The sequence below is a fragment of the Apodemus sylvaticus genome, chromosome 16, assembly GCF_947179515.1.
Source record: "Apodemus sylvaticus chromosome 16, mApoSyl1.1, whole genome shotgun sequence".
Lineage (NCBI taxonomy): Eukaryota > Metazoa > Chordata > Mammalia > Rodentia > Muridae > Apodemus > Apodemus sylvaticus.
In genome coordinates, this window is record NC_067487.1 from 28,436,284 (window position 1) to 28,508,372 (window position 72,089).

Sequence of the window (72,089 nt, forward strand, 5' to 3'; positions counted from 1 at the left end):
TCTTTTTTGATTACTTTAGGTTGAAAGTCAATTGTATTTGATATTGGAATGGCTACACCAGCTCGTTTCTTGGGACCATTTGCTTTGAAAATTGTTTTCCGGTCTTTTACTCTGAGGTTGTATCTGTCTTTGTGCCTGAGGTGAGTTTCCTGTATGCAGCTAAATGTTGGGTTCTGCTTATGTATCCAATGTATGTCTTTTTATTGGAGAATTAAGAGATATTAAGGAGAAGTGATTGTTGCTTCCAGTTATTTTTGTTATTAGAGGTAGAGTTATGTTTGTGTGGCTCTCTTCTTTTTGGTTTAATAAAAGAAAATTAATTTCTTGCTTTTTCTAATGTGTACTTACCCTACTTTTGTTCCTGTTTTTCATTCATTATCCTTTGAAGGACTAAATTTGTAGAAAGATAGTGTATAAATTTGTTTTTGTCATGGAATACCTTGGTTTCTCCATCTATGGTAATTGAGAGTTTTGTTGGGTATAGTAGCCTGTGTTGGCATTTGTATTCCCTTAGGGTCTGCATGACATCTGCCCAGGATCTACTGGCTTTCATAGTCTCTGGTGAGAAGTCTCATGTAATTCTGATCGGACTGCATTTATATGCTCCTTGACCTTTTTCCTTACTGCTTTAATTCATTCTTTGTTTAGTGCATTTGGTGTTTTAATTATTATGTGATGCGAGGAATTTCTTTTCTGGTCAAATCTATTTGGAATTCTGTAGGCTTCTTTTACGTTCATGGGCATCTCTTTCTTTAGGTTTGGAAAGTTTTTTGAAGACATTTACTGACTTTTAAGTTGGAAATCTTTACTCTCTTCTATACCTTTAATTCTATGTTTGGTCTTCTCATTTTGTCCTGAATTTCCTGGATGTTTTCGTTCAGGAGCTTTTTGCATTTTGCATGTTCTTTGACTATTGTGTCAATGCTTTCTATGGTATCTTCTGCATTTGAGATTCTCACTTCTAGTATTCTATTGTTAATGCTTGCATCCATGACTCCTGACTTTTATCTGTGTTTATTAAGTTCTTTATAGTGTGACTACTATTAGATCCTTTTCAGTTTGTCAAAACTGAAATTGGACTCAATCAGTCTCCTATGTGTCACCAGTTAAATGTCTCAAAGGAAAGAGACTTTCTACTACTCAGAGCACCTTCCAAGAGATTGTAAAACCATTAACCAAGTGTCAAATATAAAGAACTAAAGATTTATTATAGGTTTAGGATAGAAGATAAAATATTCAGTGGGTTTATCTGTGCAAATCATCACTAATAACTTAGTTATGGTTTTGAACATTCAATGAACCTGGAGACTGTGACAGGTGATGGCATTTAGCTAGATAATTACTCCTAATAAATATGTATATAAATATTCACTGTTGTTAACTTCCTATTTGATTTATGATTTGAATTTTTGCAAACATGTAGTGAACATTTTACCATATGATAATATACTCTGAAAGATGTTTGAGTGCTGAGGACAAAGAAAGAGAAGAGACAGACTGAGCTGAGAAGAACTTTTTTTTTTTTTTTTTTTTTTTTTTTTTTTTTGGTCTGGTGCAAACTTTAAATATGTAAATCATTTCTTTTTTTAATTTTTTTATTCGATATAATTTATTTACATTTCAAATGATTTCCCTTTTCTAGCCCCCCCCACTCCCCGAAAGTCCCGTTAGCCCCCTTCTCTTCCCCTGTCCTCCCACCCACCCCTTCCCACTTCCCCGTTCTGGTTTTGCCGAATACTGTTTCACTGAACTGTGCCCAGTTTTCGGAGGAACCGCCAGACTGATTTCCAGAGGGGATGCACTCCAGCCTGTGTCAAGTTGACACACAAAACTAGCCAGTACAATTGTGTAAATACATAGTGGAATAATTTACTATTTGGTTATCTTCAAAATGGTAGGGATGAAACACTTTGTAAAGTAGCTTACGTTTTTAATTGACACACATGTGTTTATATACATACAAAGGCATTTTGCTACACATAATTGAAAACCAATATGACACAAAGCTTTGAAACATTGTTATATAGTTACTAATATATCTCTCTCTACTACCATTAATGCAAACATGGAATCATTTTAATATGAATGCATACATAAGCATTGTATGTACACACACATATATGTATGTATGTATGTATATCAGGCAAAGCTTGGGAAATTCTGCTAAATATGGGAAGGAAAGAGTGTAGAACCCAAGGGTCAAAAATAACATAAGAAAAATTCACAGAATCAACATACATGCTCATACAGGCTCGCAGAGAATAAACCACCAACCAGGGAGCCTTCCTGGGACTGTCCTAGGTTCTCTACACATATGCTGCAGTTGTAAACTTTGATCTTAGTTTGGGACTCGTACCAGTAGAAGCAGGTTCTGTCTCTGACTCTGTAGCCAAGCTTAGGAACTCATTCCTCCTTCTGGGTCACCTTGTCTGGCCTTAATGGGAGAAGTCTTACTAGTCTTTCTGCAACTTGATCTGCTATAGATTTTTTTATATCAATTGGAAGCCTGCCCTTTCTTGAAGAGAAATGAGGAGGAGTGAATGAGTCTGGAGGAGAGGAGAAGGGCAGGGACAGACTGAGGAATAGAGAGAGAGAGAGAGAGAGAGAGAGAGAGAGAGAGAGAGAGAGAGAGAGAGAAGAGAGAGACAGACAGACAGACAGACAGACAGAGACAGACAAAGACAGAGAGACACAGAGAGACAGAGAGACATAGAGAGACAGAGAAGAGAGACAGAGACACAGCATCATAGAGCAAGACAGAGAAGGAAAGACTGAGAGAGATTGGAGAGAGACAGAGAGAGAGAGAGAGAGAGAGAGAGAGAGAGAGAAGGAAATCAGAGCTGAAGGTTGTTCAGTATAATGATATAAACTCTGCCCTTTTCATGTTTGCCATCCCTCTTTCTTCAGAAAATCTCTGGGACAAACACTGTAAGGAACAGAAGGGAGCAATATGCAACCTCTCCATTTCTATTTGGAAACTAATATAAAAAAAAAAAAATTTGGTGCCTGTCATGGTGGTACAGTCTTTTGACCTCAGCACTCAGGAAGCAGCAGCAGGTGGATAAGTTCTAGGACAGTCTGATCTACAAAAGAAGCTCGAGGACAGCCAGGATTATTACTCAGAAAGACCCTGTCTGGAGAAAACAGAAATAAAATCAAAACAAACAAACAAAAAACAAAAAGAAATAATGTGTGACAATCAAATAGAATTACTATGTCTTACAAATTTAAAAGTTGATTGTCTAATTCAAGTACATGAAACATTAACACAGAAATAGAATAAAATCTGATTTCTAATAGATTTCATTCTTTCTTTATAAAGACAAAAACCTAAGATAAGCCACACAATCATCTGTATCCCAGATTGCTATATTATGAAATATCTCAAAAAGATTAGTAATTAAGCAATACCTTCATTATGTACATTAATATGTAATATCTGCCAGAAACTGTATCTATGATATTGGCATTTTCTCAGGTCTACTAAATATAACTTTTGCTATAAATCAAATAAAACATAATTAAAAAACCAGATCACATATAATAATGTTATGCTGCATAGCATTTATATCCAGAAATCAAATATTAAACTTGTATGTTTTAATAAAGTAGTTTGTAACTTATATTCATGAATAATTTGAGCTTTCATTTAGATAAGTGTAAAGCCTGCTACTCTGATTCTTTGTGAATTTTACATCACCAACCTTAATTCCACTCATCTCCTTGTCTCTTGGTATCTGCCTTCTGCCCTTGCAACCTCCCCACAAAGAAAACAAACACTCGACCTCATCTCCAGGTCCTGAAAGAGGCAAGTGGGGCTTCCAGGCAGCCAGCAGGGAGAAGTTTGTGTGCTCCAGTGAATCCAGCGGGCCCCAGCAGGAGCCTTCAGGCTCCTGCTTTGGGATCTGAACAGCCTGGGCCACAGCACTCAGTCTCCAGGAAGTGCTGGAGACCTGGTGTGCACCCAGAAGCAGTCTGGGAGCTCAGAACACAGCTCATTCTGTGGCACAGAGCTTAGGCTTCAGTCCTGAGGCCTCTGACAGTAGCCCTCAGACCTCTCCTCTCCGCTTCCGGATCCAGATCAGCCTGAGCAGCAACACCACATCTCCAGGTCCTGAAAGAGGCAGTGCAGGAGGTAAGCTGTGCACCAGAGGCCACCTGGGAAGGGCAGCTTGCACTGGTGACTCCAGCACTGACAACACCAACTAACACCAGTGAGAACTAGATGGCAAAAGGCAAACGCAGGAACGTCACTAACAGAAATCAAGGCAATATGGCAACATCTGAACCCAATTCTCCTCTACCAGCATGTCCTGGATACCCCATCACACCAGTAAAACAAGATTTGAATTTAAAATCACTGGTCATGATGCTGGTACAGGAACAAATGAAGGACATACTTAAAGAAATTCAGGAGAAAATGGATCAAAAGTTAGAAGCCCTTGCAAGGGAAACACAAAAATCATTGAAAGAAATCCAGGAGAATGCAAAAGCCAATAATGAGGAAACACAAAAAACACTTAAAGAAATACAGGAGAACTTTGGTCAACAGGCTGAGGTCATGAAAGAGGAAACACAAACATCTCTTAAAGAATTACAGGAAAGCACAAACAAGCAAGTGAAGGAGCTAAGCAAAACCATCCAGGATCTAAAATCAGAAGTAGAAACAACTAAGAAAACTCAAAGGGAGACAACTTTGGAGATAGAAAGCCTTGGGAAGAAATCAGGGGACAGAGATGCAAATATCAACAACAGAATACAAGAGATAGAAGAAAGAATCTCAGATGCTGAAGATACCATAGAAACCATGGACTCAACAGTTAAAGAAAATGCAAAAAGCAAAAAGCTTGTAACCCAAAATATCCAGGAAATCCAGGACACAATGAGAAGACCAAACCTAAGGATTATAGGCATAGATGAGAGTGAAGATTTACAACTTAAAGGGCCAGCAAATATCTTCAATAAAATTATGGAAGAAAACTTCCCTAACCTAAAGAGAGAGATGCCCATGAATATACAAGAAGCCTACAGAACTCCAAACAGACTGGACCAGAACAGAAATACTTCCCGTCACATAATAATCAAAACCCCAAATGTACTAAACAAAGAAAGAATATTAAAGGCAGTAAGAGAAAAAGGCCAAGTAACATATAAAGGAAGACCTATCAGAATCACAGCAGACTTTTCACCTGAGACTATGAAGGCTAGAAGATCCTGGGCTGATCTCATGCAGACTCTAAGAGAGCACAAATGCCAGCTAAAACTACTATATCCAGCAAAACTCTCAATCACCATAGATGGAGAAACTAAGATATTCCATGATAAAACCAAGTTTACCCAATATCTATCCACAAACCCAGCCCTACAAAGGATAATAGGAGGAAAACACCAATACAAGGAGGGAAACTTCACCCTGGAAAAAGCAAGATAGTAACCTTTCATCAAACCCAAAAGAAGTTAAGCATTCAAATTTAAAAAATAACATCAAAAATGATAGGAAGTAACAATCACTATTCCTTAATATCTCTTAACATCAATGGACTTAATGAGGAGAACTTTTTAGACAAAACATTTTTTCTGTCAGATCTGAACAGAAGCTGCAGAGAAAGCAGAAGGAGCAGGCAGACTTCTCCTTATCATGGGACAGATATCAAGGCAGGCTTAGTTTTACTAAAGAGAACAAAGCTCTCTTCTTACAAACTTAGGTATCAGTTACTTAGCATTAAAATGGTAGAAGCCTTTTCTTTGTCTATGCAATAAAGATTGAAGCTCATTTTTTTTTTATCCAGAATGAGTGAGTGAGTACTTTCTGTACTGGTGCTTGATGCTTTTCTCCAAATGCATATGTAAGTATGGATGTTTGTATGTGAGAGTACGTAATTGTGAGAATGTATGCAAGGTGAAGCCAATTGCTCTGAATGGAAATGCATAAATGTACACATGTGAATCTATGTATGAATTTATGTATATTTGCTTACATAAAAGTTTTTTCTTCTGTGAGATTATTCTCTTCTCCTGGTTCAATAAAAGTTTCTATTCTCTTCTCCTGCTCCAAATAGAAGAATGTGAGAGAAAACTTTATTTTTGCCCAATTTAGTAACTTTCCACTTTTTTCCATTTGTCTTAGAGAGCTTTCCTTAGGTAAATTTTTTACAACTTAGAAATAAACACTATAATCATTTTTCAAAGTGTCCCTTTTTCTTCCTGAGACAAGTAGGATGAAAGTTAGAGTTGCAAAATTCCTGCTGAGGTAGAACAATGGCCACAATACTTAATCCTCATTAGTTGGGCTACAGGTGTTAATCAACTAAGTTAAAAGCATTTTACCCTCAGAAAGAACAAGAAAGTTTTTAGGGCTTTTTAGAAGTTATCATCAGCATTTCAGCATAGCTAGAGAGCTGGAAATTCTGGACACTTTTAGTCTTTAAAGCTTCAACAAGAGTCCTACTCTGTGACCCATCTCTACCTTCACCAGACTTCCAGCAAGGCACTGAGATCAACAATTAATAAATGGGACCTCATGAAACTGTAAGTTTTCAGTAGGGCAATGGCCACTGTTAAAAAGACAAAATGACAGCCTATAGAATAGGAAAAGATTTTTCACCAGCTCTGCATCTGTCAGAAGGCTGGTATTCAAAATATATAAATAACGCAGGAATTAGATATCAACAACTTGAATAACAAAATTAGAAGTGGAGAGTATATTGAAATAGAGAATTCTAGACAAAGGAATCTTTAATACCTGATAATCACTTAAAGAAATGTTCAACATCCTTAGACACTGGGAAAATGGAAATCAACGTGATACTGAGATTCCATGTTACATCTGTCAGAATGGCTAAGATCAAAAATTCATGCTGGTGAGGATGTGGAGCAAGGGCAACCTTCCTTGATTGTTAGTGAGTGTACAAATTTAAACACTAACTTTTACTGATTTTCAGAATGGAGAATAGATGTAAATCAAGACACAGCTATACCACTCCTGGACATTTACCAAAATGCTCAAGAGTACCACAAGGACACTTACTCAACTATATCCATCATCTTGAGTGAGGTAACCAAGACTCTAAAGAACATGCATGGTATGCCCTTATAAATGATATTAACCATAAATTTCAGAATACCCATGATAAACTCCATAGACCCAAGAAGAAAAAGACCCAAGGTAAAAATTTGAGTTTCCTTTAGATGGGGGAATCAAGTAGTCATAGGAGGCAGATGGAGGGAAGGAACTAGATGTAAGAGTGTATAGGAAGGGAATTCGGGTGGTCAGGATCAGGTACAGTGAGAGACAGAAAAGAGGGCTAGGGAGCCAGGAAAATGAATGGAAATCTGCAGTTGTCAGGGATGGGGGCATACATCTCTAGACTTGGTATGGGGAAGGCTCTCAAGAGCCAATATATGTGAGCTACTCTAAAATGCAGCAGGGATGTGGAGCTGGAGAGGCCACCTGTAGCCAAGAAAGACCTTAGTAGAGGAATATGGACAATAAATACCCACAAAGCATTTGACAAAATTTGTCCTGGCTGAGAGAAATGCAGGGACAGAGATGTAGCAAAGACTGAGATAATCTTCAGCAATTAATTAGCAACTTTATTCGTAATAGCCTGAAACTAGAAACAACCTAGATATCCCTCAACTGAAAAATGGATCAGGCAACAGGGCACACCTACATAATAGGGTATGCCATAATACTCAACCATTAAAAATAATGTCATCATGAAATTTGCATCAAAATGGATGTAGACACAGAAAACAAACAAGGTAGTGCTAACTTATTAGATGATATTAGTCATAAAGTATAAGGTATCCATGAAAAATATATAAAGTCAAAGAAACTAAATAACATGGAGGGTCAAATGGGGATACTTGAATTGCAAGGAGAAGGGAAAATAGATTAGACACTAGAGGTGGAAGGAGGGGGTGTATGGGTGGGGAAGAGGGTATAGGAACCAGAAGCATATGGTCAAGAGAGAAAATATTAGGAGAGGCAACTGGACTAAGGAAGAGAATCTCTGGGACAAGCTAACCTATGACAATGGAAAAATCCCAGGAAGCTATGAGGATGACCCTAATTAAGACTCATGGCAATGGGGAATATGCATACTAAATTTACCATCTCTATAACCAGGCAAGACTTCCAATGGAGGGATTGGGACACCAATGCTGCCACAAAATCTTAAACCTCCAGGGAAAATGAATGATCAGAATTTGAGGAAGCGCCAACTAATGACTGCTGTAGCTTGAGAGCCATGTCATGAGATGAATCTAACCACTGACACTATTAATGATATTATAATATAATTGTAGACAGAAGCCTAGCATATCTGTCATGCCAGAGACTTCACACATCAACTTATGAAAACTGATGTGAAAACTCACAGCCAAAGATTAAGTGGAGCATAGGGAATACTGTGGAAGTGGGGAGGACTGAAGGATCACAGGGCATCAAGGACACCACAGGATAACCTACAAAATCAACCAACCTGGACCCAGAGTGACTAATAGAGAATGGATTGCCAACCTTAAAACAAGCATGGGATGTTCCCAAGCCCTCTGCACATATGTAATGGTTGTATAGCTGGGTCTTCATGTGACTCTAAAACAGGATCAGGAGCTGTCTTTGACTACATTCCATGACTTTCATTCTAGTTCTCTTTTCCCATAACTTGTCTATCTTCTCTAGTCTCAGTAGAATAATACATACCTAGCTTTTGTGCAACTTGATATGTCATGGCTGATTAATATTTGTGGAAGACCTCCCTTTTTCTGAGAAAAGGAGGAGGGTTGCATCAGGAAGAAAAGGATGGGAAGTAGAAACTGGGAGAAAAGGAGAGATGAAAAGCTGTAATCCTGATTTAAACTAAGTGTATATCTTAATTAATAAAAAATAAAATAGAAAGCAAAGAAAACTAATAATTTGCACCTCCTTGTTACTAATATGTACTTAAAGAATTTTACATGTCTGAGTATTTAGCCTATATTTATGTATGAATGTATACCATATACATATCTTGAATTCAGAGATTAAAAGACTATTTTAAATCATGTGAACCGGGCTTGGAGATGGTTATAAGTACCCATGTTTGTCCTGAGAAGCAAATGTAAAAATGTAGGTCCTCAATAAGATCAACAATTGCTCTTGAATTTTCAGCCAGCTCTGCAGCCATTCATGTGTACTGTCAATATGGGTTACTGTCAGCATTATTTGCCAGTCTCTAAATTACACGCTGTAAGTAAAATACACATTGCTAATTTATTTTGTCTGCTTCCATATCTAGCTGTGTTCCAAGGTGATCCAACTTGCTTTATTTTTTTTGTTAAATTTTCCAAAAGCTCGGATTATATTCACATAATTTCTCACATAATAGTTGATTTATCTGCTATTACTATCATTTCTCAGTGAAAAATTTTATGTTCTTTTTTTCCTGAGGGCTTTTGGAAGTTTTGAGCAGTTTTGAAGAATATCAAAGATGGATGTATTTGAGGTAGCTCTTCTGTACTACAAACAGTCTGATTATAATCTGTTCCAGTTCTCACATTGTGAGTGTAAAGACTAGTAAAGATCTTGGCAAAATCCAGTGTTGAATATAAATATACACAAAAGTCAATTATCTGGTAATATACATAATAATGAATCTCTGACAATAAAATAATAGTGCATTACTGAAGGAAGTATTAAAAGTAATTGGACACAAGGCAGACCTCAACAAATATAAGATGATCTAACTAATCCCATGCCTCCTATCAGATCACTATGGTATAAGAGTGATTTTCAATAGCCACAAAAATAACAGAAAGCCCACATACACATGGAGGCTGAATAATACTCTACTCATTGACACCTTGACCAAAGAAGAAATAAAGAAAGAAATCAGACTTTTTAGAATTTAATGAAAATGAAGGCACAACATACGCAAATCTTTGGGACACAATGAAAGCAGTGCTAAGAGGTAAACTCATAGCCCTGAGTGCCTCCAAAAAGAAAATGGAGAGAGCATACACTAGCAGCTTAACGACACACCTGAAAGTTCTGGAACAAAAAGAAGCCAATTCACCCAGGAGGAGTAGAAGACAGGAAATCATCAAACTCAGAGCTGAAATCAATCAATTGGAAACAAAGCGAACCGTACAAAGAATTAACGAATCCATGAGCTGGTTCTTTGAGAAAATCAACAAGATAGATAAACCCTTAGCCAGACTGACCAAAGGGCAGAGAAAGTATCCAAATTAACAAACTTAGAAATGAAAAGGGAGATATAACCACGGAAACTGAGGAAATCCAAAAAATCATCAGATCCTACTACAAGAGCCTGTACTCAACACAACTGGAGAATCTGGAGGAAATGGACAATTTCCTTGGCAGATACCAAATACCAAAATTAAATCAGGACCAAATAGATCATCTAAACAGTCCCATAACGCCTAAAGAAATAGAAGGAGTCATAGAAAGTCTTCCAACCAAAAAAAACCACAGGACCAGATGGTTTCAGTGCAGAATTCTATCAGACCTTCAAAGAAGGGTTAACACCAATACTCTTCTAACTATTCCACAAAATAGAAACAGAAGGAATACTACCAAAATTCCTTCTACGAAGCCACAATTATGCTGATACCAAAACCACACAAAGATCCAACAAAGAAAGAGAACTTCAGACCAATTTCCCTTATGAACATCGATGCAAAAATACTCAACAAAATTCTTGCCAACCGAATCCAAGAACACATCAAAACGATCATCCACCATGATCAAGTAGGCTTTATTCCAGGAATGCAGGGTTGGTTTAATATACGGAAATCCATCAATGCAATCCACTACATAAACAAACTCAAAGAAAAAGCCACATGGTCAATTCATTGGATGCTGAAAAAGCATTTGACAAAATTCAGCATCATTTCATGCTCAAAGTCTTGGAAAGAACAGGAATTCAAGGCCCATACCTAAACATAGTAAAAGCAATATACAGCAAACCGGTAGCCAGCATCAAATTAAATGGAGAGAAACTTGAAACAATCCCACTAAAATCAGGGACTAGACAGGGCTGCCCCCTCTCTCCTTATCTTTTCAATATTGTACTTGAGGTACTAGCTCGGGCAATTCGACAACATAAGGAGGTCAAAGGGATACAAATTGAAAAGGAAGAAGTCAAACTATCATTATTTGCAGATGACATGATAGTCTACCTATGTGACCCAAAAAACTCCACTAGAGAACTCCTACAGCTGATAAACAACTTCAGCAAAGTGGCAGGTTATAAAATCAACACAAGCAAATCAGTGGCCTTCCTATACTCAAAGGATAAGCAGGCTGAGAAAGAAATTAGGGAAATGACCCCCTTCACAATAGCCACAAACTGTATAAAGTATCTTGGGGTGACTCTTACCAAACATGTGAAAGATCTTTATGACAAGAACTTCAAGACTCTGAAGAAGGAAATGGAAGAAGACCTCAAAAAATGGGAAAACCTCCCATGCTCATGGATTGGCAGAATCAATATAGTTAAAATGGCCATTTTGCCAAAAGCAATATACAGATTCAATGCAATACCCATCAAAATCCCAACTCAATTCTTCACAGAGTTAGAAAGAGCAATTAACAAATTCATCTGGAATAACAAAAAACCCAGAATAGCTAAAACTATTCTCAGCAACAAAAGAAATTCTGGGGGAATCAGTATCCCTGACCTCAAGCAATACTACAGAGCAATAGTGTTAAAAACTGCATGGTATTGGTACAGTGACAGGCAGGCAGATCAATGGAACAGGATTGAAGATCCAGAAATGAACCCACACACCTATGGCCACTTGATTCTCGACAAAGGGGCTGAAAACTTCCAATGGAAAAAAGATAGCCTTTTCAACAAATGGTGCTGGTTCAACTGGAGGTCAGCATGCAGAAGAATGCGAATTGATCCATCCTTGTCTCCTTGTACTAAGCTCAAATCCAAATGGATCAAGGACCTCCACATAAAGCCAGACACTCTGAAGCTAATAGAAAAGAAACTGGGGAAGACCCTTGAGGACATTGGTACAGGGACATTGGTACAGAAAATTTCTGAACAGAACACCAATATCATATGCTCTAAGATCAAGAATTGACAAATGGGACCTCATAAAATTACAAAGTTTCTGTACAGCAAAGGACACCATCAAAAGGACAAATCGGCAACCAACCAATTGGGAAAAGATCTTCACTAATCCTACATCAGATAGAGGGCTAATATCCAATATATATAAAGAACTCAAGAAGTTAGACTCCAGAAAACCAAACAACCCTATTAAAAATGGGGTACAGAGTTAAACAAAGAATTTTCACCTGAAGAACTTCAGATGGCGGAGAAGCATCTTAAAAAATGCTCAACTTCATTATTCATTAGGGAAATGCAAATCAAAACAACCCTGAGATTTCACCTTACACCAGTCAGAATGGCTAAGATTAAAAATTCAGGAGACAGCAGGTGTTGGAGAGGGTGTGGAGAAAAAGGAACACTCCTCCACTGCTGGTGGGGTTGCAAATTGGTACAACCACTCTGGAAATCAATCTGGCGGTTCCTCCGAAAACTGGGCACCTCACTTCCAGAAGATCCTGCTATACCACTCCTGGGCATATACCCAGAGTATTCCCCACCATGTAATAAGGATACATGCTCTACTATGTTCATAGCAGCCCTATTTATAATTGCCAGATGCTGGAAAGAACCCAGGTATCCCTCAACAGAAGAGTGGATGCAAAAAATGTGGTATATCTACACAATGGAGTACTATTCAGACATTAGAAACAATGAATTCATGAAATTCTTTGGCAAATGGATGGAGCTAGAAAACATCATACTAAGTGAGGTAACCCAGACTCAAAAGGTGACTCATGGTATGCACTCACTAATAAGTGGATATTAACCTAGAAAACTGGAATACCCCAAACATAATCCATACATCAAATGAGGTACAAGAAGAAAGGAGGAGTGGCACCTTGTTCTGGAAAGACTCAGTGAAGCAGTATAGGGCAAAACCAGAACGGGGAAGTGGGAAAGGGTGGGTGGGAGGACAGGGGGAGAGAAGGGGGCTTATGGGACTTTCGGGGAGTGGGGGGCTAGAAAAGGGGAAATCATTTGAAATGTAAATAAAAAATATATCGAATAAAAAATTTAAAAAAAGAGAGAAAAAAGTCTCTCTCTCTCTCTCTCTCTCTCTCTCTCTCTCTCTCTCTCTCTCTCTCTTCCCTCGCTCTCACAGCAATTCAAATTTCTTATATCCATTAGTCAAGCTGATGATTATATAACACTATTTCATCACTCTAAGTGAGATCTTGAGTGAGACTTTTAACATAATTTTTCATGGACCCCTATAAACTAATGTAAGACAAAGAACATAAAAATTATAATAAAAAATTAGGGTAAGGTATAGCTTATATAAAATGGCTTTTATCTCTGTTTTATTCTATGGATAGTTATTTGCATGTTGTTGAAAATATTCAATTAACACTACCAATAAGTATATTGCTATGATATAGTCACCAAAAAATAATTACAATTCTTAATTCATGATATGTAATTAACTCATCTTTAACTAAGAAAGATGAAAGAAGAACCACAGAGCTCTTCATTTTTTATTCGGAAGTTTTTATCCTTATTTCTAACTGGATTACTTTTTATAGATATCTGTTTTCTTTACAATTTTTCATTAACTTTGCTGCTTCTATTGTTTCAGCTTTGGAGATTAGTGTAACCATTTCCATTTTATGTACTAACACACAATGCTCTATATAGACCCTGGTAAAACTGGCATCCACTCAGTTAAAATGTGAGAATATGGTTACCATATTCTTTTTGTACTGGGCAGTCTAAGACTTGGTGACTTGCTTTGGCAAAACTTGCAGCTTTTGTCACAAGGCAGCAGTGATCCAAGAAGATGCTACCATTACTTATAATCTTATTTTATTAAATTTTGACATTAATACAATTTAACATAAAAAAAGAAAAGAACCACCTGTGAATAAAATATAATGTTCACTTTAAAAAATTAAGTTATGTTGTATTATCCTCATTATGTTACAGTGAAAAGCTGGGAGACAATTCCTTTTTCTAGTTTTATTTCTCTTTTCTTTTCTCTTTTCTCTTTTACTGGGTTAAAATACTGTGACCAAAAGAAACTTGGGAGGAATTGAATTATTTGACTTATAATTACAGTTCACAATCCACTAATGATGTAATCCCTGGAAGAAACTTAAATAAGACACAAACTTGGAGGTAGAAACTGAAGTAGAGATGAAAGATAATGTCACATAGATTACTCTTCCTGGCTTGCTCACCCTGTTTTCTTATATAATTTATAAAAAATGTGCTCTTGGGTAGCACCATCCACTTTGGAATAGGTCCTTGAATATCAGTCATTCTGAACATTCTCCAAAGATATGCCTACATGCCAGTATGGTAAAGGCGCATCTTCCACTAAAATTGCCTTTTCCCAAATGATATCAAGTATGTGGTGACAAAAGCAAAGAAACAATAAAGCAGTAGCAACAACAAAAATAAAAACAGAGTATCTTTGTATGTGGATATCTTAAAGTAAAAGAAGTGACAATATATTCTGACAATGGCTTGGCATTTTATGTTAGTGAAATAGCCTAACATAGATAAGAACATATGGGGAAACCCTACAAGCATTTAATGCTTTACAGCATCTATAAATATGCACAGACATATTTGACTCAACTTGTTCCTATACCAAGTACTGCAAAACTTAAGATGTAGATCAAATCTCATTTGGCATGTGGTACACAAAAAACAAAATTCACCAAAATATTATTTCAAGAAAAAAAAGAGATTATTATCATAGATAATATATAAGATAACACAAATAAGTGATGACTGAGTTTTTAAGACCTGGATTAAGTAAGTGGGAAAAATATTAGAAGACATAAAAGAGGACATTGATCATTGTCTTTAAACTCTCTGTGGCTGCTAATGATACTGAAGTTAAATTCTGATGCCACTCAGAGCATAGAAGATAACTCTATGCTTGTTCATGATTACTTATCTGAAATGGCTTCAATGGTCTTGAGAAAAAAACCTCCCATGGTTGAAAATGAGTAATGCTGAAAGAAATTAAAAGCAAAAATAACAGAAAGAAAGTTAGCAATTGCAAATATTTGAAAATAAATACTATCAGAAGTAGAATTCACAGGCCTAGGGTATCAGGAGCCATAATGGGACAACATAATAACTAGTAGGTGACCATCCTGAAATGGCCTGCTTTGGATTATTATATAATCTGTGACAGGTGAGCCTTATTAAGCAAGGCTGTGAGGGACTCACTTTAGGAAATATTCCTGCTATTAATATCCTTTTCCTTTTATTAAACATATATAAAAACCAATAAGTAATAGCACATCCCTTTGGAGCAGATCTCTGCATAGCCACAAAGATGTACTACCTTGTAGTGATGCTATATATACAAATAGATGACTTAAGTTTTAATGATGATTCTATAAGAATTCCTAAAATTATATTTGTGATTATTAAGCTCTTTTATAATGGGACTGCTATAAGGTCCTTTTCTGATAGTCAAAACTGCAAAGAGAACTCTGCCAGTCTCCCAACTGTCACCAATTAGTTGCTTTTAGATGGCAACCAGACTTTTCCTACACAGGACACATTCCAAGAGGTTGTAAAACAATTAACCAAAGGTCATTAAAAAAAAAGAACTAAAGTTTATTATAGGTGCTAGGACAGAAGATAAAATATTAACTGGTTTTATCTATAAAAATCTTCACTAATAACTTAGTTAGGGTTTTAAATCTTCAGTGATCCTGTGGAGCTGAGACAGGTGATGGATGTTTAGCCAGATAATTACTCCTAATGGATATGCACGTAAACATTCTCTGTTGTAAACTTCTATTTCAATTTATGTTTTGATTTTGTGAACTTTTGATGAACTTTTTAACATGCAATCGTGTATTCTAAAGGATGTTTAAGGGCTGAGGACAAAGTAAAAACTGAGAAACTGTGGTGAGAAGAACTAAGGTGAGGAGAACTTTTCAGTCAGAATTGAACTCAAGACAAACTTGAAGTTTAGGCACTGCATTGGGAGAAAAGGCATTCAGAGTAAGGCGTTATTGTGACATCTGAGCTGGAGGAGAGAGCAAGATTAGAAGGTGAATGCAAAGTGGAATACCTTAGAACTATAGGTAATATAAAACACTAAGAGAGTAATGTGCAGAATGCAAAAGGAAAGAGCACAAGAGACAGAACAGGTCCTTTCTTAATGACAAGACAGTCTTAATCTTTTTTTTTTATTCGATATAATTTATTTACATTTCAAATGATTTCCCCTTTTCTAGCCCCCCCACTCCCCGAAAGTCCCGTAAGCCCCCTTCTCTTCCCCTGCCCTCCCTCCCACCCCTTCCCACTTCCCCGTTCTGGTTTTGCCAAATACTGTTTCACTGAGTCTTTCCAGAACCAGGGGCCACTCCTCCTTTCTTCTTGTATCTCATTTGATGTGTGGATTATGTTTTGGGTATTCCAGTTTTCTAGGTTAATAACCACTTATTAGTGAGTGCATACCATGATTCACGTTTTGAGTCTGGGTTATCTCACTTAGTATGATGTTCTCTAGCTCCATCCATTTGCCTAAGAATTTCATGAATTCATTGTTTCTAATGGCTGAATAGTACTCCATTGTGTAGATATACCACATTTTTTGCATCCACTCTTCTGTTGAGGGATACCTGGGTTCTTTCCAGCATCTGGCAATTATAAATAGGGCTGCTATGAACATAGTAGAGCATGTATCCTTATTACATGGTGGGGAATCCTCTGGATATATGCCCAGGAGTGGTATAGCAGGATCTTCTGGAAGTGAGGTGCCCAGTTTTCGGAGGAACCGCCAGACTGATTTCCAGAGTGGTTGTTAAAAGGAACAAAACTTATTTTCTTACAAATGTGGGTTTAATTCATTTAGCGTTAAAAGTGTAGAAGCTTTGCAATGTACGCTATGCAATGATGACTGGAGATCATTTTCATCCAGAATGAGTGAGTTCTGCACCAGTGCTTGATCTTTTGCTCCGTATGTATATGTAAGTATGGATGTGTGTGTAAGTATGTAATTGTGAGAATGTATGCATGTGTGTGTAAGTCTGTAATTGTGAGAATTCATGCAAGCTGGACCCAACTGGATTTGAATGGAAATGTATAAATGAGCATGCATGAAGTTGTCTATGAAATTATGTGAGATTATGCATATTTGCTTATATAAAAGTTTTTCCTTCTGTGAGTGTTATTCTCTTCTCCTGGTTCAATAGAAGCTTATTGCTCAAAATTTCCCCCTAGCCCAACAAGCAAGAGACATCTGGACAATAGGGAGATTACTCCATCAATTAATCCTTTACTTGATCCCCTACTGCTTTAGGATGAGGTGCTAAGTACCTGAGACTGCAGTATCTGGCATCAGAGGAACCCAAAAGGCAGATCTTCTACAATAGCATAGTAACTTAAACTTAGATAAGTAAATGTTTTTTTGTATTATGCAGCAAACCTAAATATCTCATAAAACAAAGTCTTACCCCAAATTTCGTAAGACCAAGTCTCACCCTCCACTGATGCTCTTCCCATTCTGCTGCCTCAGGAACCAACAAGAAAGAAAACAAGAAAGACGAACACTGCACTGGGGCTGCCCCCCCACCCCCACGCCCACGCCCTGCACTAGGGTCTGGGAGAATATTATAGAAGATTCAATGTCCCAGTTATTCAACAATCTCCAGAGCTCACCATCAGGATCTTATGTTATCAATATAAAAAAAATTACACAATTTAAAATATTTTATAGAAAAAATAAAGAGCATACTGCATTCATTTTAAATCTTAAAAAAGAAGCAGTTCTTGGTAAATTTTCAGTTTATGAAAGTGCTACAGGTTTTTACAAAATATTATCCCATTGAACAACTTAAAGGATTAAGGATTATCATCTATGAGGTCAGATTGGTAGCATAACTTCTAAGTAATCAATTGAGTGGAATTTCAATCATTGAGTGTTCATGAGAGTGGCACCAAAACTCAGACCAGCTCATGCATTTATACTCCTGTTTTATGTACCATCTTATAGAGAAAGCAGACACAGAGTACAGATATTAAAGCATCAAAATGTGTCTAAAATGACATACAAATGATAGACAGTCATGTTTAAATTTCTCCCATAATGGCTATTCACATAATTGAAAGTTATATTCTTATATAGCTGTTCACTGTATGTGCAAAATAATTGTACTATAAAGTTCATCCTCTGGGCCTAACAAAAAAGCATATGTTCATCTTTCCACTTTGAGAATGAATATATGTAGTTGTTGATTCATAACATGGACACATGAGGTAATGTTTTATGTCAGCACATAAGTGGCCACATGGTGAGAATAAGACATCTATAATTCACTCTCTAGATATTCCCCACCACCAAGGTTCAAGAAATGGACAGAGAGGAAATTATTTAAAAATAATATATAGGTGTCATTCGAACATAATCTTCTGGACTTGGAAAAAAGAGAAGTAAGCATAAAGGAATATTTTCCCTAAAATTTCAGTTGCCATCTTGACATTTTGTAAATTCGCATCTTTTCCATTGTTCATAATAAAAAAGAAGAATTTCCTCTTGGCAAAGATCAACTCTCCCATTACATGATTTTTAGACATTTCCCTGTATGTCTTTCCAATCCTTATGCATATTTGTTCAGCAATACTTTGCTTCTGTGCCAACAATAACTAACAGTTTACAAAGAAGATGTCCCTCCTAAACTTCTTATAAGTGTGTGTTTCCATAACTGATCATACATTATACTTATTGTAAGGTGAACATGAGTTTGATACATCTAATCTAATATATATTAGAGTTTGTCTGTGATGCAAACTGTAGAATGGAAGGTGATTTGGCATTGAAGTCTCATGCCTATCTGGGACACACTTTGCTTCCTCTCTAGGGCATATTACTGGCCAGAGAAGGACCATAATTGCAAATACTAGTAGACCTTCCACAAAATGCATGTCACCTTCAACAACTGTGAAGTTCAAATAGTGAGTGTTATGCCACTACCACTGTAATTTAGAGAATGGTTGTATTGGTGTGGAAATGGTTGTGACTCATTTTATATTCTATTATGTTAAATCAACATTAATACACTATATAATATTCATTTTATTATTTGATTAACTTCATAAAATTTTAATGTTTGGGTAAAAACGTGAAAGGTCCTTATCACATTTCTTTACTTTAGCTTGATTGTATACATTGCTCATTTTTCTAAGTACACTTTGAATTTGATTTTTTTCAAGGCAGAAAGATTATATTTTCCTGCTTCCCCATTCTCCTCCAACATTCTTTCCACCCGTTTTTCCTTAGATGTAGGCTTGCTCCTGAAAGCCAGTTTCAAAGGTTTGTATAATAAACCCAATGCCATTCTCTCTCTTTCTGCATGTAGAAAAATACAGAGCCAACTAATTTTCTGCTTTTGCTGCATTGCCTCCCAGTTTGTTGCCTTGTCTTGCCTACCATGTTGGATTTTATCACCTTGAAACTGTAAGCTAAATGTAGCTTTTATTCTAAATCTTGTTCCTTGTCAAGGTAGGTATTATGTAACAGTGACAGAGAAGTAATTAACACAAGTATATTTAAGAACTAATGAAGAATACTTTAGGAAAATGTACAGTCAAAAGGAGCATTTTCCTAAATATTACCTCTCCTGTCTTGTAGTTTAGAAAACCTTACAGCACCTCCACATATAATGAGAAAATGTAATCTATCAAAAGGTTAAACTTAGGGACTAATGAAGAAGGAAATCTAATGACTTTGGCAACCTTTGAAGATGAACATGTTCAAAACAAACAGTTTCCTCAAAAGTTTTCTTTTATATCTGAAAGGAGGTGTTAGGTGATTGAACAGCAAGAACAGTCGTCATACAATTTTCCACATGCAGATCTAAACAAAGGCAAATGCAATGATTACAGAGACAACACAAATTCTAGGCAATTTTACATTGCTAGCTGATAGCATGGTAATAGTTGGGTAGGTGATGTGCAAAAATAGCAGCAGAAATTAAACTATAAGAAATAATCACAAGCAGAGTAAAGGTACCACATGGCAGATGATCCTTCTGCCTCCAGATTTATCAATGAGGAAACTGAGTCTTTCCAGTGAAAGACTGTGACAATCAGCTGTGAGCAGTCACTTTAGAAGGTCGCTGTACATTACAGAGAAAGTCGTAAGAACCAATGCAATTCAAATAATACTGTGCAAAGACAACAACTACACATGAGAGAAAAGCTTTTGAATTTTAGTTTAGACAAAATAAACAGAAAAAAAGCCTCAATTATAAAAACAAAGTCAGAAAAATATGGAGCTAAAATATATTACATAAGATATATAATATCTGGACAAATTTGGTACATGGAGAAAAACAAAACAAGTAAAGTCCGACTACTATAACCTACAAAGCTTTAAATTATCATAGACAGAGAAAATAAGATATTTGGTGATAAAGCTATATTTAAACAATATCTATGTAAAAATCCTGTCTTGCTGAAGAAAATCTCCAACCTCAGGAGTTTAACTACCCTGATAGAAACATAGAGAATAAATAATATTCCATTATCAAAATCAAAAGAATGGAAACATACAGGCAAACACACACACACACACACTCACACAAACACACACACACTCACACTCACACAAACACACACACACCACAGAGAGTAAAAGAGAGAATTACCTCAATAAGAAGAAAATAACAAGAATCATCAATAATCAGTCATTGATATCTGCATTATTTAATAATTCAAGGTTTATTGCTGAGAAGAGACACCATAACCATAGCAACTTATAAAAAAATCATCTAAATCAAGCTTGGTACATGTTCAGCGGTTTAGTGCATTATAATCATGACAGTCAGTATGCTAGAATGCAAACAGATATGGTGCTGGAGAAGGAGCTGATAATGAAACATCTTATTGCTTTAATTTAATTTAATTTTTACTTATTCACTTTACAACCCACTCATTGTCCCACTCCCAATCACTCTCTCCCACAATCCTTGCCCCTTCCCTCTTCCCTTCTCCTCTGTGTGCGGGCCCCCTGGGTACCTGCCTTCCCCCCAACCCTGGAACTTCAAGTCTTTTTGAAGCTAGGGATTTCTTCTACCACTGAGGCCAGACAAGGCAGCCAAGCTAGTAAAACATATCCCATATACAGGCTACAATTTTAGGGATAACTCCACTCAGGTTGTACGGGGCCCACAATAAAGTCAAGCCACTTATCTGGTAGATATGAGCAGGGAGGTCTAGGTGCAGCCAGAGTATGTTCTTTGTTGGTGTTTCATACTCTCTGAGATCCCCAAGAATCCAGGTTAGTTGATTCCCTTGCTCTTCCTGTGGAGCTTCTATCCCCTTCAGGATCAGCAACCCTTCCTCCTATTCATCCATAAGAGTCCTCAAGCTCTATAAGTCCCCAAGCTCTGTGTGGCTGTGATTGTCTCAGAAGAAAACAATGTCCCAGTCTGCAAGCATAACAGAATACTATTAATAGTGTTGCCATTAACAGTGCCATTAAAAGAATCACCTCAATAAGATGAAAATAACAAGAATCATCAATAATCAGTCATTGAGGGTTTCAAGTTTGGGTAGTTATTGGTTGACCATTCCCTCAGTCTCTACATCTTCACCACTGCCTGTATTTCTTGTAGATAGGATAATTGTAGACAGGTTAAAAGTTTAGTTGGTGGGTAGTATTTGCATTGCTCCACTAGGGTTCCTGTCTGGATAAAGCAGATGGGCTCTACAGGATGCATATCCCCAAAGCAGTGAGTTATAGCAAAGTTCACCCCCATTGATTCTTGAGTGTCTTCCTTTTCCCAGGGCTCTTCCTCCTCCTGGGAATGCTCCCCACCTCATCACCCATGTCAGTTGCAAAGTTCCATTCATGCTCATGTCCATCTAGCTATCTCTTCTGTCCTTCCACATTCCTGATCCTGAATCCCCCATTCCTCTATTTATCCTCATTCCCTCTCAGTACCTTCCCTTCGTATGCTTCTTATGATTATTTTATTCTCCCTTCTAAGTGAGATTCAAGCTTCCTCTCTTGGGGCTTTCTTCTTGTTAAGCAGCTTTGGGTTTGTGAGGTGTAATATGCTACCTGTGTTTTATGGCTAATATCCACTTATCCTTTTGGGATGTGTTTCCACATTCAGAATAATTTCATCTATTTCCCTGGAAAATTCATTATGTTTTGGTTTATAATAGCTGAATTGCATTCCATTGTGTAGATGTACCATATTTTTTCTTTATCAGTTTTTCAATTGAGGGATATCTAGGTTGTTTCTAGTTTCTGGCTATTACAATAAAACTGCTATGAACACATTTGAGCAAGTTTCTATGTGAGATGTTGGAGCATCTTTCAGGTATATGCCTAGATGAGTTTTGAGATAGAACTATTCCCAGTTTTCTGAAAAAAAATGCCAAAATTATTTCCAACATGGTTGTACACTCTGAAATTGACAATCACTCATTCTCTAGTCAAAGCACATATTAAAAAGATATAAATAGAACATGTTTAAAAACAGCTCCTACCACCCAAACATCACAACTACAGCTACTCATATCTTTATTTTCATTGTTGTTTAATAATGTCTTAGCATTCTCTGATGCTGATGAAATTTCTTTGTCACTTTTTTCTTTAACACTATAACAATATTCAAGTTTCTAGTCCTATATTTTTAAAGCCATGGGTTAGTATTTTATCAAATGAATTAGAAACTAGTTCAATTTTGGACAGCCTTTGAATGCTAACTTCAGGTAGCCTTTCAGTTCCACTATCTGTTAAAAACTTATGTAACAGTCAATAAGCCACTAGGTACACTATCTTAGGTTTACAGTTCTGTGTACACTTTCTTTCCTAATGAAATGCCATATATTTACTAATTCTGTCTCAGTAAATAATATTTACTGTGCCAAAATGATGTCATATTTAATGCCCTTTGTGAACTATATTGAATTACATTAACATGATGTAATTTCTCTTTCAGCTTCACTTCATGTATTTTAATGGAGCTATTGCTGTATGACCTACACATAAAATTCTTCTGGTCAGGAGGTTCATTCTTTGTCTCCATAAGAATAAATATCCAATGGAATAGGAAGAGAAGAAAATATGAAACTATTTCTAATGATATCATTTAAACTAAAAGATTAGTCGACTATAAAACTCTTCCAACCACTCCTATATCTTAGAAATTTTCATACTCTCTCAGAATAAGATTTGTCACATAATAGCTAAATACTCCCCTCTTACATTATTTTAAGCTAGCAGAACTTTATGGAATGTTGATTGAAAACTATTGATGAAATAGTATGATCTGCATAAAAATAAGCAATGTGAAAATGTTCCTTTAATAAAAATATGAAAGACAAGAATTCTTTCCTAAAGTAATTTTTATGCAATCTTGGTTATACTTTGCATTCCAGGGCTTCCATTATGAGTCTCAGATGCTGTAGTGGGAGCTGTAGGTTTAGATATTTACCCTGTTAAGTTTTAGTTTTGCTTTAACCTTGTATTACTAGCAATCCCACAAATTTCTCTTTTGGAGCACTTGAACTAAAAAAATAATTAAAATGCATAATTATATCTTGTGTCTACTTTCACTTATTTTTTCCAATGGAACATAGTTAAGTGTTTTTTTTTTTTAATCTTCCAAGGAACATTGAGTATTAAACACTCTGAGTATTTCTACTTCTGGTAGAGATGTGTAGTCTTTACCTAATGACATACTTTCTCTGTCAAGTCTACACCTCCTTTGGTCACATAACATTTCCAAATATCATTACTAACTACAGATCTAGCTCTCAACAAAGAGAGGCATAGTTCTCAACTAAGAGAGGCTCTAATTACAGCATTTATTCCTGAGGCCCTGTAGATTCATAATTACTGCATGATATCAAGTGATATAACTTTAAAAGTCCTCACCATCTTTAAGAGTCTCAAATCTATTTAAAAATAATCCAATCTCTAATGTTGTATGATAAAACCATGCCAAGAATGTTGACGGGTAGAGCAAGGTAAGATCCAGAGACTTAGTAAGCACACAGCTGAGAGGTGGGTGACTCCCCACCCCTGTCAGATTCCTGGCCAGGAACAAGTTCCACACTCCCCACATAAGGAAACTTGACCTGTGGTCATGTAGGCCCAGAACTTAGTTCTGCATGCTAATGAGATACACAGAGGCCCTGAAGGATAAGCCTGTAAAGTTCCCTTCCTAGATATTCCTCCCTGTGAAAGGTATTCAATCTTGGGACCACCCTGATAAGACAGTATGTATCCATTTTCCACTCTGAACAGCCAATATGGATATATTTTTATATGGATAAACATGGACAGTCTCATCAAGATCTGCCATGAGGGACATGGAGAAGGACTTTGCTTACAGAGCCATAACTTTAATCTCCCATAGATGGCATCTCTGTGACCAGACAACAACCATCAAGCTAAGAACAATCACCACTGAGCTAATCCAGAATTCCCCCTTCCTCCCAGCCCCCACCCTGGCACAAGACTTGATGCTGTCCTCAGCCTGCAAGTCTCAACTCCACAACCAACCCCTCATAACTCAGCAATGTCTAGATGTCCAGGGCTTTGGTAATCTCTGGTGCTGGCCTGTGGACACTTGATCCTTTGTTCCTGAATTTTCTGTGTAGCATCCCAGGGATGACTTAGTGTCCAGTGTTCTGAGAACCCTGGATCAAACTTTTTCATATCTCATAATGTGTTTTCCCACTCCCAAGTGGTGTCTCAATGCTTCCCCCCAGCTCAGTATCTGTCCAGTTGTGGAACTGGGGAAATGCAGTCTAGCTCCCCACAATTTACCTTCTCAAGCACAAGTACCCTTGGGGAGGGTAGACACACATCCACACCCTTTTAAGACTCTAGGTAGACTATAAAGTTGATCTTTCATTAATCAAACAAAAAATTAAGTACTTTTAACATACAGTGGCAACATATTTTCTCATAAGAGAAACAGTGTCAAAGTGAGGAAATATTTGGTCAAAATAAGATTTCTATCTTTCAGGGAAAAGAAAAACAAGAAAACACCAAGTTCTTCATGTCCTTGTCAGTTATCATTTTTAAAGGTCGTAGATGGCTACACTCTTCCAGATTAACTGGTGCAACATACATTCCTTTCCTGCACTAATTACACTTGCTCTGTGCCTTTCTTAACGAGATATGCATTGTGTTATATCTTCAAACTTTGTGGTTCTCTCTTTAACCCTGGCATCGCTCTCACAATTTCATACAACATTAAAAACATCCTTCTCGGGGACTCTCACACTTAAAAAAATGCATGTTGTCTGTCTCAAGGGGCTCTCTAAAATTGCAAAGACAGTCCATGGACTACTCAGTCATTCAACTTTAGTCTCCAACATCAACAAGTATATAAATCTGCCAACTGTCAAAATCAGCTCTGACAGAAGCCTGACCTCCATGGGCTAAAATGTTCATAGTTTCTATGTCCTGAATGCATTGTAAAAATTCTATAATCCTTTACATTCTGGAGGAAAAAAACTCCCTAATTTTTTTCCAATTTAAAGCCTTTGTTTATTTGTATACTATTCTCATGGCACCTATCTTATATGAAACCATTCCCAGTGGTCGGCTTTAATGACGCTAATCATTTTCTACATTTAAATAACTCCCACTTCCAGTGGATTGATTCTAATCTTAGTTATCTTGTTACACATTTGTCTTCAAACTGGCCATTTATATTATTACAGTCTGCCTCATTTATATCTCTTTTGCAGGGTTGAGGAGCATAAATGTAATCAGTAATGACCAGTCCATGAATTCAGTGATATTGCTTTAATTTCCTCCTCAAACAAACAAACAAAAAATACAAACAAAACCTGTTTAATCATCTTCACGCAGATTCTAAGGGCATAGGTAGAATGTAGTTAGATTTTTTTAGGCAATTTTAGTGAAACAGAACCTAACAGAAATCTTGATAGAGTCTTCATACATTCCTTGCTTTCCTCTGAAATTTCACAGTGAAACATTTTTAATAACCATTTATCTCTGAATTACTGATATCTAAGTTCACATGCAAATGCTATTTTAGCCTCCATAAAAACATGCACTGGATTTTTTTTAAATTCAAAATTTCAGTCGTCCACAAAATACTACACAGGCATAAAACCTGCCTGGTCAAGTTTATCATAGCAATGTCAGGGCAGCTCTGCTTGCTCCAGAAGATTCAACAATCAGAGATGAAGGGCGGGGGAAGGTCACTCTCACATTCAGTACAAATGTTTCTATTAGCTACATTTTCTGTTGTTGTGATAAAATATCATGACCTAATGCAATTTATAAAAGAAAAAGCTTTTGTTTTGACTTACTTTTTAAAAGTTTATATAACCATCATGCTGTGAAAGGCATGATAGGACGAGGGCGAGACTGGCCTGGCAGTAAGGAAGTAAACAGATAACATTTCATCTATACATAGAAAGGGGACACACACACACACACACACACACACACACACACACACATCAGGCCAGGGAGAGTAAGTAAAATCCTGCTGTGAAATACTTAAATCATGATCCAAGTGATATAATTCCTCCTACAAGATTCTACCTTGAAAAAGTTCATATACTTTTAAAGTGCACTTAGATACATAGATCTATCTATAAAAGTCATTTTTCTCTTACACCTCAATGAATGCATAGGAAATATATATCTATTATTTAAAATTAGATTAAATTCAAATCCCTTCCTTCTTCTATGAAATTCTATCAATTACTGATCATTTTAAGTAATCCATATCTCTTTTTCCTAACAGATTTAATATTCCATCCTATACTATGCTTGTCTTTTATAGAAAAGAATTACATTAGGATTCACTCTTTTTGTTATTTTGTGGGTTTTTTTTCAGATGTAAGGACCGAACCCAGGGCCTGGCACTTGCTTGGCACACACTCTACCACTGAGCTAAATCCCCAACTCCAGGATTCAATCTTAAAAGATTATCACCTAAGTACATACGAACAACACATAATGATCTAAGCCATTCATTTTATAAAGTTACACAGGTAAACAAATTTATGTGATGATTATAATTACATCATAAGAACTTATGAAATTGAGAAATATAAGAAACATGGGTCCACTTGAAGGGAAGTGCTAGAGAGAATAATGTAAGTTCAGTACTCAGACAAAATTCTCACAAATTGTTTCTTCCCTGTCCTCCATGTTCAATGAACACTATTCAGAGTCTTCTGCTTCCTTACTCAAGCCATTGCTGAATTGTTACACTTCATGTCCTCTCACATCTATATCCCTGGACCTCCTGATCTTCAGCTCTATATTTCATTATGCCTTTTAACCAGCTATCAGGGGAATAATTAATGGCTAAATAAAATGTTTGCTTGTGAAGCACTGTTTAATCAGTTTTTAGCATCTGACATGTGGAAATTGATTTGACCTTTTCAAAATGTTCTCCAGAATAACTTCCAGAGACAAGATTTCTTGATCACAGATTCATTTGGGGACTTCTTTCTTTCCCTTTTTTGTCCATAACTCTATTATTCCCAACTGCAGGTAGTTTACCTAGAAATGAAAAAAGATCTATTTTTTCTTTTATCATCTTAATGTAATAATATAATTATCTCATGAAATTTTTGAAATATATGGGCACTGTAATGTTATGGTTAGTACCTGTATATATTTGACGCAGAATTATCAAATTAAAACACTTGTGGATATTGCAAAAATATTGATGATATTTTTCTTAGTGACTATCCTTAATTTTTACCTTCTAACTTTCTCTTTTATGTAAAAATAATTATATATTTTATTTACATTTCAAATGTTATCCCCTTTCCTGGTTTCCCCTCCAAAAACATCCTACCCCATTCACCCTCCCCCTACTCACCAACCCGCCCACACCCACTTCCCTATCCTGACATTCCCTTACACTGGAGCAATGAGCCTTTATTGGTCCAAGGGCTTCTCCTCTCATTGATGTCCAACAAGGCCATCCTCTGCTACATATGTGGCTGGAGCCATGGGTTGCTCCATGTGTACTCTTTTGTTGGTGGTGTAGTCCCTGGGAGCTCTGGGGTTACTGGTTTGTTCATATTGTTGTTCCTCCTATGGGGCTGCAAACCCCTTCTGCTCCTTGGGTCTATTCTCTAGCTCCACCACTGAGGATCCTGAGTGTCTGTAATATGCAGGGCAACAATGAGTGGTCTTCAAATCCTGCATTTTATTGTTCATACTTCTGAGTTAAATGCTGAATATAGCATTTGATTCTCTCTCTCTCTCTCTCTCTCTCTCTCTCTCTCTCTCTCTCTCTCTCTGTGTGTGTGTGTGTGTGTGTGTGTGTGTGTGTGTGTGTGTTTATGTGAATGCATGTGTGTGTGGCTTTTTATTAATGTAATTCAAAAGCTTATCCTCCATCACTCAAATTTACCCCTTTCTGGAATCTCAAACACTGATCTAAAACCTGTTGAAGGGGACCCCCATAAATGAAATGAAATTATAAATACAACTCACCTTGTTATGTAGATTGCCGATTTTTGCCTTGGCTCTTTAAATTATCTTATATAAGCAGAGATACTTGAAAACTGCTAGGAGACAGCCTAAAAAAAGAGGAAAAATGCTAGAGTAGACAACATTAAAATTTCTGAATTATTAGAATCCATCAAAATATTCCAGGCTCTCAAAATAGAAAGCCTAAATAAAAAATCAACATATGCAGCCTACAGGAGATGAAAGGGACCACATCCCAAGAGCTAGCCTTAAAGCAGGAATCGGGAAGTGGAGGATACTGGAGCTGCTTCTGCCAATAAGTGAAATGGCCTCCTCTGATTCTTCAAGTAAGAGTTCGGTCAGGGATACCTTCTGCTTTACATATTGAAGACCGAATTCTGCTGCATGTTATCTCAAATTTAAAACCTCATAAACTGAATGGCAATCAGCTCCAGTGGCAGTAAATTTGTATTAGTTTCCTATGACATGCTGCAAAATTAATATAATGCCTCGTTTATTGTATGTATAATACTCTTTACAGTTTATCCAATTAGAAGAAACCATTTAAAGTAAACATGAAAATGGAAAAGAGTTCATTGTTTGTGAAAATAAGTATCAGAAATTCATATCTTTACCACAACAAAGAAATCAATGAATTACTTTTATAAACTATTTCTTCCTTTGCCACTCTTGTTTGAAGTATATCTAATTAAATTTTTAAAAGATGCATCACCGTATTTGAGTACGTAATTTACTAATATACTAAAAATAACACAAATAGGAGTATAACCAGTTATTTGTATTCTTATATGTCTATTCCCTCAAATTCTATGCTCCTACCTTGTGCAGTAAAGTCAATCTGCTGTTTCCTTGAAATTCTTTTATGATTCATTTGCACAAAGATAACATTTTATGCATCTGACTAAATCTTATTCCTCATGTTAACGACATTTTTTAAATACTTTATAATTACATGCAAGGGAAGTGCCTACACATGAACGTTGAAAATGCAAGAACATGAAACATCAGTAGTGGTATTGCTACTATGTTTATTCTTCTCCTGTGTAAATGTCATATGCACAGTGATGGAAAATATTGCTAAAATTTTACTGAAAATATCTGAGTGTCATTTGGCTCAGAAAGTGCCATTAACTCCTTGTCTGCTATGGATTCAAGAGATCATATTTTGCAAATACTTAGAAAGTGTTGAAATAGATTTTTTCTCATACCATATCTGTAATACTCACATGTTTCTACTTAATGAAACATGATATTCCTAACTTAATTATCGACATACACTCTGATTTTATTTGATCATTTATTTATACATTTATTCAAAATGATATATACTTAGGAGATTTTGAGCTTCAGGTGTGAAATTGGAGGCATATTGTTAGAAAAATGCCATCTGTACCTAATTGGGCTTTAGTGGACCATGAAGAGTGTAGTTCATCCTTTATAGGCGATTAACCTCAGTAATTCTAAGTGTTTTTGACATCTTCTTATTAGTCATTATTATGTGATTAACTGAGCTCTGTGAGGAGTAATGAACATGACTCTGATATTTAGGGTTAACTTGATTGGATGTTCTAATTAGGGACACAGGTGTTATTTCACATTTTTATAACCCAGACAACCATATGTTTCCCAAAAGGCTTTGGTCACTACTCTTACAATTACTTACAGGGAGTGTTTGTAACCCACAGTGAAGCAGAGAACATTTCAATTTCTATTATCCAACTTAAAGAAAGTTTGCATTGTGAGAAAACAAATCGGCCTTGACAATTCAAGTTTCAGAGCTCAATGTTTTTTATTTTATTTCTGAAATGAATATGATTAAATTTAGCTGTTTTACTATCTTTGATTTATTTATTGTTTTGATTTTTATAAATATGTCCCCAAATCACTTTTATCTCTCTCTCACTTCATTTGAATTTTTGTAATTTGATAGGATTTTACTTAGTAGGCTAATTTAACTTTACAGACTACTTACATGATTATTTTAGTAGCAATAATTCCATTCCTTTACATCTCAAATGATATCTCACTTTCTGGTAACCCCTCCACAAGCTCCCCATCTCACATCTGTCCTCTCCTCCCTCCTGTTTGCCTCTATGAGGGTGCTCACACACCCACCCACCCTCTCCAGCCCCATTGCTCCAGCATTCCCCTACCCTGGGGCATCAAACCTCCACATTACCAAGGGCCTGCCATCTCATTGATGTCCAACAAGCTCATCTGCTACATATTACATAATTTTTCTAAGAGCTAGTATTACAAATGGGCATCATCATTCTTAAAATAAAATTGGTGTTAGGATAATAAATTGATACTCAAAGAAACTGTTCTCCATATTATTTTACTCCCATCATAACTTTATTTATATATTTTGAAATAAATACATTTATTAACCCTGCCAATCTATGAGCATGGAAGATTTTTCCATCTTCTGACGTATTCTTTGATTTCTTTCTTCAGAGACTTGAAGTTCTTGTCATACAGATCTTTCACATGTTTGATTAGAGTCACACCAAGATACTTTATACTGTTTGTAGCTATTGTGAAGGGTGTCATTTCCCTAATTTCTTTCTCTGCCTGTTTATCCTTTGAGTATTGGAAAGCTACTGATTTGCTGGAGTTGATTTTATATTCAGCCACTTTGCTGAAGTTGTTTATCAGCTGTAGGAGTTCTCTGGTAGAGTTTTTTGGGTGGCTTAAGTATACTATCACATCATCTGCAAATAGTGATAATTTGAATTCTTCCTTTCCAATTTGTATCCCTTTGACCTCCTTTTCTTCTCTAATTTATCTAGCTAGAACTTCAAGTACTCTATTGAATAGATATGGAGAGAGAGGGCAGTCTTGTCTAGTCCCCTGATCTTAGTGGGTTTGCTTCAAGTTTCTCTCCACTTAGTTTGATCTTGGCTACAGGTTTGCTGTATATTGCTTTTACTATATTTAGAAAAAAAATAGATATACTCAAACCATCTAAATAAATTTGAGTAGAAACACATAGCAACCTGAAAGCATAACAAAGCCCTCTTAGCCTTTTTATAAAATATAAGATGCAGATATGAAAGTGAATTTCATTTTTATATAAACAGGGCTTCATTGATAACTTGTGAAAGAGTACATCATTTATAATAACATCAAACCTGAAGAAATTATGGGCAATTTTCTTCAATTGCTTTTTGGTAAATTGTAAAGTATTCCAGAAAGAAAAGGAAAAAAAATGAATGCATCTTTGAAATTTGATGACATTGTCAAAAATAAAAATGCTTTATTAAAATAAAAAAATGTCGAGATAACTTGAGCTGTTTTGAAAAATAATTGAGTGTCTGGCTGTCACTTAAATTTTTTTTAAAAACTTAAGCTGTAGTAAACAATGAAGCATGGGTTTGACATGTGTGCATTTCATTGTGTTTAACTTATATTGTAATACCATTAAGGACAATTGTGTGAGGTTGCAGTATCATGATCTGTGCTTTGTTCTAACAACGAAATCCTGCTATACTTAATTTATCTGTACATCATGCTTTAGCTTGATGTCACATAGTTCTTGGAATTTGGAGTATTAATAATTTCATGTCTTATGCCATGATGTTTTATTAACATGACATTAAAAAGGAGTTATATAGAAATGACTGAGTTGCTTACCTGTCCCAAGCACATTAGCAGTTGATACACCTTCCTCATGCACTTCTCTACCAGCAATTTATTGGCTACAGAAAATCAGTAGTTTTGAGAACTAGGGCTATATGATGCCTCATGGGTGAAGAATATGTGAAGATTGCTTAAACTATGTTGAGAACAATAACTTCATTTAATGTGAAACCAGAAAAACCATTTAAATCTTAAGAAAAGTATAATATTAATGTGTAATTTGTATATTTTATTATTATGAAGTAGAAACAGCCAACTTATCCAGCCATTTAAAAAAAAAAGATTTTATTAGGAAGGGACTAAGTTTTGACAATGACCTAATTTCTGTTCATATTTAGTAATTATCATGAACATTTTTTGTAATTTATGCAATTTTCTGAATCTTGAGTATTGGTCCCTATGACTACCAAATGTTGCTGCCACCAGACTGCTGCCGAAAAGCTGCTTTGCCCCGAGTCCCTGCATATTGTCCCCATTCTACCACTGCAGGTTCTGACCATCTGGCATGCTGCTTCTAAATATTGCCAATGTGGCATCTGTCACATCGACATCCCCAGAGGATACATCTAACCATCACTCATCCTAAGCAATAATAACTCCTCTCGAGGCCAAAAACAAGTTGTTTATATATATGAGCTCCCTCTAGCATCATAGAGGCATTTAAATTGAAAAACTAAATAAGCATTCTATGCCAGCTATTAACTACTGCTCAGTACAACCCTAACCTCTGGGGATATAGATCATATACCATTAATGCGACTGCCAGAGACTGTCCCATGTTAGTCTGTTCTTGTGGCCAGCATCCAAGAAAAGATGTCTATAGCTGCTGGGGCAGAAATGAATTATGTAGGCAAATCAGGGACTCTCTGCTTAACACTTTCTCCCATAAAAGTCCAAACTTCCTTTCAATAATGTTCAATCATGGACACAGATGTAGAGAAGTTTTGAGCCAGAATTAAAATGCACATAAGAATCTTATTTGTCTTTAAGTTTTTAAATTTTGCCACCTTTAGTATAAGGCAATCTATTTTTCTGATTCTGTATATGATGTTCTAAAAAGATCCATACCTTTATGTTTAATGTAAAATAAAGATATTTATCAAATTTTGAATTTAGAGATAGTCTAATAACACTGAGAATATACTGATGACCGTGTTAATAAGGTTTGCATACTAACAAATGTGTCAGTTGTGAAATTCCACTCACTATCTGAGTATAAGAATCTATTTTATGAATCTGTAACATAAGGTCATCGATAATGAACAAACTTTATTTTATCATAATGATGGAAATCTAAGGCACTAGCTAGCTCAAGGCAGTAGCATCTGGTGAAGACTTTCATGACAATTTATTTCATGGTGAGAACCAAATGAAGACAGAGTCATCCTCCTTAAAACATGTTGTGTGGCATTAATCATTTAAAAACATGAGTTCTCATGAAATGTACAGTTTTTATTAGGTCTCAAGTTTCAATCATTTGAATAAAGCTTGAAATTCAATTTTGGAAGGTACAAATTTTGAAAATTCAGTTAATGTCAAGTCTTGTTTACATAAAACCTCTGCCCCTTCATAGTAAAACACACCATGACAAAACATATATGCATTTACTACATTTTATTTGAAATATGTATTTAAATATGTTTACAAATTAAACACATACAGACACACACACACACACACACACACACATATATACATATATACACATTTGTGTGTGGATGAATAAAAATGTTTTAGGTTAGGTTTCAATTTCTATAAACCACATGTCTATTTCTTCTACTAAAGAACCACTAATTCATGAAATATATTCTCAAATGAAATATTCACAACATTTTTCACAAAACCACACTGCAATATTTGTATATGCAGCATTCCATTTACTCCATCATCTACCTGGGGGATTATGGAAAGAATACTGGAGATGTGCAAGGATTATTAAAAGCTCCACCTGGTACAAATAAGGGAATTAAGCCTCCACATGTATTTGGGAAACATGAGATACACTGTAATTCCTCTCCCATGCAAACTGAGAGGGATTCCTTTTTTACTATGTATATATGTTCAATTAAAAGAATCACTGCTTCTAAAGAATTCAATTACCATTTTTTTCTGATTAAAATCAGCTCTACATTGTTTTAACATGATAAAATTCAGTTGTAATGTTTCCATATATGACAAATTCGAATTTGATAAAACAGTAGAGTCCAACATACTATCCCACACCATCCTGTTGGCAATTTGCTGCAGAACAAAATATTAGAGACCTAGGAAAAAAAGGAGTCTTTTATTTCTTTGAAGTAGTTCATACAGCTTGATATAAGAAGTGTCTAACCTTGTATTGACAGGAAGAGCACATAAGCCTTGAGATTATGTAGACACTGATGAATCTACATACAAAGATATCATCACCCATTCATCCAGTTTATCCATAATACAGAGTCAAAATAAATTTCCTCATAGTTACTGTTTTCATCAAAATTAATGTCATTTCTTCCATGTATTTTTGGTATTCATTTCTGAGGACTCTAATTCCACTTTTTTAAATAAATTTTTATGTGTGACTACATCTGCCTTTATTTCATCACTATTCTTTAAATAAGAATAAAATCTATTTCCTAAAAATGAAATACAAATATTTAGCTTTTATTCATTATCACAATTCCTAGAGGTTAAATTAAGAGGAGTAATTGTACTTTTTCAGCTTCTGACCTCAGCAACTCTGTAGGTTGTATTGTATGTAGCCTACAATAATCTTACACTGGGCAGAAAATGCAATGCTCAATGTAATACCAGTATAAGGAATGCTGGCCAAATATTCAATAAAAACACATAATCAATTTCATCTGGCAGGAGTGAAAATTTTGCTTCATGTAAAATTACAGTAAGGAATAAGGACATGTGCAAGTCAAGATATTTTAAATTTATTTATTTATTTATTCATTTATTTACTTACATATAAATACATCTCTCTCTCTTCTCTCTGTGTGCTTTTCTCTTCCTTTGAGTGTGTGTCTGTGTATGTGTGTGTGCATGTGTGTGTATGTGAGAGAGGGAGAGAGCAAAATAGAGAGAGGGAGGGAGAAACAGAGTTCTATAACACATGAACACAAGTCTGGTCTGCAAGAAAAATGTTTGGGAGTTTATTTTCTTTATACCATGTGGGGTTTAGGTAATTCAGGTGTTCAGTCTTGGTGGCAAGCTGTTAATACACTGAGAAATTTCACTAGCTTATTTTTTCCATAAAAGAGTTTGTCTACCACAATTAAGCAATAAAATCATTAAAATGTTTTCCTGTTAATTATATAAAAACGTCTGCATTATATAATAGCAATAATCATGTGTCAAAATTAAACTTTCCTCCTCACAGGCTGATTATTAGTTCTCTTAATATTCCTTAGGTGAAATTCCATATTTAGAGGAATCCAAACAATAGACTCAATCTACTAATTGTTAAGTCAACATAAAAAAATATGCTACTGAACACAGTATAAAATAAAATTTGCCATCACTCTACAAACAATACAATATAAAATTTTATTGATTTGTCACGGTTTGAATATAATAAGTGATATGAATATGATTTAGAGTAAATAGGATATGCAGATCACATACAAACACTATTTCATTTATAATTGCTAATTATTTTGCTTACTTACATAACAAACTATTCTCAACAAAAGAACTTCTGGGGGAATCAGTATCCTGGACCTCAAGCAGTACTACAGAGCAACAGTGTTAAAAACTACATGGTGTTGGTACAGTGACAGGCAGGCAGATCAATGGAATAGGATTGAAGATCTAGAAATGAACCCACAAACCTATGGCCACTTGATCTTTGACAAAAGAGCTGAAAACATCCAGTGGAAAAAAGATAGCCTTTTCAGCAAATGGTGCTGGTTCAATTGGAGGTCACCATGCAGAAGAAGGAGAATTGGTCCATTCTTATCTCCTTGTACTAAGCTCAACTCCAAGTGGATCAAGGACCTCCACATAAAACCTGACTCGCTGAAACTAATAGAAAAGAAACTGGGGAAGACCCTTGAGGACATGGGCACAGGGAAAAGTTTCTGAACAGAACATCAATAGCTTACGCTCTAAGATCAAGTATTGACAAATGGGACCTCATAAAATTACAAAGTTTCTCTAAGACAAAGAACACTGTCAAAAGGACAAAACATCAACCAACAGATTGGGAAAGGATCTTCACCAACCCTAAATCTGACAGAGGGCTAATATCTAATATATACAAAGAACTCAAGAAGGTAGACCCCAGAAAACCAAATAAGCCTATTAAAAAGTGCAGAGCTAAACAAAGAATTTTCACATGAAGAACTTTGGATGGCTGAGAAACACCTTAAGAAATGTTCAACATCATTTATCATTAGGAAAATGTAAATCAAAACAACTCTGAGATTTCATCTCACACCAGTCAGAATGGCTAAGGTTAAAACTCTGGTGTTGGCGAGGATGTGGAGAAAGAGGAACACTCCTCCACTGTTGGTGGGATTTCAAGATGGTACAACCACTTTGGAAATCAGTCTGGCAGTTCCTCAGAAATTTGGGCATGAAACTTTCGGAGGACCCTGCTATACGATTCCTGGGCATATACCCAGAGGATTCCCTGGCATGTAATAAGGACACATGCTCCACTATGTTCATAGCAGCCCTATTTGTAATAGCCAGAAGCTGAAAAGAACCCAGGTGTCCCTCAACGGAGGAATGGATACAAAAAATGTAGTATATTTACACAATGGAGTACTATTTAGACCTTAGAAAGAATGAATTCATGAAATTCTTAGACAAATGCATGGATCTGGAGAACATCATAGTAAGTGAGGCAACCCAGTCTCAAAAGATCAATCATGGTATGTACTCACTGATAAAAGTGGATATTAGACTAGAAACTTGGATTACCCAAGACATAATCCACATATTAAATGATGTCCAAAAGAATGGAGGAGTGGCCCCTGGTTCTGGAAAGACTCAGTGCAGCAGTATAGGGGAATACCAGAACAGGGAAGTGGGGGAATAGGGGGAGGCAATAGGGCTTATGAGACTTTCAGGGAGTGGGGAGCCAGAAAAGGAGAAATCATTGAAATGTAAATAAAAATATATCGAATAAATTAAAATGGGCATCATGAAATTTATAGGCAAATGGATATAACTAGAAAATATAATTCTGCGTGAGATAACCCAGGACCAAAATGACATGCATGGTATGTACTCACTGATAAGTGGATATTAGCCACAATGTCATTTTTTGAAGGGCTTGGCGAATGTAGTCATTTGTTTATCTGGGGGTATGTGACAATAACCTTTTTAAGCTATCGATAGGTTTGGAGACAACTTATCTGACTTCAAAGATCACCATCAATATAATTATCTGAAGTACTGGTGAAAGAATGAGACAATTAGATTTTATAAACTTCCACAGAACCATAGCTATTCATTAAGCACTTGTCCTGTATGCCAATTCTGTAAGTAAATTTACCATGAGTTGTTTTATAGGAAGGCTAACATAGCTGTTCTAATAAATGAGAAATGTCTAAAATTATCACTGACCAATTTGACATATTGCTTACAATATTATTCAGTTCTTTCAGTATAAAGTATAACCATAAAAATGTTAGGAAAATCAGGACAAATAATCTCCAAATTATTGTGTACGTGTTTATTTTCAATAAGATGGAGAGAAAATGTCTAACATTTTTGCTTGAACTATGTAGCTGCTCTATTGGCTATATGAAGCAGTGAAAGTAAGAAATAATAGAAGATATAAACTTTGAATAACATTTGAAATTACTAGTTTTTAAAGAAAATAATACAGGCATTAGGGATACTGATGTTAGGGAATGGATTAGTTATTCAAAATAATTTAGGTCTCTATGAAAAAAGTTGGCAAAGAGGAGAGGGATAAATAGCTAATGAGCAGGAAAAGGAATTGGCAAAACTCATTCCCTGCTCATATTTAAAGTTTTCATAAGTGTTTTTATCAGAGAAAGACTAAACCATCATCAGTAAATACTAATAATGTACTCCTATTAATCATGTGGTTGTACTAAACAGATTACAAACAATCCTAATCCTGTAGAGTATGAAATGATTTGTATTGAAAAATGTCATATCTTTTGAAATAAATTCAGTTCACATGAGAGCCTACTTCAAGATATAGCTTCTCATTCACAGATGTGTGTGCACACACACACAAACACATATGCTCACAAACACTCATCTGGTGATTCACTTTGGGATGCTAGAGAGATGACTCTGAATTCAGGCTTCAACTATTCAAACAATTAACTATCAAAGAAATTCCTTCCAAAGGGACCAGAAATTCCTCTAGTGGACTGAGCTTCCCAGTGTCACAGGAACATCACACTAGGACCCACACATAAAAATTAACACCCATCAGCTCCTTGAGGCTTTCAGCATAAACCACCCAAATCATAACACTACATTAAATATTAGAATGGAAACCTAAATATAAAAAACTGTTCAAAAGAAATCATTTAGAAAGCAACTGTTTTCAGTAAAAATAAACATTCTTATTATAATTTTGTGTTAATTTGTACACAAATAGAGTAGAACGATATGATAGAAATAGATTCCTCATGTTAAATATAAATTATTTTCAACAAATAAAACAGAGCTAGTCTCATTGGTTAATGGAAGCTATGTCAAAACTAATTACCACATTATTGCTGTTTCTAAAATTTTCTTGGTTCATATTATATTAAAAATATGATGCCAAAATAGGAAAAAATATATTCCTACTATATTGATTTTCTTTCTCAGTAAATTTTTAATTTACTGAGGTGTTTTAAATTTCTGTTGTAAATATAAGTGTGGCATTGAATAAGCAGAAAGAATATTCAAAAACTCATTATTTCTGTGCAATATAATAGTTCTACTATGATTATTCAAAAACAGTGAAGCTCAAATTTCTTGCAATATTTTAAATATTTAATAATTTTAACATGTGTATAAAATATCTCTGGCTGCTGTAATATGTTGTTATATGTTTATTAGAATTAAATATGAAGTTCTTAAGACTATTGCAGAGGTTCATATTAAATTTTAAATCTATAATTATATTTTTAGATATTTAATTACAGTTAATAACCAACCTGATGTTTTATTATAATGTTCAGTAATATGGTTAAGAAATTGATATATTCGGATAAGGGGTCAGGGGGCGGCGGCGGCGGCAGCAGCGGCAGCAGTGGCTGCTCCAGCTGAAGGGCCATCAGCAGTGGAACCAAGGCGTCACAGGGACCAGTTAGGCCCTGCGCCCACGACCACTGACCTTCGCTGACCAGCCGGACAGCAAGCAGCTGCAGTTGTGCGGCGCCTTTCCTGCACGGAGGCCACTTCAGAACTCAGCCTCCCACCAGTCAGGAGAGGAGCATCCATCTTGGTTCCGTACTCCAGGAATCGGACAGACTAAGGCCTGCGAGCGCGCCGCCGCCATTTTGCCTGCAGGACGACAGAGAGCTCAGGCGGGCAGACCTGTAACAGGCATAGCCTAAGGCTAACAAAGCGGGGGTCCAGGCCCCAAAAGGCACAGGACTGACCCCAAGAACTGGGCGGCTTGGTGGGCCATCTGTGAGTCAACCCGCCCAGGTGATTGTTAGCAAAGCAGACTCTCCCGGCGCTTTCAGGGAGCGCGGGCGCACACCCCCGCCATCCTAGTCACCTGGCAAACCCAAGTAACAGTCAAAGCCATAGGGGAACTTTGCTCGGACCTTGGCCTCCCAGGCTTTTGCCTGGACTCAGGGACTGGGCGGCCAGGCTAACCTTGTGTGCGACAGCCCGGTTGGCAGATCGGCTGCCCAGCGGAGTGAGCGGAACACAGGGGAGGTCACAGTAGCATACACCGTCGGCACTCCCTGGGAGTGCACACGGGCTCCATCTGCTCCACAGACACAATCTGGGGCAAGGCCTCAGGCAGAAGCCCTTAGCTCTACTCTCTCCGCTTCCGGATCCAGATCAGTCTGGGCGGCAGCATTACATCTCCAAGTCCTGCAAGTGGCTAGCTGGGCTTCCGGGCGGCCAGCTGGGAGAAGTCAGTGTGCTCCAGTGAATCCAGCGGGCCCCAGCGGGAGCCTTCGGGTGCCTGCTTTGGGATCTGAACAGCCTGGGCAGCAGCACACTGTCTACAAGCAATGCAGGAGGTAAGCTATGCACCAGAGGCCAACTGGGAAGGGGCAGCTTGCACTGGTGAGTCCAGCACTGACAAGATAAACTAACACCAGTGAGATCTAGATGGCAAAAGGCAAACGCAGGAACGTCACTAACAGAAATCAAGGCAATATGGCAACATCTGAACCCAATTCTCCTCTACCAACATGTCCTGGATACCCCATCACACCAGTAAAACAAGATTTGGATTTAAAATCACTGGTCATGATGCTGGTACAGGAACACATGAAGGTCATACATAAAGAAATTCAGGAGACAATGGATCAAAAGTTAGAAGCCCTTGCAAGGGAAACACAAAAATCATTGAAAGAAATCCAGGAGAATACAAAAGCCAACAAGGAGGAAATGCAAAAAACACTTAAAGAAATACAGGAGAACTTTGCTCAACAGGCTGAGGTCATGAAAGACGAAACACAAAAATCTCTTAAAGAAATACAGGAGAACTTTGGTCAACAGGCTGAGCTCATGAAAGAGAAAACACAAAAATCTCTTAAAGAATTACAGGAAAACACAAACATGCAAGTGAAGGAGCTAAGCAAAACCATCCAGGATCTAAAATCAGAAGTAGAAACAACTAAGAAAACTCAAAGGGAGACAACTTTGGAGATAGAAAGCCTTGGGAAGAAATCAGGGGACAGAGATACAAATATCAACAACAGAATACAAGAGATAGAAGAAAGAATCTCAGATGCTGAAGATTCCATAGAAACCATGGACTCAACAGTTAAAGAAAATGCAAAATGCAAAAAGCTTGTAACCCAAAATATCCAGGAAATCCAGGACACAATGAGAAGACCAAACCTAAGGATTATAGGCATAGATGAGAGTGAAGATTTACAACTTAAAGGGCCAGCAAATATCTTCAATAAAATTATGGAAGAAAACTTCCCTAACCTAAAGAGAGAGATGCCCATGAATATACAAGAAGCCTACAGAACTCCAAACAGACTGGACCAGAACAGAAATACTTCCCGTCACATAATAATCAAAACACCTAATGTTCTAAACAAAGAAAGAATACTAAAGGCAGTAAGAGAAAAAGGCCAAGTAACATATAAAGGAAGACCTATCAGAATCACAGCAGACTTTTCACCTGAGACTATGAAGGCTAGAAGGTCCTGGGCAGATCTCATGCAGACTCTAAGAGAACACAAATGCCAACCAAAACTACTATATCCAGCAAAACTCTCAATCACCATAGATGGAGAAACTAAGATATTTCATGACAAAACCAAGTTTACCCAATATCTATCCACAAACCCGGCCCTAAAAAGGATAATAGGAGGACAACACCAATACAAGGAGGGAAACTTCACCCTGGAAAAAGCAAGATAGTAACCTTTCATCAAACCCAAAAGAAGTTAAGCATTCAAATTTAAAAAATAACGTCAAAAATGATAGGAAGTAACAATCACTATTCCTTAATATCTCTTAACATCAATGGACTTAATGCCCCAATAAAAAGACACAGACTAACTGAATGGATACGTAAACAGGACCCTACATTTTGCTGCTTACAGGAAACACACCTCAGGGTCAAAGACAAACACTACCTTAGAGTAAAAGGCTGGAAGACAATTTTACAAGCAAATGGTCTCAGGAAACAAGCTGGAGTAGCCATTTTAATATCAGATAAAATTGACTTTCAACCCAAAGTCATCAAAAGAGACCCTGAGGGACACTTCTTGCTGGTCAAAGGAAAAATACAAAAAGAAGAACTGACAATCCTGAACATCTATGCCCCAAATGCAAGGGCACCCTCTTTTGTAAAAGAAACTTTATTAAAACTAAAAGCACACATTGCACCTAACACAATAATTGTGGGTGACTTCAACACTGCACTTTCCTCAATGGACCGATCAGGAAAACAGAAACTAAACAGGGACACAATGAAACTAATTGAAGCTTTGGACCAATTAGATTTAACAGATATATATAGAACATTCTATCCTAAAACAAAAGAATATACCTTTTTCTCAGCACCTCATGGTACCTTCTCCAAAATCGACCATATAATTGGTCACAAGACAGACCTCAACAAATATAAGAAGATCGAACTAATCCCATGCCTCCTATCTGATCACTATGGAGTAAAAGTGGTCTTCAATAGCAACAGAAACAACAGAAAGCCCACATACACGTGGAAACTGAACAATACTCTACTCAATGATACCTTGGTCAAGGAAGAAATAAAGAAAGAAATTAAAGACTTTTTAGAACACAATGAAAATGAAAACACAACATACCCAAATCTATGGGACACAATGAAAGCAGTGCTAAGAGGAAAACTCATAGCCCTGAGTGCCTCCAAAAAGAAAATGGAGAGAGCATACATTACCAGCTTAATGACACACCTGAAAGCCCTGGAACAAAAAGAAGCTATTTCGCCCAGGAGGAGTAGAAGGCAGGAAATCATCAAACTCAGGGCCGAAATCAATCAAGTAGAAACAAAGAGAACCATACAAAAAATCAACAATACCAGGAGCTGGTTCTTTGAGAAAATCAACAAGATAGATAAACCCTTAGCCAGAATGACCAAAGGGCACAGAGAAAGTATCCAAATTAGCAAACTTAGAAATGAAAAGGGAGATATAACAACGGAAACTGAGGAAATCCAAAAAATCATCAGATCCTACTACAAGAGCCTATACTCAACACAACTGGAGAATCTGGAGGAAATGGACAATTTCCTTGACAGATACCAAATACCAAAATTAAATCAGGACCAACTAGACCATCTAAACAGTCCCATAATGCCTAAAGAAATAGAAGGAGTCATAGAAAGTCTTCCAACCAAAAAAAGCACAGGACCAGATAGCTTCAGTGCAGAATTCTACCAGACCTTCAAAGAAGAGTTAACACCAATACTCTTCAAACTATTCCACAAAATAGAAACAGAAGGAACACTACCCAATTCCTTCTACGAAGCCACAATTACGCTGATACCAAAGCCACACAAAGATCCAACAAAGAAAGAGAACTTCAGACCAATTTCCCTTATGAACATCGATGCAAAAATACTCAATAAAATTCTTGCCAACCGAATCCAAGAACACATCAAAACGATCATCCACCATGATCAAGTAGGCTTTATCCCGGGAATGCAGGGTTGGTTCAATATACGGAAATCCATCAATACAATCCACTACATAAACAAACTCAAAGAACAAAACCACATGGTCATTTCATTGGATGCTGAAAAAGCATTTGACAAAATTCAGCATCCCTTCATGCTTAAAGTCTTGGAGAGAACAGGAATTCAAGGCCCATACCTAAACATAGTAAAAGCAATATACAGCAAACCGGTAGCCAGCATCAAACTAAATGGAGAGAAACTTGAAGCAATCCCACTGAAATCAGGGACCAGACAAGGCTGCCCCCTTTCTCCTTATCTTTTCAATATTGTACTTGAGGTACTAGCTCGGGCAATTCGACAACATAAGGAGGTCAAAGGGATACAAATTGGAAAGGAAGAAGTCAAACTATCATTATTTGCAGACGACATGATCGTCTACCTAAGTGACCCAAAGAACTCCACTAGAGAGCTCCTACAGCTGATAAACAACTTCAGCAAAGTGGCAGGTTATAAAGTCAACTCAAGCAAATCAGTGGCCTTCCTATACTCAAAGGATAAGCAGGCTGAGAAAGAAATTAGGGAAATGACCCCCTTCACAATAGCCACAAACAGTATAAAGTATCTTGGGGTGACTCTTACCAAACATGTGAAAGATCTGTATGACAAGAACTTCAAGACTCTGAAGAAGGAAATGGAAGAAGACCTCAAAAAATGGGAAAACCTCCCATGCTCATGGATTGGCAGAATCAATATAGTTAAAATGGCCATTTTGCCTAAAGCACTATACAGATTCAATGCAATACCCATCAAAATCCCAACTCAATTCTTCACAGAGTTAGAAAGAGCAATTATCAAATTCATCTGGAACAACAAAAAACCCAGGATAGCTAAAACTATTCTCAGCAACAAAAGGAAATCTGGGGGAATCAGTATCCCTGACCTCAAGCAATACTACAGAGCAATAGTGTTAAAAACTGCATGGTATTGGTACAGTGACAGGCAGGAGGATCAATGGAACAGGATTGAAGATCCAGAAATGAACCCACACACCTATGGCCACTTGATCCTCGACAAAGAGGCTGAAAACATCCAATGGAAAAAAGATAGCCTTTTCAACAAATGGTGCTGGTTCAACTGGAGGTCAGCATGCAGAAGAATGCGAATTGATCCATCCTTGTCTCCTTGTACTAAGCTCAAATCCAAATGGATCAAGGACCTCCACATAAAGCCAGACACTCTGAAGCTAATAGAAAAAAAACTGGGGAAGACCCTTGAGGACATCGGTACAGGGAGAAAGTTTCTGAACAGAACACCAATAGCGTATGCTCTAAGAGCAAGAATTGACAAATGGGACCTCATAAAATTACAAAGTTTCTGTAAGGCAAAGGACACCATCAAGAGGACAAATCGGCAACCAACAAATTGGGAAAAGATCTTCACCAATCCTACATCAGATAGAGGGCTAATATCCAATATATATAAAGAACTCAAGAAGTTAGACTCCAGAAAACCAAACAACCCTATTAAAAAATGGGGTACAGAGTTAAACAAAGAATTCTCACCTGAAGAACTTCGGATGGCGGAGAAGCATCTTAAAAAATGCTCAACTTCATTAGTCATTAGGGAAATGCAAATCAAAACAACCCTAAGATTTCATCTTACACCAGTCAGAATGGCTAAGATTAAAAATTCAGGAGACAGCAGGTGTTGGAGAGGGTGTGGAGAAAGAGGAACACTCCTCCACTGCTGGTGGGGTTGCAAATTGGTACAACCACTCTGGAAATCAGTCTGGCGGTTCCTCCGAAAACTGGGCACCTTACTTCCAGAAGATCCTGCTATACCACTCCTGGGCATATACCCAGAAGACTCCCCACCATGTAATAAGGATACATGTTCTACTATGTTCATAGCAGCCCTATTTGTAATTGCCAGATGCTGGAAAGAACCCAGGTATCCCTCAACAGAAGAGTGGATGCAAAAAATGTGGTATATATACACAATGGAGTACTATTCAGCCATTAGAAACAATGAATTCATGAAATTCTTAGGCAAATGGATGGAGCTAGAGAATATCATACTAAGTGAGGTAACCCAGACTCAAAAGGTGAATCATGGTATGCACTCACTAATAAGTGGATATTAACCTAGAAAACTGGAATACCCAAAACATAATCCACACATCAAATGAGGTACAAGAAGAAAGGAGGAGTGGCCCCTGGTTCTGGAAAGACTCAGTGAAACAGTATTCAGCAAAACCAGAACGGGGAAGTGGGAAGGGGTGGGTGGGAGGACAGGGGAAGAGAAGGGGGCTTGCGGGACTTTCGGGGAGTGGGGGGGGCTAGAAAAGGGGAAATCATTTGAAATGTAAATAAATTATATCGAATAATAAAAAAAAAAAAGAAATTGATATATTCAAATTTTGGAGTGAAAGCAAATATGATTTTATTTTAACACAGTCAATGTTATATAATATTAATATAATAATTTGGGGAAATGTAGCTCAGAGATACTATCACTGTTATGACATTAAAATCATATAATGTAATTATAAGTTACATTCAATGCCAAATAGAGCTTTTTCTCTGACAAATTTCATGACATTTAATGTTACCATACTTACTTGTTTTAAGAATAGAGTCATGATCTTTTACAATTCTTCATTACTCTACACAATGGAGTACTATTCAGCCATTAGAAACAATGAATTCATGAAATTCTTAGGCAAATGGATGGAGCTGGAGAACATCATACTAAGTGAGGCAACCCAGTCTCAAAAGATCAATCATGGTATGCACTCACTAATAAGTGGATATTAGCTTGGAAAACTGGAATATGCAAAACATAATCCACACTTCAAATGAGGTACAAGAAGAATGGAGGAGTGGCCCCTAGTTCTGGAAAGACCCAGTGTAGCAGTATAAGACAAAACCAGAACAGGGAAGTGGGAAGGGATGGGTGGGAGAACAGAGGGAGGAAAGGGGGCTTATGTGACTTTCGGGGAGTGGGGAACCAGAAAAGGGGAAATCATTTGAAATGTAAATAAAAAATATATCGAATAAAAGTAAAAAAATCAAAATTATAGTTGATCGAAAGTTTAAATATTTCACATCCACCTCTATAGAAATGTTTATAAATACCCATCCACCATTCCCAGGACAACACAGTTAGCTATTTGCATGAAAACATGTCTCATTTGGTAACATAAGTACGCAGGTTCCAGTTATTATGAATGAATTCTGATTTCCCATGTGTAGCTAAAAGATTTCACATTTTTCTGATTATTTTCTTTTTTCTTTTTCTTTTTCTTTTTGTTATCTCTCCTTACTTCTCTCCTGCTTCCTCTAGCTTCTTCTCTTGCTTTGTAGAATATGGGAGATTGGCTAATATTAAGATTTAGAAAGCCATTCACCTATGCTCTCTTTCTCTTTCTCTCTCTCTCTCTCTCTCTCTCTCTCTCTCTCTCTCTCTCTCTCCCTCCCTCTCCCTCTCTCCCTCCCTCCCTCCCTCCCTCCCTCCCTCCCTCCCTCTCTCTTTCTCTGTTAGTAAGAGAAATAGTATAAAATCAGTGCTTTGACAAACTGACTTGACTCAAAAGTTTCTTGTTTTTCCTGCTTTACTTTCCTGTGTTTGGACATTCTTAAAGGTAAGTAACGTGCTATAAAGAACCAATACAAAACACTTTGGCAGAGTGAATTCAATCTGTCATTGCTGCCTGAAGTCCCTATGTGAGAAAATTTCAGCAGTAACTTTTGGCCCCGTGACTGCTACTATTCTTTGCCTCCCTGAACTTTATCCCCAAATTTATCTTTCTTTATCAATGAATCAAGTCAATAAAAATTCCAGAAACTAGTTTTACTCCTGGTTCTGAGTTTGACCATTAATTTCAATTCAAGTGGGATAAAGAACTAAGGAACCCAAGATTTACCCAGATAATTGCTTAAGAAATTGAGACACAAACACAATTATTCTATTAGACACAATGTGAAAGGTGGAGCATGGCATACAAGACAGTTTACAAGGGAATTTTTCCTATATTGTGCCAAAGGAGGGACATTATATATATAAGGAAAAATACTAATTCTGTGAATACAGAACTACACACTTCAAAATTCTGTTTCAAGCTGCTAAAATTCTTTGAATTTATATAAATGTTTAAAGCCCATAGGTTAAAGTTTTACTATCTAAGCATGAAAGGCCCTCTAGAACCTTTGATATTAACACCCTTTCTTCCCTGACAGCAGCTCACCTGTAGAAAATCTTAGAGACATAGTCTCTCAGATAGGGTGCACAAGATCCTCACAAACTTGTGCTAGGATTATTCCTGGCATGATACTGTACAGGCCCACACACTCTCCACCTTTGTGTGTTCATGTATTAAGCTACACTGTAATACATAGCAATTACCATTTCCCCTTTTGCGCTTATAAACTTTTGAGTCCTAATGTCCTAATTCAAGGATGTGTAATATATATTTTATTTAGAGCTGTGATTAACAGTCACCTGCATTCTGCACATTCATCAAGTGTGAGTCTGACATCTTCACTGTCATCTACTGCAAAGGGAAGCTTCTTTGATGAGCGTTCATATTTGTATCAGTCTGTGGCTATAAAGAATATGTATTCTTTATAGCATACATATATACATATATATTTATATATGAATATATATATATATGTATATATATATATAATGTGGTATATGCAGTGATATAATTTTACCATAAGAAATGTATAATTAAAAGCATTAGCAATATATTTCCACTGATCAAGATAATAATATCACACTCTATGACCTATGACTTAGTCAGCCACACATTTTTGGACCAATTAACAGCACTAGGCTTGGGTGCCATATTATGAAGTTGGTGTTATTTTAATTAGAAAGTGGTCATTTATTTCCATGTGGATCATTCCAATATTGCACCAGTGCCAATGCTGTGCTAAGACAGTTTTATAGCACTACCAAGGTTTATAGCTGGGTAAGATTGGGGATTGTTTAGTCCCTACTCTGGCAATGTGAATATTACTTTACAGCACCATGAAAGCTAGCCAGTCTGGATAAAATACCCAGGTCACTAACAACTTGGTTTTGCCATATTCTAAGACTGTATACAATGCAGCTTGATCAGTACCATATAATAAAGAAATTTTATTTATTTATCTTGTATTTTCTTACTTCCCAATAAAATAGAGGGTACCATATAAACATAATTACATGTGGATCTTACAGTCTATCATTTTTTTCATTTACTATTTTTCTACATATTCCATGCTGCTTATATTAATAAGGTATATAGTGTAACTTGAAGTCCAGGATGGTGATATCTCCAGCAAAATTTATTTTTTGTTGTTGAGGATTATTTTGCCTATTCTGAGTCTTTTCACTTTCTGATGATGTTTGATGTTATTTAATCAATTATTAAATTATTAAATTAAGTTAGAATTTTGAAGAGAATTGTGTTGAATCTTCAAATTGGTTTTAGTCAGGTGGTTATTTCCACACTATTAATTCTACAGTCTGAAAGCATGACATTTTTTCCACATTCTGGATTTTCCTTGACTTAATAGAAAATTACCTTATTTCTGATGAGTATCCATATGTACTGGTTAGTTTTGTGTGTCAACTTGACACAGGCTGGAATTATCACAGAAAAAGGAGCTTCAGTTGGGGAAGTGCCTCCATGAGATCCAGCTGTGGAGAATTATCTCAATTAGTGATCAAGTGGGGAGGGCCCCTTGTGGGTGGTATCACTTTTGGGCTGGTGCTCTTGAGTTCTATAAGAGAGCAGGCTGAGCAAGCCAGGGGAAGCAAGCCAGTAAGAAACATCCCTCCATGGCCTCTGCATCAGCTCCTGCTCCCTGACCTGCTTGAGTTCCAGTCCTGACTTCCTTTAGTGATGAACTGCAAGTGTAAGCTCAATAAACCCTTTCCTCCCCAACTTGCTTCTTGGTCATGATATCTGTGCAGGAATAGAAACCCTGACTAAGATACCATGTGATAATTCTCAATAAAATATTTGCAAAATATAGCCAAGAACTTCCCAAAAAGATAATCCACACAGATCTTGGCTTCACTCCAGAGATGCAGCAATAGTTCGATATACATACATCTGTAAGTGTACTATACCACATAAACATACACAAAAACCAAAACCAAATTATCATATCATTAAATTCTGAAATTGTCTTTGAAAAAATGAAACATCCTTCATGATAAATATTCTGGAGAACCTAGGGAAACAGGGACTGTATCACAACATAATAAAGACAGAATGCAGTGAGTCCACATCAGCTCCTAGTTAGACACAGAAAAAGGCAAGGCATTTCCGCTAAAAGCAGGAATATGACAAGCATATCAAATCTTCCTAGTCCTGGTCAATGAAGAGGTTGCAGTATATCAAGTACAAGATAAGACAAGTACAAGATAAAGGGCATACAAGTATGAAAAAGGTAAAGTGGACAGATCTTTATTTGTAGCTTATGTAACTCAAAATCCTTAAAGAATCTACCAAATATCTTTTATAGCTAACCAACATGTTTTGCCAAGAGGCAGATCAAAAAGCTTACAAACATAAATCAAAAGCCATCATGTTTTTAATGTTTTTATAATTGGATATTTTCTTTATTTACATTTCAAATATTATCACCTTTCCAGGGTTCCCTCCTCCCAGAAACCCTCATCCCATGTTCCCATGCCCTGTTTCTATGAAGGTGTTCCTCTACCCACCCCACCTAACCCACTCCCTCCTCACTGCCCTCAGTTTCTCTACTCTGGGGCATCTATGGAGCCTTCATAGGACCAAGGCCTTCTCCTCCCATTGATCCTTCATATACAAGGCTTTGTATATTGTATACAATATACAAATGACAAACATACCAGGAACGAACTCCAGGAAGAAATAACAACCACAGTAGCATCAATAATACTTTGGAATAAAACTAACCAAAAAAGTGAAGGCTTAATTGTAGGAAAATTTAAAATTGTAAAAATAAATAATAATAATAATGAGAAAAAAGTTATTAAAAAAATCCAAAGCAGTCAGCAAAATATTCCCACCTAGAACTAGTAGGCCAATGAAAATAAACAGGTTTTGTTATTGTTTGTTTTTTTGTGTGTCTGTGTCTGTGTGATATTTTGTTTTTCTTTGTTTTCTTTCTTTGTTTGTTTTGATATTTTTGTCTTGTACTTTTCTTGTTTTCATTTTGTCTTTTGTGATTTGTGTTCCTTGTTGTGTAGTGTGTTTTATGCATCATTGAAGTATGATTAACAGCTTTGATTGTATAGTGAAAAATAAACCAGTACCATTTTAGTTTACATTTGAGACATTGTGTGATATTGTCCTTTTCTCACTACCCATTTAAAAATTAAAATCTTATAATTTTATACCCCCAGTGTATTCATGCTTTCAAGAATAAACACTGTTTCTTTCTACGCACTGTGGTATATTATGTCTTCTTGCCTTAAAGGAGCTCAATAAATATCCCTGATCATTCTTATGTTATTCTTATGTGAAGGTTTCAGCTTCACATCATTTTTCTAATCATGACTTCTCTAGATTCTTTATGCTTTAAGAGTTTCAGTATTCTGCATATAGAAAATGCCACACCAAAATAAGTTGAGAAGACAGGATCCAGTTCCAAATACTGTCCCATTTTATGATTGTTCTTCCTTGGGTTAATCCCAAAACATTTCTTACATCATATTCTGCTTTATTCTCTATTTACTATTTCTCTTAGATTCACTTATTCCCTTTTTTATTTTTATTTCATTACATATGCATAATTCTGTTTCAAGACCATACATATGAGAAAGGCATTCTATATTATAGACATGAATATGGCTTCTTACACTTAATATTACAGCCACCTTGGACTTTCATTTTCCTATAAAAGTCATCAGTTCATTTCTTATTTACTATTTGCATACAGTTATCATGATGGAGAGAGAAAGAGCATACTTTCATTTGTGTACTGATATGCATATTGATATTATAGATGAGGATAAATATCAGCATGATTCTACTTTATGAATTTAGTGGTTGTGAAATAAAAAGTACAAATTTGAAAGTGATAAATGATATGCTTATATAGCATTGCAGTATGTTTTCATGTATGGTAGTGGTGGGCTGTATTCTATTTTCAGTTTTTTGGGAGAAACAATACAGGTGTCTTAGTTAGCGTTTTACTGCTGTGAACAGAACCGTGACCAAGGCACATTTTATAAAAGAGAACATTTAATTGGGGCTGGCTTACAGGCTCAGAGATGAGGTCCATTTTCATCAACATAGAAACACGGCAGTGTCCAGGCAGATATAGTGCAGGAGAAGTTGAGAGTTCTATATCTGCATCTGAAGGCTGCTAGTAGAAGACTAACTTCCAGGCACTAGGGTGAGGGTCTTAAGCCACACCCACAGTGACACACCTATTCCAACAAGACCATACCTCCTAATAGGATCACTCCCTGGACCAATCATATAAGAACCATCGCAACAGGTCACATAATACTACAGTTTTACCAAAATTTACTTTTTAGTATCAGAATACCTAACATTTGTATAAAATTTTCCTTTTAAAAATACATTAATATAAACAATATTATGAAGAAACTACTAAATGATTGATAGTTTACCAAAAAATGATGGTATGATAGTTGACTGTATTTAAAATTTTCTAGAGAGTCATTATTGAAATTAATATCTTTATTCAGACAAAGCTGATTACTCTGAATCATAAATATATTCATAACTACAATTTATGAATCTTTTGTTGCTTACTTATACCTAAATTACAGTGAGTAATAAAACAATTTTATAGCATAGCATCGATATTGTAGTCTTTAGAAAACACAGTACATATTGCTATCTCTATTTGGCAATGATACAGTTTGTCAGGTGGTTTTAAAGCCATAAGCCTATTAATTAAACTATTAACATATACATAGTAAATGATAACAAACCCAAAACTAACAACAGCATTTTACAAGAAGAGCAAATGTAGATAACTTTTGATATGCAGTGAGAATCCAATCACTCTTTAGAGTTAAGAAGCATTTTATAAAATCAAATATTCAAACTCAGTAGCTGTTTTAAGTAATTATAAATACAGGTCAGGAATGTACTGGTATCATATTATAGAACAAGAAAGTTAACAAAGGTTGATACATTATATTCTATTACAAAGGCTAATTTGAAGTAAGTATTACAGAGAAAAACATTACTGAAGAACCTTGAGTCTATTAAAAAGTTACAGGACACTTAAACAACATATTAATATGACACAGAAATGCATTATTTTTAAGTCTCAGAGCATTGGCCATATTTAAACCTTAAAAAGGAATGTGGATTAAACACCATCATTTAATTATACACTTCAAATAGTCCATAAACAGATGGAACTTGAAAAAAACTATAAATGATCATTTTAAGTGGGTACTGCATCTGGTTCCAGCTGCTGTCCAGATGTGGTCTCCCTACTAGAGAAAATTAATAATGCCTCTTGTAGCTTGATAGGTTATTTACTTTTTCTACTTTTCTGTTAAAAATCAGTAACAAGAAGAAATTACCTTCTGAAAATTCAAAGAGGAACATGCATATTCTCTCCTAGTGGGGAATGCAACAAAACTCATTTTTTAAGTCTGTATATAAAAGAAACATAGCCATAGATGACATTTCTCTAATACCACTGGTGCCTTCCAAGATTCCCAGATGTGATGGGAAATAACAAATAACATTGACCTCTATGCCCAATATGATGTTTATTATATGTATCCTTGGTTTAAAATTTCAGCTATATAAATTTCAGGTATATAAATTATAGACTGTGAATAGTAAGAAATAAACAGCAATCCCTCAGAATAAAATAAAAAGTAAACACATGAGGAATTAATAAAATGAACATATGATATCTCTCTTAAAACATTGCACTCACTGCCAAGATCTACATGGCTATGTTAAAGGGATGGCCTGGAACAGAGCCAACAGGGCATGAACTTCCATGGAGATTGATTGTTGCTGTTAGCAATAGACTTCTTTGTATGAGAGTATACACATTTTCCCATTAATCTGATGAGGAATGTCCACTCTGCAAAGGTTAATGACTCCATGATAATCAGAGACAGCAGTAGTCTAGGAGGCAGGAAAATGTCTATGTCTCAACAAAATGGTAGAATGGTGTGACCTTCAGGACAGCCCTTAAGGCTATGGTAAAGACTGCGAAACCATGATTTCAAAAATATATAATTTCTCAACCATATAAGGATGTAATATGAATTTCATAAAGATCTTCACAGATCTAAAGCAAAAAAGGCAGCTGCACTATGAGCCAGCTTGTCAGAAAGGTGCTAAGGAAGGAGATAAGAGATTTAGGGAGTGTTGATTGCAGGAGATCATACAAAGCTAAGTTTTTTTGTTTATGTCTATAAACAGGTAGATTTCTGAGTTCAGGGTCATATTCGTGCAGAGCTAATTTAGGTCCAGGTGTGGTCTGAATGATAATTTCTAGATGGAGACCCACCCAGCTAGCTTATAGTCTATGGTTGGGCTTATGCTTTCTGTATCTGTCAAATAATCAAGGGGCTGGAGTCATGGGATGCTGATTCATGGAATAATCAAAAGAAAACCTGAGGTAATGACTGAACTGATATAGAAAATTAAAATAAAATGGGCTTTTGATCTGCAAGAGTTGAACTATCCAGACGGTTTTTTAGAAAAGAAAGAGAAAGCTATCTCTGAAGAGCAGGATATGGATGAAAGCCTGTGGTATTAGATTTACTAAATATCTTAATTAGAATTACTATTGTAATGATGAAACATTATGACCAAAGCAACTTTTCCTCAGAGTTTATATCATTCTTTATTATATAAAAAATGATAGAACCGGACAGAACTCAAACAGAGCTGTATAGAGGGTTTATTATTATTATTATTAGATATTTTCTTTATTTACAGTTCAAATGCTATCCCCTTTCCTGGTTTCACCTCTGAAAACACCCTATCCTATCTGCCCTCCCCCCACACACACCCTGCTCACCAAACCCACCCACTCCTGCTTCCCAGTCCTGGCATTCCCCTATACTGGGGTATTGAGCCTCCTCAGGACCAAAGGCCTCTCTTCCCTTTCATGCCCAGTAAAGCCATGTTCTGCAAAATACACAGCTGGAGCCATCGGTCCTTGTGTGTGTACTTTTTGGTTGGTGGTTTAGTCCCTGGGCGCTCTAGGGTGGATGCCAACAAGCCCTTGCTGGCAAGAGCCTCATATACCTGTCTCCTGAGAGACTTTGCCCATACCTGGAAAATACAGAGGTGGATGCTCTCAGCCAACCATTGCACTGAGCACAAGGTCCCCAATGGAAGATCTAGAGAAAGGACTGAAGGATCTGAAAGAGCTTGCCATAGGAGGAACAACAGAGCAAGAAGTTTAAGACAGGAGTTGATGCAGAGGCTATGGAAGGGAGGTAATAACCGGAATACAGTAGAAATTGACTAGACCAGGCCAGTGAGGCGATGAACTACAGAAATTAACTAGGCAAGCCTTTATGAAGTAAGTGGCTGAGTTTATGACTCAACTATTTCCTGGTATATAGGAATGCCACTTTGTCTGACTTTTCTAAATAAAATTATAATTAATAGCAGGAAGTCAGCATAATTAAGTTCATGCATCAATCATTTATTAGCAATCATTTGAACAAACTGAAGAAATCATAGTTTTCTCATTGAGAGTATCATTGATGCATTTTCTAGGAACAATCTCTTCATTGGTGAACTTCTAGCTTCCCCTTTCACTGAATATATTTTTTAGATCATGGGGTAATATAAAAGATAACATTGGAAATCTTTGTTGGTCCAGGCAATGGTGGCACACACCTTTAATCCCAGCATTTTTGGAGGTAGAAGCAGGTCGATTTATGAGTTTGAGTCCAACCTGGTCTACAGAGTGAGTTTCAGGACAGCCAGGGCTATATAAAGAAACCCTGTCTTGGCAGAAAGCAATCAAGCAAGCAAGCAAGCAAGCAAGAAAGAAAGAAAGAAAGAAAGAAAGAAAGAAAGAAAGAAAGAGAAAGAAAGAAGAAAGAAAGAAAGAAAGAAAGAAAGAAGAAAGAAGAAAGAAGAAAGAAAGAAAGAAGAAAGAAAGAAGAAAGAAGAAAGAAGAAAGAAAGAACAAAGAAAACAAAAGAAAAAAGAAAAATCCTTTTAGAACTCATTATTTATCCACTTAAATATTTTTTTAATATCCTTAGCTGATTTCTGGTCCCCCCCCCCTTTTAGAGAACCAGCACGATGTTTAACTTAAGACAAGATATTTAGGTGAACCTTAGTATTCATTCTCTGTATTCTGAAACAACTCATGACTCTTTAACTCACTAAATTTTATGATAAGCAGCAGGTATATATAGGCCACTGGAAATCTAGATTATTGCATATATAAAAATAATTAAAATTTCATCTTTTTAAAATTTTATTTCCATGGGATAATTAAGAATAAAGTCAATTATTGATTTCAAGTCTCAATGTTTTGTTTTTACAAAAGTTAACCTTTTTCTTTGAGAGGAGGTGGGAATGGGAATTGAGTATACTTTCTTTAGCATTAGCTAAGACAGCAGAGAAACTTTCCATTCGCACAGATGTTTTGTTCTGAGATAAGGTATCCATCTAAGTTAGACAGTGAGAACATAACAATTTATTCTGCTCCATAACTTCCACCATTATGCCTTTGGAAATCAGCTAGACTGAAGTGGAATTAGAGTTCCTAACAAGTCTTTTCTCAGTAACACATACTACATTAATGATGCACATTGGAATAACCTCAGGAATAAAAAGAAAATGTGTTTTGTTATGTTTTAACTTTTCTTATTTTTATTGAAATATTTTTTCATGAAACATATTCTGATCACTCTTTTCTCTCCACCATTTCCTCATATTTTTAACCTCTCCATCTGTCCAATTCCACTCCTTCTTTTTGCTTTCTTTATAAAATGGGCAAAAAAAATCCTCACATAAGTAGAGAAGAAAAAGACACACACACACACACACACACACACATCATCATCATCATCTTCATCATCATCATCATCATTTTCATCATCATCATCATCATCATTTTCATCATCATCATCATCATCATCATCATCATCATCATCATCATCAAACCACAGATCAGAAATCATAACACACATGGTAAAGACTAGTTAAATTAAAATGACCCAAAAGCAATATACGAGAAAAAAAATTAAAAAATTCTATTGAGGTCATTTAATGTTAGTACTATACTTCTGGGCATAGATCCAGCACTTCAGTAAGTCATTTATTTAGAGATTGAGGACTATTAGCAAAGGAAAAGGTAGTTTTCTCAATATGTTTCATTTCTTTCTTCCTGATATGACCATATCTAGTGATAGAGTAGCTCACCCAACAATGCTTTGATCCACATAAGAAGTCAAAGAGACCGGAAAGATAACATATTGTTAAAGAAGATATAATAGTCTTTCATAGGACCTGAGTTTAGTTCTCAATCCCCACATTGGATGACTTACAACAACATTTAATGTCACACTGTTTGCCTTTGATAGGCACTTTGAACCCCATACAGACATATAAATCAAACTAAAATAAAATACACTCACAGGCTTATTCCAAGAGATGACAGCATTTCCATAGCAAGAACAGAGACCAGGAGGAAAGCCTCAGTCTTCCCTGACTTAAGGAAAACAAAAACAAAAACCAAAGAAACAATTCCAAACAAACAGAAACCACTTATCTCCAAATACCTTGACATTAAGCCACTGATCCAGAACTGTGAGAAAATGCTTTGATGTTATTTGAGAAAATATTTCACACCGTGTTCAATTGTTAACTCTTGGAAACTTCTAGACTTCTCAGCCAGCCTTTATATATTCATGTCAAGTGTCAATACTACTTTTCATGAATCTTCACTGTTCTAGAGGGACTGAAAATTTATGAGCCCTATTGCTCATTTGGTAGCTATTGATAGCTGTGTGACTAGAACTTAACCCCTGTTTAAGAGTTAGAAGGGAAAACAAGAAGACGTAGAAAAGTACATTTCTTGCTCTAACATTGATAGAAATATTAACAGCACATCTGATCAACAGCAGTAGCAAAATGGAAGGCTTCCTACGTAGCAGCAAGTGTAGACTTGTAGGCTCCAGCTGTAGTGATAAAAGCTCTCACATGTCCAAGTAACCTCTTTACTCCATTTTTCAAGAGTTTGGATTAAATTCTACTGTGTTTGAAATGTACAGGAGTTTTCCATTTCTGCTGACCCTACATTGTCTAGCACAGAAAAGCCTAGGGAAATTCGTACCAAAAAAAAAGCTACTTGAAGGTATGGGAGGTGGAACTGACGCAGGAAGGACTGGGAGGGGAATAAAATCTGGAGTTTAAAAATTAAGTAAGTAAGTAAATAAGTAAGTAAATAAATAAATAAATAAAAGATTCAATGATAAAGAAAAAAAGAACAGCTCCTCAAATAAGAATAATAAGGGTTTAGCAAAAGATAGACAAAGATTTAAAACTAATTGAAATAATATTAAGTGTAAAATACAGACCACAACATTATAATTATAAACACACATTATAATACAATAATTAATAGAAAAAAATAATCATAGTAATAATGATAAACAATTGATTAAATACTGGTTAATAGAACAAGTTTGAAAACTGGCTAATAATATAATTGGAGATCTGAACAATAGAAAAAACATACACAATCTGAAGAGCTTAATTCATTACAAAATAATTAATATTTGAATTGTTTTAGCTTCTTTAAGCTTACAAAATCTGCTTTGAAGCCAAACAAGGCATCACCTCCACATTACTGCAAAGTCAATTAGAGGGAAATTGGTGTTATTAAATTAAATTTCTAATTTAATATTTCAGATTCAGTATTACCCTTAGTTCTCCATATTTAAAATGAAGGAATGTATATTTACTATGGAGAACAATGCAGGTATATACATGAAAACATTAATGTCTCTGTAGTAGAATGTGTGTAGAATACTTTGGGTGTGTGATCGGGTATTTTATTTCCTAATATACTTTCCAGAATTTACTGTCATTTGATTTCTGGATCATAGCCACTCTGAGTAGAATGACCATTTAATATTTCCAGTTAAATTATGGTCTCTGATCCATTTTTAATTAATTTGTGTACAGGATGAGAAATGTGAAACATACTGTTTTCTTATGGGCTACATCAAAGTTCCATAAACTGGTTTGATTTATGATTATGGAAGTTAGAAAATCCAAAAGAATAGTCCTGGCTATATTCTCATTCTATCTTGAAAGGCAGAAAACCCACAGAGGGCATACCTAACAGAGAGAGTGGAGGCTTAAGTTATACTCAAATCTCTTACCCCATAATAATGAACACTATTCTATGCATGAGGACAAAGACCTCTACAAAAGGGAACTTTTAAGAGTACCACCTGTTTGTAACCTTCAATATTGCAATTGCATTTTCACAGAACTTTTTGAAAGGATATTCTAACAGTGAATGAGTAAGATTACTTTCACATTCAGTTTTTTTAATCTGTGTAGTATGACCTAAAGAAATCCACTTTTCACTAGCATAGAAATGTGATTTTCATTTATTAGAACTTAAGAGACATCAGTGATGTTTTTTCAGAATAAACTCAGAAGGAAAGTCAGCATACACTGTGGAAAAGTAGTTAAGAAAAATGCAAATTTACATTATTTTGTTTTCTATATCATGAACTACATCTCTTTACTATTTGACAACACAATAAATTATGTGCATATTTAGAATGTACACTTAGTTTTGCATTAATTATCACTGTGTAAAAATATTGGACTACTTAAAGAAGATTTATGGCAATATCACCCAAGAAAAAAAAGATATTAAATCTCATCATTCACCTATTTCAATCTATGAGATTCAGTGAAACACATGTATATGCACTTATACACATGTGACTATTCAGACATTTTATTTATATATGCATGCATTTATTTCCATCTTGTGAAATGTATGTCTCTATGTGAATATTATATATTTTTCAATAAAATGTATGTATTTAGATGAATACTCTTGACAGTACAGTCATTTCTGTGTAGAATTAAAAGATAACTTCACATCAAGCACATTTATTGTTCAGCAAACACCTGTGTGTCGTACAATATGGTAAAAAAGAAATGAGACACTTGTGTATTTGAGAAAGCTAGCATCTATTGTGACACATGGCTTATAGCACGAAAGGGGAAGCTGAGCGATAGGTCAATAAAGCAGAGCAAAACACAAAGCCTCTCCAGCTGTGAAACAGAGACCTGCCATGGATGTCACAGATGCCGCTTCTTAATTTCCTGCAAAGTGTCACTCCTCATGGACAGCTTCACAACTCAAACAAACCACTCAGACAGAACTCCTAAAGAGATACTAAAAGAAGAAAAGCCAAGTACTTTCTTCTTTGTTTCTCAGAGCATACGGAATGGCTAGGATCGCAATAGCAAGAAGGCAGGCAAACTTAAAATATCACATGAGCGGCTTGAGCATATTGCCACCTGAACTACACATGCAAGGATGAAAATCAGGCAGGGAGACTTCTTGCTGATAATTCAAAAGCCATCTAAAGGTGAGAGCAACAATCATCAATGACAGAACAGACCTACAGGGCAGACTGATATTTGAATCTGTGACATAGCTGAGAGCTTGGTATTTTTCAGAAACAGAAAGCATACAGATGCATGTGCATGTGTATCTCGGTCCTGTATCACTGGTGCTTTAATCTGATGAGTGTGCTTTATTCCTAGGAACTGTTTAAGGGCACAGGGAGCACTTCTAAATATGAGCAAGCAAAATGTCACAAACTGGGTAGCGTTAATGCAATCATATATTTCTTTTATTGATTAATAAAATGACAATTTCAAATTTAAGTCTGATTTAAATAATGACTATATTCTTTTGAAGAAAAAAGTGAAGGTAGTAGCCTAGTACTTCTGGATGCCTGAACTATAAATGAGTTGAAAACTCACAGAATGAAAATCATTGAATTGAAGCCCAGAGTGATAGTTCAAGGAAGAGCGTGGATATACTCAAATCACAGAGAGGGAGTCCCATCAAACGCATCTAGTATCTGAAAGTGAGGGGTCTAATTAAATCTTTCACTAGATATTATCATGTTTGCCTTTGCCGTTGCTCTCTGTGTGGAGGAAAAACTTCTCACAGAAAATCAAAAAGTAGTGAGCAAGTTTGACTTGTTTGAGCAGGAATACACTCTATTCTGGTAATGTGAAGAATATTCCAAGCTGAGAAAGCACCAATTAAAAAATTACCCTGGTGTGGTGGAAACCCTAAGGGTTCTATAAATCAATTGTAAAATTGTTCTAAAAGGGCATATTTAACCAGGTAGGTTTTAGAAAGCATACAAATCAAAGGTCTCCAGATTAAGTTGAGTTCACAAACTCAAAATCAGAAATTATAACATTCATCCTCTGTGGAAGTCAGCTCACAAGCTCTAGGGGAACTCTAGATTTGAGATTAAAAATTGTGAAGTAATCCTTAGGAGTCTAAGACCCGAGGATGACAGAAAGAATGCCACACGTTTGCACACATGGATAAAGCATAAGTGTGCTTAGAAGAATTAGATAAAAGTTTGTACTCGTTAAACATCGTGTGGATGACAAGACAGAATCTTAATTCATCAGTTGGAACAGTGATGAGGAGAGTAAGTTAGTGGACCACTTTATAGCTCCTACAAGCCATAGTAATTGGTGGCAGTAAATTTTGAAAGGTGAAGAAAAATGACCTTAAAACCAGGTGGAGTGGTTGAAAATTTAATTGATGATAAATTATAACTAAATATCCTCTCCTGACTCTACACAGCAAGACCGCTGCAGCTTCCCAACTCAAAAGAAGAGGGGCATGTTACAGGTAGATAAAAGTAAAATAGTTTTACTAAAGAGAAAATGGTCGAGGTGAGAGAGACTGGATTCCCAGGTTTGCTAGTGAGTTCTACTGTATGTCTTGTCATGAGATATATTTGTTTTTCCTTATTTAAAAGGGAAGATGATCACTCACTTCACTATATTTATGAATCTAAATTAAGAGATAATATTAAAGGTTTAACAATCTGTATTTTCTGCAATCATAAATGGTAGCAAGAAAATCCACATCAAAAGAAACTTTGGGAAATGGCCTTTTATTGTACATGATAAAACAGATCAAAATTAGAAGAATAGGAAAATAGTACAAGTAAAACTTAAAGAAACTATGAAGGGAAAAAATCAACTTAGGTGCAAGGAGAGTATAATTTACAGTATAGCTTTGTTTCTGCTGAGATATATTTTCTATGTCTGCCCATAGGTCTGAAGAAATACATTTGATAATTTATCAGAAGCTCTTCTCTGGGGAGCGGGAATGGATTTATTTTCCCTTTCTTGGTTGTTGTTAATTGCCTGTAGCTTTTTATTAATCGTTCTGAGATTTCTCAATCTAAATTGGCAGGTCAAGTACTAATATATTTTGTACATTTTCCTTGGGTGATCATATCCCTAACATGTCATAGATACAGCTCCCATATCATGTTTAACAGACTCTTTCTAGTAACAAGTATTTTGATCTTATGGATATTTACATTCTTTGAATGCCCTCTTGCATGATTTTCCCTGAGTAAGGGTTACATTGTAGTTTAACAAATCAGAATGGGCACGGTATAGTCACATAGTCTCTACATAGTAGTCTGTAAGTACCTAAATTAAGTTCTTATGGTATAAGAGCTACAATTGTCTGTGCATAAAGGCATAAATATACCTTTCAATTTCAATAATACTTGAGCTTATCTAGGTTTGGGAAAATAACGGAAGATGTTTCTCCTTCAGGGTCTTTAGTTTCCCTCCAACTCCCATTATTTAGCTTGGTTTGCCTTATAGCTCAAGAATTCCTGTCCACTGAGCAGATGTTCCTTTCAGTTACACAGATATTGGTGATTCCAAAATGAAATTGCTACTGTTGTACCTTTAGCGACATCATGCTGGCATAGTAATTGTGAGGCATAAGCTTTACAACTGGATAGGACTATTAACAGTATCTTCTCTCTTAACTTGTATATCAACTTTAACGCTATAAGATCTATCTTCAGGGCATGAAGGGTAGTTCCAACTATATTCCTCTAATCATCTTTTCAATAAGTCCACTATCTTTAATAACAGAAACTAAACTTCACTTGGTGCAATGACTATAACATACATTACCTGACAGTCTGTCTACTCATATAAAACTTTTAGGAAATTATTTTATGCCTGGCACTGGGCTTTTGTTAGGTAGTCCAGGAACCTATGAGAAAGCATTATCTACTCATTTGGGCAACTCATTTTTAATTTTACATATATTATTTTGTATTATAAATATATGTATATAATATATACATTATATATACTCCTCAGTTAACATTCCCATGGCATTGATCCTACTTTCTCACATTTATAGCACCCATATAATAATTATCCCTCCTCTAGAGTCTGTTCTTCATGCCTGACACTATAATATCTTTCTGCTTTCCTAGCTTCTGTAATTCCTTCAGATTATAAAATTTTATATAGAAATTCAGAGGTAATATAGAGATCAAGAGATCAAAGAGAATGCCCAGATTTTGTATTACCCAATATTTTCTTGTTCTGTCCATTTACTTTCAAATTTCAAATTTTGTTTTTCTGTACATCATGATAGAATTTTTATATGCATCTCTTACAACTTTATTTTACATTCATCATTTGAAGGGCAATTAGTTGGTTTACAATTCCTAAATACTGTAAATAGAGCATAGCTGAGCAAGTATATATAGAGAAGGACATGAAATCCTTTACATTATATTCAAGGAGACTATTATGTTTTTAGCCTTTAACATATTTAAGGTTCGGCATATTGATTTTCATTTCAGCTGAACCAGTTTTCAACCACATTAAATTGAATTAGAATCAAACTAAATAGAGTATGTTTTCTCATTTCACTATTTTGGGGTTTTCAGAGTCTGACTCACCAACAAAAGAACATGCACAGGCTCTGAAAACATGCATGGCCTCCTGGCACATATGTAGCCGATGTGCAGATTGGTTTTATGTGCATCCGGAACAACTGGAGCAATGACTATCCCAAAAGCTTGCCTGTACATGGGATATGTTTTTCTAGGTGGGCTGCCTTGTCTGGCCTCTATGAGAGAGGAATCACTTCACCACCCAGAGATTTGAAAAGCTAGGTTGGAGGACTTGGAGGTGGGGAAGGGAGGGGGCACTACCTCAGAGAAGGGGATGGGGGATGGGGAAGGATTATGGGAGGGGTGACTGGAAGGAGGACAGTGAAAGGGATGTAATGCAAAAAATTAAAAGTAAACTCACTAAAATACAAAACAATAAATACACAAAGTACTCTTTAAAAGTGGAATAAAGTCATTAGTAGAAGTTGACAATATAAATGAAAGAGAAACACTAAGGAGTATAAATAAACCAAGTCATCAGTAATTTGCACGCTTTGCTTTGTAATGTGGTTAGTCTAAATCATCTGGTTGTGAGAAGACCAAAGAATCCAATCATCAAGTACATGGTGCTGTATCCCTTTAGAATGCATTTATCAGATTCTATTAGACTGTAATACTAATACTATTTACCTGTCACCAATTGTCATCTAGTCAACAAATAATTTTTCTGATAATCTTTAGGTTTTGTAGTATTAATGTATTGATCAAATATGTTACCAAATCAGCACTTTTCAAGGGACTGAACATCAAAGAATGGAACATTTCCATTTTGTTTAAGTATTTAATAAAATATTTGTACACATGCTAAGTGATATATGATGTTAGGGGAAAACCTTTGCTACCACATAGCTGTAAACCTAAATAGTGTTTGTTTAGGATTTTAACAAGAGTTTACTTCTTGCATAGATTATAGTACATTATATTATGTTATATCATGGATTTGAAGTACAAAAATATGAAGAGAAATCATATTATATGAAGAGAAATATATATATTGTATTCAGGCTGACAAAATATTCTGAAATATTGAAAATTAGTTTAATGTATAAATTAACATCTCCATGGGGACGTTAGTGTTCACTTTTAATTTCTTTTACATAAAAACAACATTTTTCATGAGCACTTCGAAAGTATAACAGTAATATCATTCCCTTAGAATTTTTTTTGATGCAGAAACAATTGCAAATCTAAAAATGACCCTGTATCAGAGAAGCATAAATATGTATATCTATGTTAAGAATGTTTCAATATCAAATTAAAAGGTGGAAAGTTTATGCAAATATTAGAATGCTTTTAAAATCAAAGTCTTAACTTGTTTTTCTCACAACCCTTTGGGCTTGAATGTGTCAGTGACAATGAAGAGTTTGACCCAATAACCCACACAAAATTATCGTGATGTTTTGAAATTAAACATAATAGACTGTAGGCATTAAAAGCTTTTCTCCACTGTGTTTGGAGCAAACATAATATTATCATATGAAAGTTATCAGGATGATATTAACTTTCCATTACTGCCATAAATACATTCAAATAAGCCCTGTGGTTTTTCTTGGAGTTTTATTTTGTACATCTCTAGGTAAGCATTTACCACATCCCTTCAGAGGACTCTGATATACTTTCTGCAGCTAGGACTCTATATAATTCCAGACATGCAAATTGTATGATTGCCTGAAATCAAATTATATACACATTTTTAGTAGAATATTTAGCAGAAAAATATATGTTTCAAGCTATGCAGAAAATTAGAGTCAGAACATATTACCTGAAATTTTAGTCATTTGGTAATTAAGAATCCTAGTGTTTTCACTTATAGTGAACATATTTTAGGAGAATACATTTTTTGAGATTTTTGTGTATCATAGCATCATGCCTTGTTATTTGTTCATCTTAAATATATATTTAAACTGTGGGCTAAAAGACATTTATTTCACTTATTTATTTCTGATTATTTTATTGATATTATAGTTATGTGTAAAATATAAAGAGGAACATATTGTCAAAGCATTACTATATTACAATGAAAAAAAAGGCTAGAACTAGTTATGTTAGAATCCAGAAAACCTCCGCTGTCTCTCTCTGTCTTAGAAGTAAATTAGACCTAGTGATTTTGAACAATATTCGGGCCAATGTGTAGAAGGAATTCTAAAGCTAAGTGCCTACTACTCTTTGTGTCTATTTATTTTGTCATTTAAGCTACATAATTTAAGCTCTATAGTTGACTGCATGAAAGACTTTTTGAATGCCTTATAGTTCAGTGTATTCACCCTGGGATTACTTTCTTCTATGTTTTCTATTTGATCAAAAGGCAATAGTTCATTATCTCACCACTAAGTTGCAGTTGCATGCACACTTTCTTCAAGCTAATGGAAATATTACTATATTTTCCACATAAGACCTCTGGGCTCAGGAGAGTTACATCATACACACATAGCAACAACTTTACTGTTTGTTCTTAGTATTTGCCATATAATCCTGCTTATGCATATATTTATATACATAAACACACTCAATTCCTTAAAATAAGAAAGAAAAAAATCAAGGAAAACGATTTCTATTCTTCTTTAAAATTGAGCAGTCCTAAAGAAGAAATAGAAGTTACCAAATTTGCTAACATTACTTTAGTTAGAAAAAAATACCAGATAGCAAAACCAAGGCACTTTAGCAATTGGTCTTACACTAACATCCTTCATGTTTGTCCATGTCTCTCAGATCGACCCCCAACTTTCTTCTACATGCTTTCCCCTTAAGCAGGTTGAAATAAGATTCCCATGTGCTACAAAAGTCCACCTTTTTCTCTCATTCTTTCAAAAGCCTTACATGTTCTTTTCATTTGTTTGTATAATCTAAGGTTATCAACCTTAATTACAATTGCAACCCAGCACATGATGAAGAAAGATTCATTTCAAAACCATTTAAGATATATGATTTTTTCATAATGTTAGGCATGCTAATGTAAGTTAGTTTTCCTTTTAAATGATTTTTATCCCATATTAATTGGGTTACATTATTATGATTATTCAGATTGTGATACTTTAATTTTATGCTTTTTTCAATTATAGTCCTCATTTCTAAATATCTAATATTTCAGGATATCAAATATTTCTATTCATATGCTAGAATATGAGAGTGTGGTTACATTATAAAGAATATACATTTATTGATCTCATAGTCTATAGAATAAAGAGTGAATAACTGGCTTTTGTTTGTTCTTACTGTTGGCAATATCTAGAGCATCTGTGACTGTGATCAAAACACAAGGAATAGATTTTAAGAGATGTTCTAGGCTCTGTCATACGATAGATAATCTTGTAGTGTAATTCAATCCCATTAGAACTCAATTAATGTATTTCAATTAAGAATACCCCTTACACTTGAATCCTTAAAAAAAAAAAAGCCCCAGCACAATCAAAATTCCACTGTTTCAGCTCAATCACATCCTTTTTTTTTTTTTTTACAGGAAAACATTTATTTTTTTCCTTTTTTTGATATATTTTTATTTACATTTCAAATGATTTCCCCTTTTCTGGGTCCCCCCTCCCCGCAAGTCCCATAAGCCCTCTTCCGTCCCCCTGTTGTTCCATCCACCCCTTCCCATTTCCCTGTTCTGGAATTCGCCTATACTCTTGCACTGAGTCTTTCCAGAACCAGGGGCCACTTCTCCATTCCTTTTGGACATCATTTAATTTGTGGATTATGTCCTGGGTATTCAAAGTTTCTAGGCTAATATCCACTTATCAGTGAGTGCATACCATGATTGATCTTTTGAGACTGGGTTACTTCACTTAGTATGATGTTCTCCAGCTCCATCCATTTGTCTAAGAATTTCATGAATTCATTTTTCTAATGGCTGAATAGTACTCCATTGTGTAAATATACCACATTTTTTGTATCCATTCCTCCATTGAAGGACACCTAGGTTCTTTCCAGCTTCTGGCTACTACAAATAGGGCTGCTATGAACATAGTGGAGCATGTGTCCTTATTGCATGCTGAAGAATCCTCTGGATATATGCCCAGGAGTGGTATAACAGGGTCCTCAGGAAGTGACATGCACAGTTTTCTGAGGAACCGCCATACTAATTTCCAAAATGGTTGCACCATTTTGCAATCCCACCAGCAGTGGAGGAGTGTTCCTCTTTCTCTACATCCTCGCCAACACCTGCTGTCTCCTGAGTTTTTGACCTTAGCTATTCTGACTGGTGTGAGGTGAAATCTCAGGGTTGTTTTGATTTGCATTTCCCTAATGATTAATGATGTTGAACATTTCTTAAGGTGTTTCTCAGCTCTCCGAAGTTCTTCATGTGAAAATTCTTTGTTAGAACTTCAGTTACTGTATTCAAAACATGTTAACTACAAAAGATACTAATCTTATGTTGAGATGATTAAGTAAGGGAAACCAAATCCTCACATTTCAAATGGAAATCCTGCAAAGAATTACAGGTGTCTTATCAATATCATCATTAATGACTTCAACATATTTGACTTAATTAGTGATTAAGTAATTTATTTCTCAAAATTATGTCATGGAAAGTTTTTCTTTTACTTGTTCTTGGAATGTATTTTGAAATAGCGTGAGATTCTAAATTATTAATACAAAATTAGACATTCATACCATTTGTGTATTTTTTTTCTCACTTTTAAAACTTCATTTTTCCTATGGGGTCACACTCCCCCTCAGCTTCTTCCAGCTTTTCTCTAATGCAACCACAGGAGTCTCCAGTTTCTGTCCAGTAGTTGGGTATAAGTATATGCATCTAACTCTTTCAGCTGATTGTTGGGCCCTTCAGAGGGCAGCCATGCTCCTATCTGTAAACACACCATAGCATTAGTAATAGTATAAGGTCTTAGAGCCTTCCCTTGAGTTGGTTTCTAATTTGGGCCAGTCATTTGATGTTCTTTTCCTCAGTCTCTTCTCCATTTTTGTCCTTGAAGTTCTTTGGACAGTAACCAATCTGGGTCGTATTTTTTCACCGTGAGATGGCAACCCCAACCACTCTCATTGATGTCCTCTTTCTACTAAGAATGAATTCTACAAGCTCCCTCTCCCACTATAGAGTATCTAACCTGGATCCTTGAGATCTCTCAGACATGGAGTAGTAAAAATAAAGAGGGAAATAAAAGAAGCCAACCTTCTGTCAAGTCCTGTCTTAGATACCTTTAACTTCAGCCATTTGGAGGGCAAGGCAGGTAGATCTCTGACATTGTATGCCACCAACCAAATAGCCTACACCAGCTGATATGAGGCCTCTGACACATACACAGCAAAGGCCTGCCTGGTCTGGCCTCAGTGAGGGCAAAATCCTAACCCTCAAGAAACTTGAGGCCCCAAGGAATGGGGAGGTCTGATGGGGTAGGGGTAGGACATGCTCTTGGAGACAGTGGGGAAGAATGGAATGAAGAACAGTGAGAGGGCAGACCAAGAGGAGGTAATGACTGGACTGTAAGAAAAAAAAATTAAAGTATAGTAATAATGATAAAGGGGGGAAGGAAAGAAGCCAACCTTCTGCTAAGTACTTTGTCAAATTCTTAACTTTAGCCCTTAGGAGGACACGGCCAGTAGATCTCTGTTTGATCCTTAGGATTCACATGGCAGAATGAGATTCTAAAAAGCAGTCCTTTGACCTGCATGCACTGGCACACACATGAGCTTCCCAACCCCCAACACACAAAAAATAAATAAATTAGTTTAAGAAAGCATAAATAAATAAATAAATAAATAAATAAATAAATAAATAAATAAATAAATAAAAGTTTCTATTCAGGTGCAATGGGCAAATTTTTAAAAAATGACTTCTCAACTGTATTTTCACCAAAACAGAATGTGTGTAAATAATAATTATGGATGTTTTTATAGGAGTGTAGCAATTCTACATTAATAGTTTGCAAGTAATATGAGTATATCATTCACAGGTTAAAAGTGCATGCTTTGCTAGATTACTCGCATTTGGTTTTGAGCACCTCTGTTAGTTGCATAGCAACAAACTACCTGTAATGTATTCATGTACAAACATGCATGCTTACATACACACACACACACACATACACACACACACACACAGGCAGAGAATGAGGAAGAGGGAGAGAGACAGAGAGAGAGAGAGACAGAGAGTTAGAGAAGTAAAGAAGACATACAAAGGTGAGTGTGTGAACACACATAGCTAAAATAAATAAACATAAATTGTTTGTCAGTAATTAATCAAACTATTATGGAATTGCAAGTTTAGACTAAGTTAAATTTCATATATATATATATATATGTATACATAAATATGCATAAAATTATTGAAGTAGAACTCATATATGATTTTTTTGGTCTATGTCTAAAATCTTCTCAAGAAAATTTTCTTTAAGAATGAACTATGTTTTTAACATTCATTCAACAATTGATGAACATCAGGACTGATTATATTTCCTAACTATTGTAGATAGAACAAGAATGTGCAAGTGTCTTTCCAGTAGGATATACAGCTCTTTTCATGTTTTAAATTGATGTTCAAGGGTTGTATAGCTGGGATACATGGTAATTCTATATCTAGTTTATATTTTTTATAAAAGATTTTACTCTGTAGTCCTGTCAATCTTAGAAGTCTAAATATAGGAAGGCTGGTCTTGAACACAAATAAAATAATTTGCATGCATTTCTGGAATCAGGGTAATAAAGGCATGTGCCAATATTGATCTAATAGTTAGTTGTACTCATAGCCTTTTTTTTCAAAGACCTACATATTGATTTCCATAGTAGATACTGCAATTAACACTTATACCAGTAATAAAGTAGAACTCCCCATATCTATTGAATAATAGTAATAATAGTAATATTTGGGGCATTTTTTCTTTTTATTTTATTTTGCTCTTAAGATTTGAATCACAATATTTCTCACTTCCAAATACTCTGATACACTGCCCCACTGTCCTGAAATTCATGGTCTTTTTTTTTTCATGTCATTTCTTTACTGAATTACAGTCAGTTTGACAGAGAAGAGAAAACTCCCAACTTCATTTTATTGTTTTTCCAATAATATTTGTATGTCATTATTTTATCTTCAGCTTATTGTCATCCCCTTAGGACTCTTGTAGGCCTAGGTTGATTGTTGTACATTTTTTAGCCAGTTTTGATCATATTTTTTTTTATCCTTAAATTAAGATAGCTTTATTGAATAGAGTATTCTGACATGGTAGTTGTGGTCTTTCAAAAGTAAAAGACATGTCTTCAAACACTTCTGTAATTTAAGGATTGTATTAAAAACCACTTCTTATTCTCATGAACCTTCCATTTATATCTGGCTTACTATTAATCTTCTACAGGTGTTAATATAATTTCTGCACTTTTTATCTTCAGCGTTTTAGTTGTGCTCTGATACTATGAGTATCATTTCTTGGCTATTGTTGTATTTGTGTCTTATACATTTATGAACATCTCTGTCCTTTAAAATGTTCACAGCATCCCTGTTTATAATAACCAGAAGTTGGAAAGAACCCAGATGTCCATCAACAGAGAAATGGATACAGAAAATGAAGTATATATATACCCAATGGAGTACACTGTTAAAAACAATGAATTCATGTTTTAGACAAATGGATGGAACTGGAGAATATCACCCTAAGTAAGGTAACCCAGTCACAAAAGAACACTCATCGTAGGCACTCACTGATAAGCAGATATTAGCCTAGAAGCTTGGAATAACCAAGACACAATTTACATATCAAATGATGCCCAAGAAGAAGGAAGGAGTGGCCCCTGGTCCTGGAAAGGCTCAGTGCAGCAGTGTAGGAAAAACCAGGACAGGGAAGTGGGAAGGGTTAGATTGGGGAAGAGGGGGAGGGAAGTGGGCTTATGGGACTTTGGGGAATGGGAGATCCAGGAGAGGGGAAATCATTTGAAATGTAAATAAAGAATATATCTAATAAAAATAAATAAATAAATAAATAAATACATACATACATACATAAATACATAAATAAATAAAAATAAATTCTGGGTTTACTGAAAATGAGTTTATATTGCCATAATATTCCAAATTGCCTACATTCTAGTTATTTTTAACAAGTTATTGATTTGAATGATGATCCAATTTGTGTATGACATTTTTAAGTGTGAAAGTCTGTCTTCTATATGATCCATTATATTTGTAAAGCTTTGTAGTGAAACTCTTATTTGATTTATTGGGTTTTTCATGGCTATCAACATTTCTGTATTGGCTCTTTTTATTTGACTTTAGTATGTTAAGAAGATATACTTAGATAAGAAAATATTTTCATCTTTTCATTGCTCTGAAGACTGAGTCATAGAGACCTTGTAAACATGCATTTTTTGTGAAGGTTAAATGAAAAAAATACCTTCTAAAGATGGCAGAAATACTATTCATTCCCTCTAAATAATATAGCTGCATACAACCATATCAATCTACATGTCAACATAGATACGGAAAATATCAACAAGCTTTGCTGAGAGAAGTGGAATGAGTTTTTCACATGGAACATTTTTTTTTATTGAATATATTCTTCATTTACATTTCAAATTTTATACCCTTTTCCAGTTTCCCCCCTCCCCGAAAACAACTCCCAACCCATCCTCCCACTCCTTGCCTCCAAGAAGA